This window comes from Ictalurus furcatus, chromosome 22 (assembly GCF_023375685.1).
Source record: "Ictalurus furcatus strain D&B chromosome 22, Billie_1.0, whole genome shotgun sequence".
In the NCBI taxonomy this organism is placed as follows: Eukaryota; Metazoa; Chordata; class Actinopteri; order Siluriformes; family Ictaluridae; genus Ictalurus; species Ictalurus furcatus.
The window spans coordinates 4761983-4833334 of record NC_071276.1 but is presented as its reverse complement, the minus strand read 5'-3'; the positions used below and the strand labels follow the sequence as shown (position 1 = coordinate 4833334).

At 40.0% G+C, this 71352-nt stretch overlaps 5 protein-coding genes and 1 long non-coding RNA gene across 8 annotated transcripts in view; 4 read left to right on the top strand and 2 right to left on the bottom strand.

Moving 5' to 3' along the window:
• selplg (selectin P ligand) overlaps positions 1-1777 on the top strand; it is a 5949-nt gene extending 4172 nt beyond the window's left edge. The window contains exon 2 of the mRNA XM_053653845.1: positions 1-1777. This exon is cut by the window's left edge and continues 3107 nt beyond it. The gene's annotated coding sequence lies outside the window, so the exon portion shown is untranslated.
• A 304-nt stretch (positions 1778-2081) lies between these two features.
• tmem119a (transmembrane protein 119a) lies at positions 2082-11249 on the top strand. 2 transcript variants are annotated; one of them, XM_053610843.1, is made up of 2 exons: positions 2082-2603; positions 8738-11249. In XM_053610843.1, the coding sequence occupies exon 2, from the start codon at positions 8751-8753 to the stop codon at positions 9423-9425; it is 675 nt and encodes a 224-aa protein (XP_053466818.1). In that variant the 5' UTR covers positions 2082-2603; positions 8738-8750; the 3' UTR covers positions 9426-11249. The 2 variants fall into 2 exon arrangements, with proteins under 2 accessions (XP_053466818.1, XP_053466817.1); XM_053610842.1 differs by lacking the exon at positions 2082-2603 and adding an exon at positions 7615-7622.
• Positions 11250-16523: 5274 nt separating this feature from the next.
• iscu (iron-sulfur cluster assembly enzyme) lies at positions 16524-18381 on the bottom strand. The gene is made up of 5 exons (XM_053610705.1): positions 18228-18381; positions 17633-17746; positions 17424-17534; positions 17229-17307; positions 16524-17079 (listed from the first exon to the last, which is right to left on the bottom strand). The coding sequence occupies exons 1-5, from the start codon at positions 18318-18320 to the stop codon at positions 16991-16993; spliced, it is 486 nt and encodes a 161-aa protein (XP_053466680.1). The 5' UTR covers positions 18321-18381; the 3' UTR covers positions 16524-16990.
• A 614-nt stretch (positions 18382-18995) lies between these two features.
• sart3 (spliceosome associated factor 3, U4/U6 recycling protein) lies at positions 18996-39516 on the top strand. The gene is made up of 19 exons (XM_053610127.1): positions 18996-19509; positions 24351-24477; positions 25264-25371; positions 25945-26129; positions 26276-26381; positions 28342-28466; positions 28557-28712; positions 30906-31044; positions 31546-31653; positions 32765-32842; positions 33059-33117; positions 33437-33546; positions 33800-33912; positions 34323-34399; positions 34845-35013; positions 35103-35548; positions 35658-35810; positions 36085-36260; positions 36633-39516. Exons 1-19 carry the CDS (start codon positions 19300-19302, stop codon positions 36823-36825), a joined length of 2838 nt encoding a protein of 945 aa, XP_053466102.1. The 5' UTR covers positions 18996-19299; the 3' UTR covers positions 36826-39516.
• Positions 39517-39852: 336 nt separating this feature from the next.
• Positions 39853-44054, bottom strand: ficd (FIC domain protein adenylyltransferase). Of its 2 annotated transcripts, none has more exons than XM_053610129.1 (3): positions 43573-44054; positions 41789-42101; positions 39853-41356 (listed from the first exon to the last, which is right to left on the bottom strand). In XM_053610129.1, the coding sequence occupies exons 2-3, from the start codon at positions 42057-42059 to the stop codon at positions 40278-40280; spliced, it is 1350 nt and encodes a 449-aa protein (XP_053466104.1). In that variant the 5' UTR covers positions 42060-42101; positions 43573-44054; the 3' UTR covers positions 39853-40277. The 2 variants fall into 2 exon arrangements, with proteins under 2 accessions (XP_053466104.1, XP_053466103.1); XM_053610128.1 differs by having other exon boundaries at positions 43581-44054.
• A 1492-nt stretch (positions 44055-45546) lies between these two features.
• Positions 45547-66752, top strand: LOC128625701 (uncharacterized). Its single transcript, XR_008389002.1, has 5 exons — positions 45547-46227; positions 49152-49287; positions 49480-49597; positions 66224-66415; positions 66737-66752. It is a non-coding gene; the product is annotated as an uncharacterized LOC128625701 (long non-coding RNA).
• The last annotated feature ends 4600 nt before the right edge of the window (positions 66753-71352 follow it).

Below are 71352 nucleotides of genomic sequence, written 5' to 3'. Positions count from 1 at the left end.
ATTTTGTTTGTTATTTCCCATAACATAAGATTTAGAGTTTCCATGTGTCTAAAAGATTGCAAGTTCAAATTACTCTTGGGGTCCTTGATGAAGATGAAGACCAAGAACATTAACTGCTCATCTGGCAGATCAATAAATATCATTTAAAATAAGATGTGTACAGGACGTCTAATGATTTCAGTCCTCTGTACATTTATGTATACAGTATATAATATGTAGTCTAATGTAAGCTCTACAGTAGGCCTATAGATGGGAGGCTTATTTTAAAACTTGTGCATACATGAACTGTGTGTGTGTGTGTGTGTGTGTGTGTGTGTGTGTGTGTGTGTGTGTTTGTGGCCAAGAGGCTGTAATCGCAAAAGCCTGATGAGAGAGAGAGAGAGAGCAGAAACCAGGTTCAGAAATAAGAGCTACACCCAGCGCCCACAGAGCCTCACCCATGGGAGGTGCACACCACACCGCACTTCAAACTGAGCCTTCATCATGTGGCCTAAAAGACTGAAAATACATTTTTTTGTTTTTCAATTATTCAATATTACTGTTAAGCCTGGAGATGTATGGTTTTTATATAGAGTACATATGCTGCATGTCCAGACCAGGCAATGAGAGATACTGTATAGTGGGGGAAATAAGTATAAGTGCTTTTTCCCATAATGAGATGTTTCTTGTGTGACACCTTGGTAACGAAAAGCCTTTTTTTTATAGACCATCAATTTACTAACCCAGCAGATATTAATTTGCACAGATAGGGGGTATAATTACTTACGGATTTCAGCTGGTTCCTTGCATTACCTTACCTTGGAGAACTGCTTTTTCTTAGCGTGTTCAATACTTTTTTCGCGTGTCATTCCACTTTAATACACATAACTTTATTTATGGACTTTAATGTTGTGAATTCTTTATATTTCCGGATTTCTTGAGTTAATACCGATGTGTGGTGAAAATTTCATGTGAATAGCCTCATTGGAAATATATTTACTGGAAAAGTGTTGACTCATTCAATACTTATTTCCCCAACTGTACAAAGTAAAAAGAAAAATAAGAGTTCAGTGCACATACATTTTAGTTATTTGAGGTGTTTGTGAGCTTCTTCTAGGAAGTTAAGGCGTAAACTGCTGAGTTGTTAAAAGTGAATCCAGATTATAGTGCACAAGTTAGTAATTAATCACTTATTTAGAGTATGTCATGTTCAAGCTAAAAAAAAGCATTTCTGGAAGCAGCTTCCAGTATCAGAGGTAAAACTACACCGATCAGCAATGACATTAAAACTACTAACAAGTGAAGTAACATGTTGATTATCTCGTTACAATGGCACCTGTCAAGGCATGGGATATTTTAGGCAGCAAGTGAAGAGTCAGTTCTCAAAGTTGATGTGTTGGAAGCAGGAAAAATGGGCAAGTGTAAGGATCTGAGTGACTCTGACAAGAGTCAAATTGCAATGGCTGGATGACCGGGTCAGAGCATCTCCAAAATGGCAGGTCTTGTAAGAAGTTTCCGGTATGCAGTGATTAGTACCTACCAAAAGTGGTCAAAAGGAAGGACACCCGGTGAACTGGTGACAGGTTCATGGGCGCCCAAGACTCACTGATGTGCATAGGGAGCGAAGGCTAGCCCATCTGGTCGGATCCCACAGAAGATCTGCTGTAGCACAAAATGCTGAAAACGTTAATACTGGCTATGATAAAAAGATGATATGGGCCTTGAAGCCGCAGACTGGTCAGAGTGCCCAAAACTGACCCCTGTCCACTGAGCATCAGAACTGGACCATGTTGACTTGCCCTCCAAATTCCCCAGATCTCAATCGCAATAATCTTGTATTTGTTTTATGATAATTTCATAGTCGGACAAATTTGCCCATATTCAAGATATTTTCACTTATATTATTTTCCTATAACACTTATATTATTCTCCTATATTTTATTACTAACTTATTTCAGAGTTAAATAGTTTAGTATGCATTTACTAAGAGGATTTAGTGCATATTGTTCATTCGCAAAACAAAACAAGGTAATTGGGTTTTAAATGTGACTTCAGTTACTTGAGTTTATCATTAAGAACTAATTACCGTGTATGATGGATACTTCACCCAAACCTTGCAATGTAAAAAATTATATAAATATCCCATTTCTCATTCCTCCTAAACAAACAGATTTCTGTATCATGCTGTGTGTGTGTGTGTGTGTGTGTGTGTGTGTTTGTGATTTTGTGAAAATTAAAAGATATCAGAGCTTGAGTCATTTATGTGTGTGAACTCATCCATGAATTTGCATGCTATCATTAGCGGACCTTGTCCATAAGGAACAAAACCAACCCACCGTACCATCTTTCCAGAGAGAGGAGGAGAAAAGTAGAAGGAAGGAGGGAAGGAGATGTTCACCACACAAACAAAAATTTCCTTTTTTTTCTAACTCTTTTTTTTTTTTTGTCTAGGTTTAAACCTAAAGACACAAGCTGCTGTGCCACTCTCAGTGCAGCACAGAGGCAGCTGGTTGTCCTCACTTATCTTTCTTTTGATCATTCTTTCTTCATTTCACTTTATTTCCTTGTGTACTGGAGTGAGCGCTGGGATCTCCGATAACCACAGAGAAAACATCTGTATATCAGTAAGTGTTTTTCCTCTTCAAATGAATGCCATTTGGTTTTCTTTAACCTTTTCTTTAGAGAGTGGAATTAAAAAGCAAAAATAAAACCCCAAAAAACAGGAATCATCTCAGAACGTTATACAGTTTATTTGCAGAAAACTATTGGAAACTGCCTTTAACTTTCACTCCTTTAAAGCCCTGATTTTATTGTGAATTAGCAGTGAAATTGCATGCACTTAGTTTATTTCAAGCTTGTTAATTTCTATCCTTACAGTAAATTCAAATTTAGCATATTGCCAGGTCTTCTATATTCTTCCAGTTCCTATATTTAAATAATCTGTGTTTTGCTTTGTAGCTGTTATCCTGTGTTAAATGACTTGTAAAAACAATACTTGGGTCTTCTGGGTCAAACACATATGTAGAATGATAGTCTCTGTTGGGTTCTGTAAAACTACATTTGACATTGCTTATAGAACAAGAACTCTTTAGGATTTTCTGCATAAATATGACCTACAACTTCATCAGATTTTCTAAAAGATTTTCTAGAAATCCTAAAGAGAACCCTACTGAACAAAAATATTATACTTGGTCAGTTATTTATTGAGGAAAATGATCCAATATTACATATCTGTGAGCGGTAAAAGTATATGAACCTTTGCTTTTAGTATGTGGTGTGACCCCCTTGTGCAGCAATAACTGCAGATAAACGTTTGGAGTAACTGTTGATCAGTCCTGCACATCGGCTCGGAGGAATTTTATCCCGTTCCTCAGTACAGAACAGTTTCAACTCTGGGATGTTGGTGGGTTTCATCACATGAACTGCTTGCTTCAGGTTCTTCCACAACATTTCTTTTGGACTTTGACTTGGCCGTTCCAAAACATTAACTTTATTCTTCTTTAACCGTTCTTTTGTAGAAGGCTTGTGTGTTTAGGGTCGTTGTATTGCTGCATGACCTACTTTCTCTTGAGATTCAGATCACAGACAGATGTCCTGATATTTTCCTTTAGAAATCGCTGGTGTAATTCAGAATTCATTGTTCCATGAATGATGGCAAGCTGTCCAGATGCAGTAAAACAGGCCCAAACCATGATACTACCACCACCATGTTTCACAGATGGGATAAGGTTCTTATGCTGGAATGCAGTGTTTTCCTTTCTCCAAACATAACACTTCTCATTTAAACCAAAAAATTCTATTTTGGTCTCATCCATCCACTAAACATTTTTCTAACAGCCTTCTGGTTTGTCCACGTGATCTTTAGCAAACTGCAGAAGGGCAGCAATGTTCCTTTTGTGAGCAGTGGCTTTCCACTTCCCTGCCATGCACACCATTGTTGTTCAGTGTTCTCTTGATGGTGGACTCATGAACAATGAAAGAGGCCTTTCATTGCTTAGAAGTTACCCTGGATTCCTTTATGACCGTGCGGACTATTACAGGTCTTGCTCTTGGAGTGATCTTTGTTGGTCGATCATTCCTGTGGAGCGTAACAATGGCCTTGAATTTCCTCCATTTGTACACAATCTGTCTGACTGTGGATTGGTGGATCAACAACTCTTTTTCTGAGCTCCTCAGAAATCTCCTTTGTTCGTGCTATGATACACTTCCACAAACATGTGGTGAAGATCAGACTTTGATAGATCCCTGTTCTTTAAATAAAACAGGGTGCTCACTCACTCACACCTTTGGGATTGGCATCATACTGATTAAAAACACAAGAAATCTGAGTTAACTCATTTGGAGAACCATAGCATGGTTGTCTCACTTGTCGAATGAGTTTACTTACTTGAAGAATTTTGATTTTATTTTATTTCTAGAATGATGTCAAACAATATTTGACCTCTGTTAACTCTCTTTTGGTTAACTCACCAGGATGATCGTTCTCATGAGTTAACTTACTTGTAGATTTATACCTTTCTGGGGTATTTTACTTAGGTGAGCGCTCCTGTAGAACAATAATTCTCTGGGGTTAGGTCTTTTGTGAAATATTGATTCTTTTCATTTAAGACACCTGTAGAATGATCATTCTCTTGGGTTCAATCACTTGAACAGAGATTTTCAAAGGATATTTCACAAATCAATGCAATTGAAATTTCAAATGTACTTCATCTTGCTCTTTGAAGAAGATTAGGCCTTCATCTCCTTTCTAAACCTTGCCCCATGCCCCACACTCAGACCAGACTGGAATGACAGAGCTGAAAATTTCAGCATGTAATTTAGCTCAGTTCTTTCCTCCAGTTTTGGACTGTGCTGCATTCAACATGCAGGAGACACCCACACATTAGATCCAGGAGCGCACACCAAACCTCTCATTAGGATCTAGTTTACATCTTACATGGTCTTTATGGATAATTAATGGACAAGAAATCTAGATAGTGTTTTCAGAAATCAGCATATATATGGTCTCAGTAAACGTTGCTCCCACTTTCGTATTTGTTTTATTCATGTATTATTGGTCTGAGTCTCTAAACCACACTCTATGGTCTATGGTTTGACCTGAGTAGTTAGGTTTCCTCTTTTCAGCAAGCCTGAAACTGCACTTCTATTGTAACTCACATCTTGTTGTTATTGTTCAAATACTGTCACTAATGCATGCACTATATCAGTATACACATGTTAAACATATACAGATAACATGGACTGGGATTTCTGTGATTTGATCATTAAAAACAATACAGCAGCTGCGCTGAGCTTTTTACAGCGTGCTGTGGTTGGATGAGAGGTTGGTCTAGAGAGCAGAAATAGTTCCTATGGTCTGGTTTATTGTAGCTGAACTAAAATAGCATGAAAATACAGGCTGAAGCAAAAGTCTCCCACACTGTGTTCTCTCTCTCTCTCGCTCTCTCTCGCTCTCTTTCTTTGTCCAGCTGTCTCGCTCTCTGTCTGAAAAGGAAATGAAAAACAAGTCAGGACAAAGAAAAGAGAAAAAAAAATCACTCAAACTTTCCAGACCCCACATATTATATTTTGTTTAACCTCCTACCGTTTTAGAAGCATTTTGCTTGCACAGTCATTTTATGACATATAAAAGTATATGAAATGTCTTGTTCTCTCCCAGTTTTCTCCCTGAAAACTGTGTACTACTCTACACCATCCACACCATTTACAGATGAATCTGTTTATCTATTTACCTGTCTGTCTGTCCGTCTGTCTCACTCTCTTTAGTGTGGTGAGCGTGTGGTAGCAGTCAGGGGGAAAAAATTACAAACCAGGCCTTGACTTGCTCCATCTCCACCCCAAATAAGTAATGGCCTTCAATAACTAAAATAGAGTGATGAGGGGAAAAAACCCTGAATATTTTAGCGGACGTGTGTCATAGTTTATAAATCCTTTTATATTATTTTTCTCAATAGGAAACATTAACAGGAAACTTTATCCAAATAATTGATTTACAGTGCCTAGCTTAAGTATTCATGCTTTTGAACTTTCCTACATTCTACAGAATTATTACAACCTGGAACCAAAATGGATGTATTTGGGATTTTTTGTCATGGACCTAAACAAAATATAATATTGAAGTGCAGGAAATATTAATATAATTTGCTAAATTATTTACACACATTTTTTTTTAAATGGATCTCAGTGTTAATCCATCTATTCCTGAAAGGCCCCATAGGCAAACAGCATCATGAAGAACAAGGAGCTCTCAAAACACGTACTGGCAAAGTATCAATCAGGGTTTGGTTATAATAAAAAACAACAACATTTGAACATCCTACAGAGTACAATCATATCGATTATTAAAATTGGAAAGAATATGGCACAACCATGATTGTCCTTGTGAGGAGGGCATTAGTCAGAAGAGCAACCTAGAGTCCATGGGTAACTCTGGAAGAACTGGACAGATACACAGCCTAGATGGGAGAAGCCGTTCACAGGACATCCATAACCCAGAGAGGTGAGATGAAAGCCGTTGCTGAAAAAAAGCCAATATGAAGTCCCATTTGGAGTTTGCCAAAAGGCAGGTTGGAGACTCATGTGGGAAAAGATTCTCTGGTCTTTTTGGCCTATGTTTTGCAGAACCCCAACACTGCTTTATCACCCTGAGGAAACCATACCCACAGTGAAGCATGGTGGAGGTTGCATCGTATCGTGCAGAATGCTGTTCAAGAACAGGGACTGGGAATCCTACTAGAAAACCTATTTCAGTGTGTAAGAGACATCTTGACAACGATCCTAAACAAAGCAGTGCTAAACCGGAAGGGTTCCAGACCAAGAACCTGAATGTGTTAGAAAGGTCCAGTCAAAGCCCAGACCTCAATTTGATTGACAATCTCTGGCAAGTCTGAAAATTGCCATTCATCCATAATCTCTATGCAATCTGACAGAGCTTGGGCAGTTTTGCACAAAAGAATGGACAAATATATCGGGACACAGATGTGCAACGCTCATAGAGACACATCCCAGAAGACAACTGTAAGTGTAGGCAACGGTGGTTCTACTTACAATATTCAACCATCAAATGCTTGTTGCTTTTGACCTTAAAATGTTAAACGTATAGTGTGAATCAAATGTAAAGAAAATCCCATTTAAGTGCAGTTCCATTCCAGGTTGTAACAATACAAAATGTAGGAATGTTCAATGGGGTGAATATTTATACAAGGAACATCGGTTGCCTTAAATAATCAAAAGTGCCACTGATAAATCCTACCGAGTTTAAGAAACAAACAAACAAAATAATTATTTCACGTTGAACCCATATGCTGTTGGGATGTTACTCTCAGACGCACATAAACAGATTTTAGACGATTCTTTCTGTTTCCTGTGACTCACAATGGTTAAGATCATTATCTAGCGTACGTGGCAAATACCAGTAATTAAGAGATATGGCCCACACAAAGGCTGTAGGACATGCAATGGGATTTTTGAAGTTACATTTAAAGAACTAAATAAGAACTAATTACAGTATTTTGAAATGTGCTTTTGTTTATAAAGCAAGTTAAAATGAAAAGAACTCACTTGTTCACTTGTTCACGCTCACTCACTCCAGTGCTTTATCCCTTGCAGTGGATCCGGCTATCCAAGGGAACACTGGGCATGAGGTGGGAATACACCCTGAATTGGTGCCAGTCTACCACAGGGCATAATGCACACACATATTTGCACCTAGTGGCAAATTATCTTAGCCAATCCGTCTACTGGTATGTTTTTGGGAGGAACCCAAAGGACAGATACCAGCACCAGGATTAAACCTAGATCCTGGAGCTGTGAGGCAGTGTTTTATCCAATTTGATTATTGGCCTTGAACTAATCACTAATGATCAAGCATTAAAGGTAATTCTTGTACACCATTTAGTCATGATATTCACTTATCCGGACCTTTATAAGGGACGAATTTTATTTGAATATCTCTGGCCTATATTGTTCACTATTTGTTAACTAGCTAAACTGAAGTTAAGTGCAAGAATATAACACCAACAAGTTTTTTTTTTGTAGAAAGAGAAAGTTGAGGAGAAATTGGAAAAAAAAGAAAAAGAAGGCAGTGTCTAGGTTTAAGCTAATATTATCTGAGTAATTAAAAGTTGTGTCGAGTTGTGCTTACTTGAAACTTCACACACAAATGAAGTAACTAGATCAGATCGAGGTCTTCAAACAGTGCTTAGTTACTCATAACTTAATTCCGCAAAGTAAATATGACATTTAAATGCATCTGAGTAGTGACTGGACATTTCGTTTAGTCATTTCCGCGGTTGTATGATTACATTTTGAGATATTATCTCTGTCCGATAATTTCTCTAATCGAAAAGGCCAAATGTTGGTCGACAAAGACTGAGAGGAAGCAGAGAACCCACAAAGCATTGCTTACACTTCCCATTTTCAGAGAATGGCAGATATCTTCTAATAAACGATATTTTGTATCTACTGATTTTCATTCTGCGTCCACTGTTTACATAGAGCAATCTGAAAGACAGATTTGGCACTTGAAAAATCTTTGTGGTGCTGGAACCAGATAAAGTGTGGGAGGAATCTTGTTTGTTGGGCTTGACCATGTTTAAGGCCACTGAAAGAAAAATATATATACCATTTAATACGTGGAAATCAAATCATTTTTTAAATCAATTTTACTATTTAATTGGGGGATGGTTGCAGACCTAATAATACAATTTTCAAATGTAGCTAATATATCCTTAATTCATGCATCTTTTTCTTCTTTCAGGTGTAACGTTACCATGCCGTCCATGTGTCCACGTCTTGCCTTTGTGCTCCTCTTTGCCTTTTGGAGCTGGAGCTGCTCTATTATGGCGTTCCCTTTTAACATGTCCATGGAGGGCAGTGGAGACGAACAGGAATTGATTTTCCCAACATCCCGCGCCACCCACATACCCCCACCTTCACCCACACCTATACTTAGCATCACCACCACCTTCATCCGCATCAAGCACTTCCTGTTTCATGATGTAGTGGACTTCCTGCGTGACAATATGCTCCTCATCATCGTAGTGATGTCGCTGCTCATTGTCATCATCTTTATTGCCTGTTGTGCCTCAGCCATGAGCCACAAGCGCAAACTCGAGGCCTACTATCCACCCAAGAAACATGCACCCAGGAAGTACATGGCTGTACCAAGCAAGGGGGCGGAGCAAGGCCTGATGGAGCCCTACAATGCCACCACGAGCTACCTGCGTGCACCATCTAAAGCTCTAGTGGGTGATAAGGACGGCAAAGATCCTAGACCAAAACCAAAGGAGGTACAGAAATCTGAAGATGTGGAGGAAGTAGAGGTGCAGAAGGAAGAAGAAAAGAAGAAGAAGGAGGAGCCCAAGCCAAGCACGTCCACAGCAGGTAATGGCCAGGCACCTGTGTGCACTTGTCACCTGAGGAAAGCAAACCAAGCCTCGCATTGAGAAAACAAGCGAGTTGTTGAGGATTGCCTCTCTTTAAAAGAACTTGTGGATTTGGATTCGTTGCTGGAAATAAATCATTTTCTCTAATTCATTGGATGGAGATACAGATAAGGGACCTTCTGCTTCTGGGATGTCAGTTATTCAAACTTGTACTAAGCAATCTGTTGAGCTGAATTTAAAGGGGATAAGATTAATCTTTTATACACCAACTTATACAATGCTATACCTAGATTTGACAAAACTGTGGCTACATCCTTTTTATTATTGAAAATGTTCTCTGCTTAATAGTGTATTCATCATCATGCTAGTGATAACGATTGTTCTCTGGCTTAATTGCATTGAATTCTTTGTATTTATCACATTTCAAATTTCTGAGATATTAGTCAAATACCTTGAAATGTATATCACCAAATAGAGTAAATGGCAATAATGATTATTTTTAATATTCAGGTCCGAAACAGTCTTACGTTTATTATTTTGGAAATCATTTGCTGTCTGAGGGTTTCAGTACCAAACCCAATGTGGAGTATTAACTAAGGAATAAAACACTTAGGGGTGTGCTGGTATGGGAAAACAACCAACGACGGAGTAGTGTGATGCGGCCATGAATGTTTTGGAACATTCATGAAACAAGTTAGTTTCTTTTTATCCATTCCATTATAGCAACTATAAACCGTATTTCCCTCTGCTTTTCTCTCTATTCTCTATATTCTCTATTAAAAATTTTAGCTTTTCACTTTACTGAGAAACCACAAAGTTACCTGTCCTAAAATTATACCTCTGACTGTTACAAAGTGCTGACACTGGAGACGCCTTCCAAAAATGTCAAGCAAAAGTTTCCTTACAGTGAACCTCGCCATATCAACGATTAAACATTTTTATTCGTTAAATAAATGTGTGGGGTTTTGAAAAAAAAAACCTTTTTATTTTTAGTCTTATTATGTGGAGTATCCGCTATAGAAGTCCCTGTGAATGAGTTGCTACTATAGAAGCAACAATGTATTTGAAAGAGCGCATTAATATAAACCTGTGATTTGCTGTTAATCAACATCTTCTGACCAATCAAATTCAGGAATTTAACAATGCTGTGGTATAACTAGTCTTAAGCAGTGTAATTATTTTAAGGCTGATATGTTTCTAAATGTGTGCTTTGCCTTTCAGTTTATAAGTTATGTGACTTGAAAAATAAGAACTTGACCTTGAGTTTCATTTACATGAAATTAATACGCAAAAAAAATAAAGGTCATTATAAAGGTCACTATTGTCACTATTGTGGTGCATCTTGTTTTCTTGTTTAAAATGCTAAAGATAAAACCTTAAGAGCTGACTTCAGCAGTCAGGAACCATGTGCATTTGAACACAACTTACTGGGGTTGTGTGTGTGTGTGTATGTTGGTGAGCATTTTTCTGGTTTAAATGCATCTCAGACCTCAAGGATATAAAACGCCTTGGGTCTGTTTACACTTTCGTATTTATGTGGTTAAACCCTATCCGGATATGACCCTAATACCCAAGACACATAATCTCTCCAGGTGTAAACAGAGTCGTTGTCGTCTTGTTTTCTCCATGCCTTTTCATTGAATATTTAGTGTTCAATAATTGTATTGTCTTGTTAAGTGGCTTTTGGCAACTGTTTAAGTTATATCTGTTATTTCAGTTATAAGTATACTTTGCAATACATGTTACATTAAATAACTTTGGCGGCTGTGATGCACTTTGCGTCTTTATTGTGTAAAAGAAAAACAGCACAAATTACCACTGACCACTCTAATATCTAACTAAATAAAACACTACAGAGCACACGGTGGCTTAGTGGTTAGCACGTTTCCCTCAAACCTCGAGGGTTGGGGGTTCGATTCGCGCCACGGCCCCGCGCTGCGAGGGTTTCCTCCAGCTGCTCTGGTTTCCTCCTCCAGCATGGTAGGCTGATTGGCGTGTCCAAAGTGTCTGTAGTGTATGTGATTGTGCCCTGCGATGGATTGGCACCATGTCCAGGGTGTACCCCACCTTGTGCCCCATGCTCCCTGGGACAGGATCCAGGTTCCCCGTGACCCTGAAGGATAAGCGGTATAGAAGATGGATTGATGGATGGATAAAACACTACATACAACTTAACATGGCTGGCTGGAATGAATGAGCTATCAGAGCCTTCATATTATCGTAAGTATCGTAAATAAGTAAAATACATCAAATGGTTGGAAGAAGCATGGCTGGGGCCGATTCCTTTTCTCATTGATGCAGCCTATCCATAACAGTTGTGTCAAGGGGATTACACAAAGCAAAACACTTCCAAGCTTTGATCTCCGTTTGGGCTGAGATTTTTTCAGCCCACTTTGCTGAGACATCTGTGACACGTCATCCAGCAGCAGTGACTGAAATGCGGTCGCAGGTGTAATGAATGTAAACACGGTGGATTTTTGTTTTAACCCAAAATGCCTTTGGAGGAGAAACTAAAAGTAGATACAGTATACTAAGCACAAATTAAAATCCAAACACAAATTACACGTTTTCCAGCTGAAGGGTTGCAACTTTTCTGCATACCATGTTTGGTATTTTGAGAAAACACGACTTGAACCCAGCAGAACATTGCAAATTTGAAACACTTAAATTAAACTGTTTGTGTGTGTGTATAATAGCTCGCCCTGCATCATTCTTATTATGCCATCGATGAGACCTTATGATTATAACATTATGCATCGCTTAACCCTATTGACAGATGTTAGATTTTAGCTTCCAATCTAATATAAAAACCAGTCGTCAATGCATTTAACAATATACCAAAATACAATAATGGGCTGTAAAACATGAGCTTTTGACGTCAACCAGCCCTAGATGTGCAGTTAGGAAAGTGTTGGCACTGATAGGTGTCTCAGAACTGTTCAAAATGTTCTGGCCGAAGCAGTGCCACAGAAAAGGCCCTATTGTCACACACAGTCTGCTATACAAAATCCAATCAATATTTCAAAAGGCCATTATGAGAGCCACGGTTCCGTGTTGTTCTGAAAATAGGTCCGAGTCAGGTCTCTTTGATTTGGCCTTGAACTGAAAAGAATACACTCGCAGTTTGGCTCTCTCAGTCTCCCAGTTTTCTTTCTAAATGTTTTGAATGATGGTGGTTTGGGCAAGAAATTAAAATGTGTATGTCCTCTCAAGTGAAATGTGGCCCCCTTGACGTCATTTGATGTCTTCCTTTTTGACTTCTGTCCAAGCATGATCAATGTGTCATTTAAATTTTAAATGCAAAATCCATTCAATCACCTCTTCCACAAAATGCTGCACTGTTATACAGTATAAAGGCAATAAATTAGCAATCAGTGAATTATTTACTCCGTTTACATATGACACGACTACACTCCCTGTAGATCAGTATCAGGCGGAAATGCAAATGAGGTTTATAAATGAAAACAAAGTCCCCATTGCAATGGCACGAGGCCACATGTTGGCGACTTCTAGAGTAAGCCAACGAAAGAGTCGCTGCAACCGGAGCCCCTAAAATGGCCTCGGCTGCCAGCTCAAGTTGCCCTTCTTTTGTACCTTTGGTGCTGAATTATTTTGGGAATCTGTCTACCTTTTGCACCTGCCCATTCCTCAAAGGCTTAGCAAGGGACTTGATCAGTTTGTGACCAAATATGTCATAGCTTACATATGGCCTTCCTTACAAGATTGCCCTAACGACTGATTCAAAAACCTTGGACTATTGGTGATCCTCAAAGCATGATATAGCCATTTGTTCTGGATAAAGATGCAATTCTGAATTTTAAATCCTGCACATACTGGGCTTTCCTAGTGGTAGTGAAAGCAGCAGTATCACTCAGATGGCACATGGTGAAGAAGACACAAAACAGGTAAGGCAACACCTTAAGACTGCCATTAAAGTTTGATGGGCCGTTGCCTGGAATTGTCTGAACACAGAGCCGTGCAGTTTCTGGAAACTTGCTGAAGAGGGAGAGTGATGACTGAGAGATGAATGGTTTCATTAGCTGATGGTGCGTCTTGTCCTGTTTGAGAAACAGGAACCAGGAGAGCATGAGGATGGTGAGTGAGTGGTGAGTAGCTGTGAACCTATGACACCTGTATTGGCTGTGTTGAGCATCTGTATTTTATAGGAAAGTGGCAAGATGTTAAAGTTTAATATAACTAGGCTGAATCAGTGATTGTTTGTTAATTGATTTGGAATGTCATTTTCCTACCCCGTCACATCTCTCTTGTTCCTACTGTTTTGTTGAGAAACTTTTTGGCAAGCTATAGCCCTTCTTTTAATTAAAATTCAACAAATAATTTAATTAAATACAGTTTACTGTTTACAGATGTGATAAATTCTTTCCTTTCTATTCTGTTTTTCCCACTTTCCTGTCAGTGAGCCATGCGCCTTCGCCTCCCTCTTGTTCTTTTGCTCTTGTTCTACTGCCTTATCGCCTCCCACCCGCTCCTATTCTCATGCCCTCCAGGGTGCTGCTGTCCTCGCCCAGGTGTTCTGATCCTGTGTGAGTCATTGGGCCTCCATGTCCTCCCTCGCTCCGTCCCCCTCACCACCTCAGCTTTGTCTGTAGCACGAAACCACCTGTGCAATGTAGACAATGTCCTGTGGCGGTACTCCAGCCTGCAGGAGTTGAGCCTTGGCTACAACCGGTTGGATCGCTTCCCCCGTGGCCTTCCCTCGAGCCTGGAAAGTCTGCAGCTCCAGGAGAACCGCATTACATTCATCACAGCTGGGGATCTAAGGAACCTTGGGAATCTTACACGGTTGGATCTGGAAGACAACCGCATTCGGGCCATCCAGCCAGGGGCACTGCTGAGACTGGCACGGTTAAGGATGCTGTCTCTGAAGGGGAACCAGTTGTTAAGTCTGCCGTCACACCTCCCAGGTTCGCTAACACACCTGGACGTGTCTGCCAACTGCATTTCGACATTGGATTTGCCTTCGCTTGCTGTGTTGGTCAACCTTCAGGTCCTGAAGATCAACCACAACTGCTTGCGCTCAGTGCCTGAGCACGCATTTGATGGCCTACCCCATCTCCGCTCTGTGGAGCTGGCTAATAACCTGTGGGTTTGTGAATGTGACATTGTGTACCTGTATCGGTGGCTGCTGATGGACAGGTTACGCATGGCAACAGATCTGGTGTGCGCAGCACCATTACACCTGGCACACAAGCTGCTCCTGACCCTCTCTGTTGTGGCTATCTGTCCAAGAATCCTGAAGCCTAGTGAGAGATTAGCACCAGTCAACACTTCCAAGTTGATGCTGAGGAATTCTTCAAAAGAATCTTCAAATCCTACTTCTGATGTAATCAGAACTGTGAGAACCTCCTGTAGCTCTCTTATGAACTTGAAAGGAAAGTTCCCTTCAGTTGTTAACCATACAGCATCTAGGTCTCATCAGGGGTCAAACCAATCCTCTTGGGACGGTTTAAGCTATGAACAGTGTTTGTTTCTAAACTCCACTTACCTTGTCCCCCAGACAACCCAAACACCCCACAACACGACACCAGATAAGAATCCCGGTTGTACGAACAACACAACCAACATCCAAGATGGTTTGGTTAGCACTTTGGCCCCTATATACTCCACCAGTGCAGCAGGAGTGCAGGTTGAATCCACTCCTCGAACCTTGACCCAGTCAAGTGACCTAGCACTTGTGACGCTCCTCTCTGTACTGTGTGTGTTGACAGGACTACTCCTGCTAACTGTACTCCTGGTGCTGAGGAGCCTCCTTTGGAGGACCCAGAGGGTAGCTCCCCTTGAGTCCTCAGTGAGCAGTCAAAGGAACTCTTAATGTCATCCAATTGTTGGCTGTTTGTGTCCAGCAAAGTTTTTTTTTTTTTTTTTTTAGCAAAGTGAGAGTTATCGGTCATTGACACGCACCACACCCTCAAGTGATAGTGTTATGAAGAGTGATTAGGATCGTGAAAGGAGGAGAACACTGAGAATTGGAGTTCTGGATGTCTTCTACTTTGTGAGGAGCTGGTGGGTGCAAAAACTGTCACAAATACAGAATAGAGCTGGGAGGTGGATTTTCAGGAATGGGTTAGGTTAGGCCTTTCTCCCATACTTATGGGATTATTTCTTTTAAAAGGCAGAACTTTGCAGTAAAGATAAAGATTATTAAGGCTCTCTTAACTAACATGATTTAGTTAATCCGTTAACATTAACAAACCATGAACTTCAGCCATAATACACCATATGTAAATGTTAACAAAGTAAGATTTAAGGTGAATTAATTGAAGTTTATTTTAACGCTAATGAAATGCAGCTGCATTCACTAATGTTTATTAAATTCCTTACTGTTGATAATTTACTGCTACAGAGCCCCTAGGGACATGGTGGTGGAAAAGATTTGAGATGGGAGAAAAAAAAATTCAAAACTTTTGCGTTCCCTCACAAAGATAGCCTTCCTGTTGTGTTCTCTCGTGAAACCCGTGTTCTCACGAGAGACTTCTGCGTGGTGGTTTGTGCTTGTATCTTCACAGCATCACTAGAGTCATTTTTTTGTCGAGACACTGCTCTATCGCGTAATATCCTTTCCAGGTGTCTTTCATTTATGTAAAACCGTGCCTCGAACTACACACAGACCACATTTCTTTATATTTGAGTCCAAGTTCAAAATTAAACTCTATGAAGCACCCCATTGTGAACCTACGGAGCGGTCTGAACCACCACAAGCAGGAAAATAAACAGGAAGTGTTTGACCGAACTCATAACAGGTTTTGCGAGGGAACGCAAAAGATTTGAAAAAATTTTTTTCTCCCATCCCAAACTTTTTTCCACCACCATGTCCCTTTAGGGGTTCCATATACTGGTCTCCAGGTATAAATATTAAAACTTGCTTCATCCTCAGTGAAAGTCATGTTCATATTGGTCATCATGTCTTCACTTTATTTATTGATGGTATGAACATCAGGTAATTCATGTGATTATCTGACTTATTGAAAAAAACAAAACCTTCAGTTAATGTAAATGCTTAAGTTTAATTACTAATGATTGTTAATGAAGTTCATTGTTCATGAGGATTCAGAAAAATAATAATGAGAATAAAAAGTCCTGATTAATATCATTGGTTCAGTCATGTTACTTTGCTGAAATCCCTCCCAGACAAATACATCATCTTTTAAAAGTTTTATTAAGCTTAAACAGTAGAATATAGCATTAGATTATTTGTGCGTTTATGACTGCAGATGAATGCAGATTGATGACTACAGTTTTGCTCCATGGATCAATCATCATCTTCAAAAAAACAACAACAACAACAACCAAACGAAATGCTTCCATCTTTGTGCGTGATTCAGAAAGACATTAAAGAGAAACACCCCCCCCCCTTTCACACACCATCCCAATATAATTAAATTAAAAAGCCTCCTCTCAACACCTCACATCAATCATCACAATGCAAACATGCTGTTACCCGAAACCCCTGGTAGAGGATCTCCATTTTTCAGCAGTACTACAGGAGGATGATGTCACTCGAAGGACAATATGTTTGGCTATGGTCAGCACAGTCTGTGCTTAAATTACGCAAAAGATGTCAAGCCGTTTGTCGGCACTGGAGAGAAAGGTTTAAAGGGTGCGGTTTAATTTCTAGCCCCTTCCACTTTCTCCTCGTCCTTCTGTTTGAGTTCGTAGTCGGCCAGTGCGGCCTTGATGGCGTCCTCTGCGAGCACTGGAGGGAAATAAACAGCGCCGTCAGACAGGGACGGGACAATTCCCCGACACTCCAATTAAGATGAGGTACAAAAACGGGACCCGTGTAATACACAAGTAGTAAATCAAGTCTACATGTATTTATATTACGGTTTTAGTAAAGCTTACTAGAGCAGTGAAGCTTCACCGGTGGAAGACACAGCTCCTTGGCAATCTCTGTGTTCTTGATTTTCAGAGCTTCATCGATCTAGTGGAGAGAACAGAAGCAGAAACACACACACACACACACACACACACACACGTCACATGCAGTTGAGAGCAGAATGTTTAATAGCCTGAGGGCAAAAACACACACACACATACCGTTTTGCCTTTAACCCATTCTGTGGCCAGGGAACTTGAAGCGATGGCTGATCCACAACCGAACGTTTTGAATCTGGCATCCACTATCTTTCCGTTCTCATCAACCTTGATCTGTAAACACAAGGCACTCCTGGTCACGTGCTTATTCTCAATCTCACTCTCTCTCACCCACACGCACACTAGCAGTGAGAAGATCAAATCCAGTATACCTGCAGCTTCATGACATCTCCACATGCAGGTGCTCCCACTAAACCGGTCCCCACATTCTTGGCGTTTTTATCCAAGGAACCAACATTTCTTGGGTTCTCGTAGTGATCCACCACCTGCACAATGTCATCAGGAACGAACAGGTTAATAAACTATGACTTCGAGAAACACAACATGTGTTGGGGGGTCACGTTTCCCAAATGGCTCCCTACTGGCGGTGTAATGCACTAGCTGTGTGTTGGTTAGTTAGTTATAGTACACTAGCTGTGGGTTGGTTAGTTAGAGTGCACTAGTTAGTATTAGTCTATACACTGTTATGAAGGGACTAGTTTGGGATTCACCCGAGTATAATGAACTTTATGCGTATTTTTTTTTTTTTTTTACAGCAGAACTATTGAAGATAAATTAACTAAGAAACCACATACAAAGTTTTTGTCTTTATAATATATCTGTAGAATTTATGACACTGTGTGCTTTCCCCCATTAGCTAACTAGAGCTAGCTCCGTGACGACGTAACAATTCACCTCGGCTTAAAAGTTCTTTCTGGCTTACGGAAAACCGGGAAGAATGAAACATGCAGTAAAACCTTCACTCACTTTTTTGTGGTAACAGCAAACTGCTTTAATTTCTGGCGACGTCAAGTTTCTGCCGAGAAACCCGAAGGACGCGAAACAGCTCCTGACCGCCATGTTCACTGTGACGTCAACAGAAGGGGGCGCGTGCTTATCTGTATTCACCAGTAAACAAACCATCCGCGTTGCGTGCAGCAGGAGGCGCTGCGGAGAGTCGAGTCATTTTTAAGAACCGATTCGAGAGTCGATTCTCCAGAGTCATTTGCCCAAATGTTCCCAAAAAACTAAGACATAATACAAATAAGGGAAAGGTCATCGTGAGCTGTACTCAAGTACACACTATACTATTACTACTGACGGTAAGAATAACAAGGAATATTTACACATTTTCATCTTTCTGTGATATTACATCAGTTGTTCCTTATGTGCTGCCATGCAAGAAAAAAAAGCCAAAATCCATAAGCATCTCCTTATTGCGAGAAAAGCATCTCATTATACAAAAAATCTTGTTATTAAGAAACAAACATCTCATGATTATGAGAAAAGCATCTCGTTATTATGAGAAAAGCATCTTATGAGACAAACATCTCATTATTTATGAGAAAAGCATCCCTAACCTATTGCAATGCATTATGGAATTTAATAAGTGTGTTGGATATTCTGTTATGCCCTTTCAGATCTGATTGATAAAATAAAGCATCCTAACTAATACTATATAGTGAATGGTATGATTTCATCTCTCTCTCAGTCTGTCTATTTGAATGAAGTGAATCAATGTCACTGTGCAGAGACGACTCTATAGCCTGGGTTCCCAAAGCTTGGAATCGGAGAGTTGACTCTGTTTGCGTTTGACTCCCAGCGCCGTTTAAACCACCGTTCCACTGAGTTCAGTTATTATCACACCAGTGTTAACACTTTCTTTAGCAGAATGTTAGTGATTTATGACTATCCTACAGTATTTTCCTGTTCATAAAGTAGACATTTCATGACATAGGCTAAGAAAAAACAAACGTAGGTCTGTTTTTCATACGGAGCTCATTGGATCAGGCTGTAACTCGGGCACGCGCGTCCTGTTACCAGGCAGATCCTCGCAAACATGGCGGCGACTGGGAACGAAGCGGAGACGTTGTTAGCTGATATCAAGGAGGAGGAGGAGGAAGAAGAGGAAGCCGAGGAGATGGAGCGAGAAATGGAGTCGGGAGAGGAAGAAGCAATGGGCGTTGAGAATTCCGAAGACGAAGAGGACGACGACACATCGGAGGACGAGCGAGAAAATGAAGCAGAAATCCAGCGCTTGGAGGAGCAGGTAAGCTAGGCTAACTTGTTAGCCTTCAGCTCTGAGGAGAATGAATGGTGAAGCCCGGCTGAGCTAGCACGCTAGTTAGCCGTGGTACGCAGTTAACCAAATAGTAAATAAAAGTATCACATTCTCTTGGTGTAAAGGAAGTTTTTAATGATGGAGATATTTTCAGTTATTGAGCACGCGCACTGAAGTTTAGAGGAGCTAACTACTAGTTAGCATCACCTTCTGCGCAGCTCTCTCTGTCCAACTTCTGGTCTTTTTTTTTTTTTTAAAGAAATGTTTACAACACACGAGCAAATATTTATGTCGACAAAATGTCCACCTGTACATATGTACTTTTCTGCACTTGATACGCAAAATAAAGGCGCTGGCTGTCCGAGTTAGACACGGTGCAGGCTTTGTAGCTAAGGAGCATGTAGTCAAACTGCGCGCGCCATGCTGTGGGCGTGAAGCACAGCGCCTTCTCACAGTCACCCCGAGCTCAGAGCAGCCGTTTGTGGGGACATACAGACATTTAAAGCGTGTGTTTGATCCGAAGGTGCGGACGGTGATCTAGCGACCCGCTGCGTTACTGCGCAACATCCTTTGCTCCAGGCGCAGAAAACTCTTACGGTGAACGTCGGCTCTGTTGATCAGCGTTGCGCCGGATGACGTCACAGGCTAGTTTGCATATCGGTTTTATTCCTCGCGGATATTTGCATATCGAATCACAAATGAAGGCACGTGAAGACGGAAGATTTTGACTTATAATTTATTTATTGCAGAAAGACGTAATCTTTTGGTCAAACTAAATTTTTATTCGTTCATGAGCTATTATACTTTTTATTTAAAGGGAAAAAAGATTTAAAGGAGATTTTTTTAAGATTAAGTCTGTAATTGGAAGAGTGTTTTTTCTTATATTTGATTAGCCCCACCCACATTTATGAAGCTCCACCCCCATGATCTACAGTGGCCCTTAGAGTGTTTCATAAAATGACTGACAGGAGGAGTATCCAAACACAAACAAGCATTTTATACACTTTTGCCAAGGTTTAATCCGTTGGTGGTGGTGGTGGTGTTTTCTTCTTCTATTATGTACCATATATCTTATAATAATAAAAAAAAATCAGCTGTTTTAAAGATCAAACCCACCTACTTGACCGTTAGAGACCTAATCTTGCCTAATGCACCTTGAAGGAAGCGGTTACTCACTTTTATTGCTGTATCTCCAAGAAGAGATGAAGCTGTGTGAGGTTTGGACAAACAGCGGTGATCAGTCATTGGTCACAAGCGTAACACAGTCAGGCATTACACACTGATGGTGAGTCAACTCGTGTAACATCATAAACATCATAAGCTCTGATATAAGCTGGACAGCCGCATCGAGTTCAATACAGTCACTAGCGCCTGTGCAGAAAGTCACTAGACTTCTCGATAAAGTCACTAGGCTTCTCTTAAAAGTTGCCGGACGTAGCAATAAAGTCTTTAAATTGGCGACACTGGCTGCTCTCTGACTAAATTATTCTGGCTTTGCAAGATTATGACAGCAAAGTCAGTTTGCTCATTTTGTTTATAAGAATTTAACACAGCACGTTGCCATGTGAACATGAAGAGGGGTTTGTATTTGCATCTCTTTATCTGTGCATGGCAATCATCGTGTGTAGTGTAAGGCAGAAAGAACAACAGGGTGGTGTGAACATTGCCCTATAACAGAACACCCCATAGTTTTTTATTCCTCTCCGTTCAGAGAGCAAAGAAATTCGCACTTTTTATTCAATAAACGACGACGACACACTTTTTCTACATTTAGTTTCGTTCCATGAAACAAGTACAGAAAGATATAAACAGCTATTCCTTCATTGGCCGCTCTTTTTCTCTCTATTGAAGTGAAGTAAAAACACCCCATCTGTCATGAGGAAAGCACAAAGTCCTCTTAGACTCTTTTTGAGGTGGAAAACGTATTGATTGTTACAAAGTGCTGACACTGAGGACTCTTTCCATAAACGTTAAATAAACATTTCCTAACACAAAACATTGTGGAGTCTTTATTATTATCTTTATGTGGAGCATCCACCATTCAAGGCCCTACGTATGAGCTGTTACTGTAGACACGATAACATATTGGTACAAGTGAGCTGTCAGGTCATACGAATCCGCACCTTCTGACCAATCACATTTGAGAATTTAACATGGCCGTGATGTAATATGCATGAATGTGCGGTTTTGAACGTTAACGCGTGCGACACTGAGCCACAAACCTAACGTTTCCTCATCTCTCGGTGCCGTCTCAGACCTGCAGTATAGCTGTTCACACAGAACACTGGAGGATCGAGTCGTGTGCGTAGGTGCTGTAGTTGTCCTGGTGGTTCTGACAGCAGCATCCACGCTTCGGTTGAACTGGAACGGCTCTACGTCCGTAACATCAGATGGATGAGAGAATGCGCAAGGCGGGCAAGAAAATCTTTCATCTGTCGGATTTTAAACATTTTACACTACATATAACTAGTTCTACAGGTTTTCCTGAACTGAAACATGCTTCTCTTTTGCATGTCTTTCAACCACGAGTAAAGTTCAAGCATTTAACAGCGTGAAAAGGGAGAAAATTTAAAAGATTTAATTTGGACTGCAGCAAAAGAGCATCACAGACATTTTGACAGCTCCTGTCTGATTCAAAGCGGAATGGATTGGGCTTATGTCCATTTCATACCGGCACATATCTGTCCAACAATTAGTTGGAGTTGATTGACATGAATTGGCTACAACGCTCTCTCCTCTCCACTAATATCCGGTGTGTGGTGGGCGTTCTGGAGCACTATGGCTGCCGTGGCATCATCCAAGTGGATGCTACACACTGGTGGTGGTTCAGGAGACCTCCCCCCATACTATGTAAAGTGCTTTGAGTGTCAGAAAAGCACTATATAAATGTAACTGTAACATGTACAGAGATTCGGACATGTTTAGGCAGATTGTGTGTGTGTTGAACTGGCTCCTTATGCAACGTGATCTTTGCAGGAAGAAGCGAAAGCAAGATTAAAAATGAAATTAAATACAAACTTGAGTAAATAAAAACAAACTGTTATGTAATCTGAGCTTTTACTAACGAACGGTATAAAATGATTACAATTGACACATTTTTGCAATTTTTACGTCAAAGTCAAGCTCCGCCACAAATTTAGTCTTGGCCGACACTCGCCCACCAGTCAGCTCTCCCCTATCATACAACAGCTACCAACCAGGGAGGGTGCTTCCTCCAAGACGCATGAAACTTGAAACTGAAGCTTTTCTAACTGCTGCGTCACAGGGCGGTGTAACGCACGTGGAGGAAAGCGCTATCCGCCCTCTTCCGCATACCTGAGCTCAGAGATGCCCACGATTGGCTGGTGTCACTGTGATTGACAGGGAAGAGAGTATTACACCCCTCCCATCCTGCGCTGAAACACTGTCATAACAACACCTGCACACTAGAAGAGAGATTATTTTAAATTTATTTATTGAGTACCATTAGGCAAGGAGAGTTTTATTATAACTAGCTTTAGTAGTGAGACTCCTGTACAATTTGTTGCTATTGGCACGGAATGAATTTCTTTTCCTCAGACCTAATATTCACAATATTGATAATGTAATGTTTTTGCTGTTTTTTTTGACAACAGTAATCCACCTTCTTCTTTGTGTCTTGTCTTAATTGCAGTCATGCGTGTAATTTTCCAACACACACGATGTCCAAGGGTATACCAGGGTGTATTATCTGTAATAAAGCCTCTGTTGCTTGTCTATTATTAATCCGTGCACACTGAGAAACTGTTTTCTTTTACATGGTGATTCTGTCATGCTCTTTTGTACGCTTCAGATTTCACTAAACAAACATGAAACCCGCGAGCCGTGCCGTGCTGAGCCGAGGTGTCGAGTGGCGAGAGCGTGATTGGTCTCGCACAGAAGGCTGGGTGTAATCTTTTCACTGATCGCGGTTCTCCGGTCGCCCGTTCTGACGTTATAACTTTGCCTTTCAATGGTAAATGAAATAAATAAATAAATGCTGCAGTGGCCTTGCTGCTTCACCATTTAGTTCGTTTAGTTTAGTCGGTCATTTTTGTTTTCAGCCCCGTGAGCTTTGCCTTTTATAGAGTTTTGTGACTGCGACTAAATGTGAATCGTTTGCGTGTTTTGGTCATTTACGGTTTGTTGGAGTTTCTCAACATGCGCGTCAGGTCTGAAGAAAACCCTTTCATCCTTTCTGAAATGTTTGCAAACCTGCTCGGTTTGGCTTAGCGTAGGAAAACATTTCCACACGAATAACACAGTGCAGTTAGTGGGACTGGATTTGGGTAAATCCGACTGCTGAATAAATGCTATATTTTTACGTGGAGTTGAATTTTTTTATGTTTGGCGCATTAACGCAGTATAACCATTACTACGAAAGTGTCTGCTTCTTTATTCCTCTGTGTTTCTTAATGTACTGTGGTAGCCTGCTGTTCACAGACATCAGCACTACTGCACAAGTAATTAATGAATAATTGAATTCCGGTTTAAGCTCGTTATCATGCCACTTTGCCGTTGTTATAATTGGCCGTTACACAAGCGGTTGGTGGCACAGCAGGTAGTGTTGCATCCTGAGCCATCCCCCAATATTTCTGCAGTATTTATGTAATTTCTCTAAAACGCGAAAGTGTTTTCCATTATAAATGTCATGGCCTTTTTAGTTAATCGGTGTGTTTGATGATGATGATTAACTGTTTAAAAGTGAGTTTCTTCATGTTTGCAGATACATTTGACTCTCTTCATCTTCAAAACTATGGCGTAACGAAGACCATGCTTTACCGCCATACAGTTTTTCACTAATGTCTGCACTCTTTGTCGTGACCTTACAGCTGTCGATCAACGCATTTGATTATAATTGCCATGTGGACCTGATCAAGCTGCTGAGGCAGGAAGGGAAGCTGTACAGACTGCGCAAGGCCAGGCAGAAGATGAGCGAACTCTTCCCTCTTACTGAAGGTGTGAGCCCAATTTATTTTCCATTTACTAATTAATAAAAATGAATGTGTTTTTTATCTATAGTGTGAGTTAGTCTTAGATTCCTATATATATGTACATCCCGTGTTTGTAAAATGGCTTTTGTATACGACAGGTGTATAGTGCATCAACACTCTGTCTTTGGGAGGTTTTTGGGTTCTTACCTCTTTCTAATCCAAATTACAACAAGCAATAAAATTAAAAACGAACGACAAACGCATTTAGTTATGTAACTGTTCGTTTGTGTTATTCACGCATCTCCTGCTGTGAAGTCCATTGTCCAGGCTTGATTTTACATGAGGTTTATATATAACACGAATAAACAAGTGAATGTCTGCTGTACTTTTTGTATCACTGTGGGTGGTGGCAGGATCTATTCCTGTCCATCTGCTGTGTTAATGCTCGGTGCAGTCTGAAGTTATCGTTCATCTGGGTGCGTTCATTTAACATGCTCGTGGGACTCCGAGTCACACATCTGAACCTCATGAAATAATTAGCCATGATCTTTCTGTTCGACTTCAGCTCCTTATGAGCAGGTAACGAAGTGCAGGAGTCACTGGAATAAAAAAAAACTCAACAAATTCCTGTCACAGACATTTTTCTAACTCTGAATGAAATTATAACAGGACTGAATGATCTGCGCAGTCTTTCTGTTTTGTATCAGCACACAGTGGCATATAATATAACGTGTCTGTACGTTTTGGGAAATGCGGTGTGTGTTACATGTCGCGTTCCTTCACTGATGCTATGTTCTGATTGGCCGCGCAGAGATCTGGCTGGACTGGCTGAAGGACGAAATCGGCCTGGTGGAGGGCGACGAAGCTGAGCGCGAGAAGATCTACGAGCTCTTCGAGAAAGCCGTGACGGACTACATCTGTAAGCGTGGCACCGTTTCTGTAAAACGTCTGAATGAACAGTGATCTGACTCACTCGCTCATCCCATAGCTAGTTCAGAAATCTCTTTCATTTTTTTTTACATTGTTGTGGCTTTGTTTTTACCCCGCATCTGGCAGTTAAAGAGAACAGCTGGCATGTTGTATATAACTGACCTATTAAAATTCCTTGTGTGTGGATTTATGATGTTACACTTTGCTCTATATTTGAGTTTCTAATCAGGAAAAAGCCATGTGCATGATTGCAAAAGAGATTGCTTTAAAAAAAAAAAAAATCCATGACTCATTGTTGCTTGTGATAGAGCAGATGTTATTGGTTGGTTTCTTAAAAAAAACCCCAAAACAAAACCTGGAAGGCTTATCTGTGGTAGAAAGTGCAGTGAAGCCCCAAGGATGTTTCCCAGACAGCAGACAAGGCAAATAAAAATAGAAAAAAAATATTAATTTTTTTTTTAAAGACAGTTCTTTAAGAAATTGTCTGACATTGCAGGAGGAGGAGGCGGATCACTGCTCTTTGTGGGTGTATTTTTTTTTTTACTCGTTGTCTCTTCCACAGGTCCTGATATCTGGTTGGAGTATGCGCAGTACTCTATAGGTGGCATGGGGGCTGCGGGAGGCATTGCCCGGGTGCGCACCACCTTTGAGAGGGCTCTGACCGCTGTGGGTTTGCACATGACCAAAGGAGCTGCGCTCTGGGAGGCCTTCCGGGAGTTCGAGATCGCCATCCTCTCTACCCTCCAGGTATCCAAAATCTGTTGCTTTTCTCCGAGTGCACAAAGATCTTTCCTTCGATGCAAGTTTTCGTGTGGGATGTAGCCGATTCATGCGAAGATCCTGCTCTCTGCTGCAAGGGATTAAACGTTAACGCGCTCTGCTATCTGTTACAGCCTCCTCCCGGCAGCGTCTCGAGTCCTGAGCAACAGGAGCAGGTGAACGCGCAGCTTGAAAGGATCCACACTCTCTTCAGAAGGCAGCTTGCCATACCGCTAATGGGTAAAGAGGTTACCTCCCTTTCTGATCCTTTCATACGGGCACAAACACCTCTTATCCCTGTCTTCCGGTATGTCTCTGTCTAATGTCAGTTCATCTGCTTCTGTCTGAGACAATAATGAAACAATGAAGCAGGCTGGAGACCCAAATAGAGCTTTAGTTACATCCCTAATGAACATAATGCACCAGCTTCCCAGTTCGACCATCTAAAGCTCTAAGACTGAGCTACAGTCTGGATAAACGTGACGTGACGACAAATGGTACACGCAGAGTTAAAAAATAATATCGAATGAAAATGTAAAAAAAAAAAATAAATTCCATACTTAACACCGTTCCATGTTAATATATTTTCGGTTTGAAAACTCACTGCATCATAAGTGTGTGGTTTCAGATTTTCCATGCAAACCTACACATGCGCATGTGCTGTAAGAAGCCAAGAGCTGCCCACCCACTCCACCTGCGCCTAGCCAGATGGTCTGTGTGTGTGTGTGTGTGTGTGTGTGTGTGTGTGTGTGTGTGTGTGTGTGGTGGTGATAAAAAAGTGTGAGCCAAAACTGCTCCTTTCCTCACTGAACAAAGCCAAAACACATTTTATGTTCCTGAGCATCTTGGCTAATGTTTCCCTGTCTCCCTGGCTTTTATGCTCTTTTCTAGGAAATCTATATTCCTGTATGGCTGCAGTAACCTGCTTTGGTGCTGGTGTTTCATATGAGCTTGAACAAGAATTGCGTGCATAAAGGGAGAAAGAAAAAGTGTGTGTTGTATAATCAGTTATACTTAATCTATGCTATACCGTTTTAATAGGTTAATCATGCAGCTATCCAATCAGCCAATCACGTGGCAGCAGCACAGTGCATAAAAAGATGCAGCTACATGTCAAAAGATTCAGTTTATGTTCACATCCAACATTTGAATTGGGGGGGTGATCTCTGTGACTGTAACCATGGCATGGTTGTTGGTACCAGATGGACTGGTTTGAGTTTTTCAGAAACTGCTGATCATCTGGGATTTTTCACACATGCAACAGTCTCTAGAGTTTACTCAGAATGGTGTGAAAAACAAAAATAACACCCTGTGAGCAGAGGGTCTGCAGGCTGAAATACCTTGTTGAGGAGGGAGGTCAGAGAAGAATGACCAGACTGGTCTTTACAACTGTGGTGAGAAGAAAGGCAGCATGTTGAACCTTAAAGCAGAGGGGATTTGACAGCACAAAACCACATTGGTTTCCACTTCTGTCAGCCAAGAACATAAATCTGAGACTACAGTGAGCACAGGCGCACCAAAACTAGATCAGGTTTAATGACACGCTGCCTAGATGGTAGGGTCAAAATTTGGCATCAGTAGCATGGATCCATGGACCCAGCCTGATATGTGTCAACAAGTCATGCAGGTCAACAGGTACTGTGGGGAATGTTCTGGGTATAATATATCAGTCGAGCAAAGGGATTTTGAAAGGAATAGCCTTATCTGAGTGCTCTTGACTACGTGCATCCCTTTATGGCCACACCTTATAATGGCAACATCCAGCATGATAATAATGCACCATGCCTCAAAGCAGACGTCGTTTCAGACTGGTAAAGAACGTCCAATGTCGCCACACACAGAAAAACTGTTAATTATATGAGAGTTTGATCATGGAAGAAAGTGGTCCACATTGACAAAATGGTGCTTGCTAGTAAGCCCAATCTATCTAGTTCTACAGAAAGGAGACTGTCTTTGAGTAAGCAGCGTTGCTCTAGGTTAAAGTAGTTTTAGTTTTATATGAGCTCTAAATGCATAATGCAAATAGGTTTGAATGTCTTTTGAGAGGAAACATGCTTACAAACTGAACGCTTCATACTAACAGGTATGATTTAAAAACTGCATGCCCCGTGAGAGTCCCTGATCCTAAAAACTGAAGAGTGAAAGAACGTGTGGTTTCGGTGTCTCGAGTGTATGTTAATAAGCCTTCTATGACATGTAGATATGGAGAGCACATACACCGAATACTCTGACTGGACGGATGAGGGTGTGCCAGAGACGGTCACGCAGCACTACAAGCGAGCGCTGCAGCAGCTGGAGAGCCGCAGGCCTTACGAGGAGGCTCTGGTATAACACGCATCGTATTTCTACAAATGAAAAACATTGCAAAACTATCCACCTTGTTCATGTGTCTCTGTGCTTCTCCCTGTGCTGTAGCTGGTGTCGGAGCCGCCGAAGATGGCGGAATATCAGAGTTACATCGAGTACGAGATTAAGGATGGAGACCCTGCTCGAGTTCAGATCATATTCGAGAGAGCACTGGGGGAGAACTGCTTAGTTCCTGATCTTTGGGCCAAATACACTATCTATCTGGTAAGACATATAAAGATGCTACTCGGTGACATTGTGTCTAGTCGGTCAGACCTTAGCTACACATGGGGGGTGGGGGACAATATAATAATTGACTTTTAAAGTTTATATATTTTAAAAATAAAGTTTTCTTTATTAAAAAACTTTTTGATTGACAAATTTCTATGAAAGTTTAACTAAAGATTTAAGAATTTATATTCAAATGCTTTTGAATAGTAATCATCCTGTAATTATATACTGATATACAAAAAACAAAGGTCTGTAACACTTCACTTGCCATTTTGCATACAACATACAACGTGACATACCGTAATAAAAAAAAATTCAAAATCAAATTATTCATATTTTATTTTATTTATTCGTTCACGGTCACTGATATTTAGCTAGCTTTTGCATTTATTATGAGATCCATGTAAAAAAAAAAAAAAAAGAAGCCATTTTGAGGCTTACTTTAGGGCCACATGGCTTTCCATCATTACAGCGAACATCTTAAAACACAATAAAACAGCTTTCGAGACTCAGCCACAATAGAAGAATGCCTCCAGTAAGTGCCTGTTGAAAAGTTTTAAGTTCTTACATAAAGTGCACCAAGATCCATAAAGAGTTGCTCTATAAGCTCATCACGGAATTCTCAATCAAATTGGATGTTGAGGTACACGCTCTTTCAGTCGGTATGTCAGGCTGCTTCTTTTTTTAGTTTTTTCTTTCCTTTTTAAATCATCCACCTGCTGCATCTCGCTCAATTTATTCAAGAGCGTTTTAATGACATGCTAATGAGATGCGATAGCCACAAACGCACAACGGCCCATTAGGGGGTTTAGCACAGATGGGGAGAGGAGGGAGAGTGAGAGATGAGGAACAGAGAGCTTCAGGTGGAACGGAGCAGAGCAGGAGCAAGAGGAAACACTTCTCTAGATAAATAGAGGGAAAAGCTCTTTCTTCCATGTTAAAAGGGAGAGAAAACACCTTCCAGATGAGCAGCCAGAGCATCGATTTACATGCATTTTAGCTTCTTTTTCTTCTTCTTGACTGCTACGTTGAGGACGCTAATCCAAGCCTGACACAGTGGCGCTTAGATTTATCCAGAAAGGTTCTCTAGTGGCTCATGTAGTGCATTAAAAGCTGATTAAAATCACACCAGCTGTGCATAACTGAATGCTTTTTTTTATACATATAATTTTTATTTTATTTTTATCTTTAAACACACTCTTGGTTTTTCCCCCTAATGGTTTCATCTGATATATTTATTGCTCGATGCTTGATAAAGAAGAACTTTATTTAAAAAACAAAACAAAAAAAAATATAGGTCGGACTAATTTCTGGAAATAATAGCTGCTTTGCTACATCCAAGTGGTGTAAAATGTGTTTAACTTCATCTTCTGTGCAGAATGTAGGCAGAAATGTTGAAAAATAATAATAATGAAGAAATGCATTTAGTTTCCCCTGTTAAGTTCAAATGTCTGGCAGTGTGCAGACGCACATACTTCTGTAGTGTTTCTCAGGGAATACACATTTCACTGGGCTGTGAATAAATACCGCTGTCAAGCTTATTCAGTTAACGTGAGGAAGATGCTGGAAAAACAACCGGTAGCGTGGTATAATTCGGAGAACAGCACGTTGCATGTTGCAATTCGCCGTCTCCAAAACTCCTAAAATGATCGTTTCAGAAATGGATTCAAACAGCGTCTACACAAGACTTAGGGCTGGGTTCCAGGATTTTTCTTTGTTGTTTTTTTTGAAGCAGAAAGCTGGCTCCCTCTAGTAGTAGACAAACTGAAGTGTTGGATTACAGAAGTGTTGGATTGGAATCCAATCTGGCACTAACAGAGACTGCTTGCTGGTCATAGCAGTTTGAAACGCTGTAAAATGACTAGTAATATAAAGTGACAACTTTATATTCGTAGGTAATGAAATATACGAATGCTTTTGAGATGTGTATGTGGTCAGTGCGGACTGTCTTGGACGCCGTGTTCGTCAGATCTGCCACAGGAGCAGCCTTGTATTGACAAAGCACACGGTACAAACTAAAAAACAAAAACACATCTGTAATCCATAACCATTTGAAGACCACTAGGGCAATGAAAAAGCTTGTGTAACCTGCGCTTTTCCTTGAAAGTCAATGCCTCCTGCCAGGAAAAAAAAAGGTCTCGTAATTAGTATAATTAGTAACGAGTTATTTTAATATCATTCCTCCAGGATCGCCAGTTGAAGATCAAAGATCTGGTGTTGTCTTGTCATGAACGAGCAGTCCGGAACTGCCCCTGGACCATGGGACTGTGGAAAAGCTACCTGCTGGCACTGGAGAGACACTGCGCAGAGCATCACATAGTCTCCGGTACTGGACACAAACGACAGAAAGCAATAATATACAGACAGATGACAAAGTAATGGGAAAAAGTAAAGGTGCTGGGTCACCATGAGCCACCAGAAGAGCATCCAGATTCCGCAGTGCTTGAGCGATGAACCCTGTTCTTCTCAAAAATATTCCTTTAGCATAATAGTGTTATGATGATGATGATGGTGGTGGTGGAGAGTGTCACTCCAAAGTCTCCCTATAGGCATTAAATTCTTATTGGACTCTAGTGAGTGTGAAGGCCAGAGCATATCCCACATACCTCATGCCCTGTGGATTGGGGCGGAGTCATCCTGGGAGATCAGCGAAGACAAGTGGAGCCCAATATAAATTGTGGGGTTTTTCCCCTCTTTTAGTTGGTCACCTGTCTGTACATGTTGAAATACGAATGTGTATTAATTAGCGGCGATGTTACCAGCGATGCCGATTTAACGTGAAATAGCACGGATCGTCACATCTTACTTCAGATTTGTTTTTCTGTAGACGTGTTCGAAAAGGCACTGAATGCTGGCTTCATACAGGCCACGGATTACGTGGAGATCTGGCAGTCGTACCTGGATTACCTGAGGAGACGTGTCGATTTTAGCAAAGGTGAGAAAACGACTTTGCGGTGCATTTTTAAGAAATTCTCTCAGCCGTAACATAGACTGACCACGACGTGTTCAGTCTCCGAAGAGCTTTGAGCTGTGGTGCATTTTGCCATCATGACGCCTCCTTGTGCCAACCTCCCAAAACGTAAAGAGTCATTACTCCCTTCCTACGTGTTCATAAAATCATACGTATAGCAAATTTATTACAATAAGTAATTCATAATTCGTTATCCCACTAAAGCAGCAGCAATCTGAACTCTAATGACCAAGGAAATAAATGTTTGGATGGATGTGATGTAATATTCTGAAGTTATTTATTAAGAAACCTTTGGAGTGTAATTACTCTTTAAAAGCAGAATTGTAGCAGAAAGCTGGAGGTCACTCAGATGTACACGTATTTCCACTGTAAATGTAATTTTATAAATATCTACCATGTCTGCTATTTTACAGTGTTGGATGAAATTAGGGCAAGTACAACCCTGGTTCCAAAAAAGTTGGGACAATGTGTAAAATGTAAATAAAAATTCGGATGCAATGATTTACAGATCTCATAAACCCATATGTTATTCATAATAAAACATAGAAAACATATCAAATGTTTAAACTGAGTAAATGTACTGTGTTCAGGAAAAAAAAGGTCATTTTGAATTTTTTCTCAAAAAAATTTCTTTGTTGCCCCAGTCCAACTTTTTTGAGACACGTTGCAATCATCGAATTCAAAATTATCATATTGTTTTCCTTAAAATGGTACATTTACTGAGCTTAAACATTTGATATGGTTTCTATGCTTTATCGTGAATAACGTGGGATTATGAGATTTTGCAAATCATTGCTTTCTGTTTTTATTTACATTTTACATAGCATCCCAATTTTTTCAGATTTGGGGTTGTACTGTATTTACAGACAAACATTAGAGTGAGCTCGACTTCCATTTAAAGTCTCATAGCTCAAGTGTAGAACTAGAGGAGCAAACATCAGACACCAAGCCTGCCTTGGTTGATTGACTACATTTAGGGCAAGTGCACATTGTATAAAAGCTTAAAACGGTTTAAAAAAAATAAATTAAAAAAGGTTGTACTTCAGTAATTTATTGATTTGGTAATTGATTACAGAGGGGAGCAGAGAGCTAGAGGAGCTGCGGGCGGCCTTCACACGCGCTCTCGACTACCTGAAGCAAGACGTGGAGGAACGTAAGTGGTGTGCTGTGTGTTAAACTGCCATTGTGCCAGAGCAAATTTACAATCTTTCTTTATTATAAACAGTGCGGTTTTCGTTATGACAAACCAAACAGGTTTTTATTTATTAAATTGTTTTTAAAAAAATGCAGATTCACACCGTCTGTTAATCACTTAAATAGGCACGTGTGCGGCTCATAATATATTTTTGCTGTGGCCATCTGGTTACAGGGTTTACGGAGAGTGGTGATCTGTCCTGTACAATAATGCAAATCTGGGCCAGGATAGAGGTGAGTACACATCCCACATCCACCATTATAACATCCTCTTAAGACTAAACATGTTAGAAGAAGTTAACATGTTATTTTCATTTCACAAATGTTGGTTGAACAAAAAATGAGCAGTATGCTGGGAGAGTAAGTTTACAAACATAACGATGCGCATGTAAATGTTTATTTTCATCAAGAAAATGTTTTTTTTTATTATGTTTTATTATCCGTGTAAAAAAAAAAATGTCCCTGCAAGTCTTGCAGCTGTAGCACATCTGAGACCACTTTGGTCGAACCAGGCCGTTTTTTCCCTAATCGCACCGATTGTTCTCTTCAACAGGCTTTGCACTGTAAGAACATGCAGAAAGCACGGGAACTCTGGGATCACATCATGACAAAAGGGAACGCGAAGTATGCCAACATGTGGCTGGAGTACTACAATCTGGAGAGGTCAGTGTCGTACAGCCAACAATGTTCTTCTCAAAATCGGCGAGTCCGGAACGACGCATCGGCTCTAAGCACGTCGTTCCTCATCTGGTCAGCTGCAGACAATAAAAAGCAAAAAAAAACAAAGTGCACAACTCTGCCGCAACTTTCGTTACTTTCAACACAACTTATAGAAGTGATTGACGCGTTTAGTTTCTGGATTTTGCGTGTGCGGTAATCAGAGTACAGGTAATACTGAAATGGTATCTGTTCCCAGGTCGTATGGAGACGCTGCACACTGTAGGAAAGCTCTTCACCGAGCTGTGCAGTGCACGTCAGATTACCCAGAGCACGTGTGTGAAGTTCTTCTCGCGTTTGAGAGGGTAGAGGGTAAGTGCTGCGGCGCTCAAAACAAACTTCAAGCTGTTTTGGCCAGACGGGGGATTTTATTGTGCTGGACGAAATATACATTTAGAAAAATTCCTCTCCTCGTCATGTCTCTGCTTTCTCTTCTTGTCTCGTCTCTTCTCATTCATGATTTTCTTGTCTATTCTCTTCTTCTTTACTCGTCTGTGACCTTGTTTCGTGTCTCCTCTTAATATTTCTATTGATCTTATACACTTTTTTTTTATTTATCTTTTTCTCATTTGTTCCTTCTTGTACATCTCTAGCTGTTTTATGTATCATATTGTTAAATACTCAACTTCGTTTTTCTTTTCCTCCCTCACCTTTTTTTTTCTTTTTTTTCCTGTGCCGCTTTCTGGCGTTCTGTGACGCTGCATGATTATATCCACCCGCAGGTTCTCTGGAGGACTGGGATGCTGCTGTACAGAAGACCGAGTCGAAACTGAATCGAGTGAATGAGCAGAGAGCGAAGGTAAGACTCCTTATTCACCTGTCCTGTTGTCCCTTTTTGAGTTTAAACTAACTGAAATAAGAGAAGGTGAGTAATGCATTAACAGACTCTGAGAAGTTGCGTGTCCTGCCCTGAGCTGAGATGAGGCTAGATCTGTCCGTGTTTACTTTTTACTAAGGCAGGTGCATAGCTACAGCCATGTTACTGATCTGCCACTTACAGTCGAAAGGAAGAAGCAAATAAGATCATCTTTCACTGACCGTGATGCCGAACCTGCGAGGCTGTGATAGGGATGGATGACACTTTCTTTATCTGTGAATTATTCCCGTTTTCCTAAGTTGGAATGTCTAATTGCTTTAATATGTGGGCCATTAATCTCTGAAACCGTATTTGTCCTGTCAAACGCATCCGATGAAAGCCATGTGCTTTTTTTTTCACGCTGCGCCCGATCTGCGTTTCTGTACAGGCGGCAGAGAAAGAGGCGCTGCTGGTCCAGCACGAAGACGACCGGGCTGAACAGCGTCGCAAAGCCAAGGCCGAAAAGAAAGCGCAGAAAAAAAGCCAGAAGACTAACAGGACAGGAGACAAGAGGAAGGCGGACGACGTGGGTGAAGATGAGTGGGGAGAGGAGACTGGTAAGGACGGTTACGAAGAATGCAGTCTGGAATAAAGCAAACTCTTAATTTAATTCGTTAATTCTTATACTAGTACGTGATTTTTCCAGAGCGCAAGAGGCACAGGGGTGAGGAGGATGCCTCGGAGGAGCAGATGGAGACGGAAGACGGGCTGTTCGGGCGCCGTGCTCCTCCGCAACACAAACAGGAGACTCCAGCCGCTGCGAAAAACCAGCAGGTGGCGAGAGAAGTAAAAAAAACAGCGGCCAGGACGCCCGACGAGCGCAACGACTCGTGCAGTGTCTTCATCAGCAATTTAGCCTTCAACATGGAAGACCCCGAGGGCAAACTGAAGGCCGCGTTCGAGAGCTGCGGCACCGTCGTACAGGTGCGACCCGTGTTCGCTGCAAAGGGCGCCTTCAGAGGATACTGCTACGTGCAGTTTGAGGACGAGCTGGGCGCTCGGGAGGCGCTCAAGTTGGACAGGCAGGAAGTGGATGGGCGGCCCATGTTTGTGTCTCCCTGCATAGACAAGAGCAAAAACCCCGACTTTAAGGCATGCGCAGCACTCAAATATATATACGCAATATTTTTGAGCAGAATTTCAGTATAGAGTCAACTCGAACTGCCAGTCAAATTATTTATCATGTCTGTGTTTTTGCCAGGTCTTCAGATACAACACATCAATGGAGAAGCACAAAATCTTCATCTCGGGGCTGCCTTTCAACTGCACTACGGAGAAGCTGGAGGAGTTGTGCAAGGAGCACGGTGCGGTCAAAGCTGTCCGCCTCGTCACCAACCGCTCCGGTAAACCCAAGGTTTGTGTGCGATTTCTTTTAAAACATAGTCGCGTTAACCCCGACTATACTTGGGTTGTTATGACCTTTAAAATCGAATTTATGGAAAAAATTTCCATTTCCCTCCTCCTTACTTGCACCAAACATGGAAAAGAGTTTTATTGCTCTGTTTCCATAATTGATGAGGTGCTTCTGTGATATTTTGAAGAATACAACTACTAAAGTTGATGCGAATGTTAATAATAATAACAATGATAATAGGCATCGTCACGAGGTTTGCGCGCGTGTTCCGCAGGGCCTGGCCTACGTGGAGTTTGAGAACGAGGCGCAGGCGTCTCAGGCTGTTTTAAAGATGGACAGGACGAAGCTGGAGAATCACGTGCTCTCTGTGGCCATCAGTAATCCGCCAGCCAGGAAAAATGAATTCATGCCAGTGCTGGGAGGCGCCGCGCCTCGGCAGATTCAGGGCACGTGAGTACAAGTTACAGGTTTATGTCCGAGTTTTACAAAGCTCCGACACTGGAGACTCCTTTTAAATGTTAAACACATTCAGACAACGGAATGACTTTTGCCAAAGTACTGTCTAGGTATCAGCATCTATAAGTCAGAATTCCTGTATCGTGACACTGCTACTGTAGACCAGGATGCTACAGCATCCAGAACAAGTGTCCAAGTGTTAATCGACACCTTCTGACCAATCAGAATCCAGAATTGAACAGCGCTGTGGTGTCACAGGCTTTATTTTAGTGACACATAATATAAGGTCACTAATCTTATAATGACTGCGATTTTTAATCCTAGGGTGCAATATTTTTATTTATTTTTTTAATGTTATGATTTCAGTCGTGGAAAAGGACGCACGCAGGTGTCTTTGCTTCCTCGCTCTCTGCACCGTCAAAACACACCACAGGCGAAAACGGAGAACGGCACCGCATCCAGACGGCAGGACGGCATGAGTGACGGAGCGCAAGCGGAAAACCCCGGAACGAAGCCCCTTTCCAACGAGGATTTCGCAAAGATGCTCCTGAAAAAGTGAAGAAAAAAACAACCCAGAACACAACCTGTTTAACTTGCCTTGTGTCAGAAGCCATTCTGTGTCCTTAATGCGATAGAGAAGAAGAAAAGCAGCGCTTTATGTCCTTTTTTCCCCTGTAAATACATGAACCCATACATGAAGTTCAATAAAAAAAAAGGTTTTAAGAGTATGTCCTTGAAACTAAAATAGGGTTAATTCTTTTTGTACATGTCAAATAATCTGTGTGACCTTTTTTGTTGTTTTAAAATGAGGCTTATGTGAGACCTTAATATTTACTACAGAAGTATAGTGTGTTATAAATTAGAAACTGTATGTATTTGCCATCAATTTGCTGTCTCCCCCCGCCCCCCCCCCCTGCCCCCCCCCCTGCTTTTGGTCAGAAAAGGAAAAAACAAAAAAAACCCCTGTGATTTGTTAAGCATAATTTATTTGCAGTGCTAGAACCCTGGGATTGCTCGTTGTGTTGAGAATGAAGAATCCAGAACACGATTCGTAGACAAGTTTTGTAATTAACGTGTTTTCAGATAACTAGATAAAAAATAATTCAGTATTTAGTAGGAACCTTTTTTTTTTAATATCCGCTATGTAACTTTTGTTTTTCTCTGGAATTCTTAATCGGTAGCGTTGTGTTCTTTCGAGCTCCTGGTGTTTTTCGTTCTGAAAAAACTTCTGAGTTTGTTGTCTCACAGTCAAGCCCTGTTTTTAGGATTTCTAGTTCCAGATGGCTGACACAGGAGGTTCTGCCTTATCTTGTTGGCACAGTATTGAGAAATACGACTAGGTGTTCAAGCGAGGCTGGACGTTTCTGTTCCGTTGTCAGAAAGCACAAATCTAGAACCTGATTCAAGTCAAGGTCAGTGTGGAGTTCTATCGTTTGAAACGCGGTTCTCGCAGTAATCGAGTTCTGGGGTTTGATCCGATTGGGTTAGGTCTTGATTTCTTCCGTCTGGTCTCTGTGACGTTGCCTTAGACCGTTCCCCGTCTCTGTGGAACTAAACGTTTAAGTGATTAAGAATCTATGCAGCTGTTTCATTGCTAGAACCTTCCATGTTAGTTTGCCTAAACGATCCCCGTTCCCTCTGCCATACTGTACATACACCAGGCCGTTTGGCTGAAGGCATTTTGTCAAGGTGACGATGGAAGGGTCGAACCTTTAACTGAACATTTACGGTGTGTGATGTATATTATTTTTTAAGAATCCCCCCCCCCCCCCGCACCAGTCCCTTTTTATGGAGTGTTTATCGAGCGTTCGCCACCCTCGCTGGAAGGCCGTAAGTTTTTTTTGTACAGCGTTTGTATATTTTGATCCGAAGGAATAGTAGCTCTAAATATTTGCTTCTGATCACCACAGTGGCCTAAATACAGTAGTAACGAGAAAAGAACCGTGCTGTTGCAACGTCTTGTTCAACTTGTCTGTATCCTAATTTCTTTGAAAAGTATTGTTCTTGTTAACACCCCTTCTCCGTTGCCCCCCCCCCCCTTTTCTTTTTTTTGGCCATTTACCTGATACGTTTTCCGCATCATTTAAAATTGTATCACTGTATCATCTTTTTCTCCATAATTCTTTTCCTTCATTGTTTATTAAGAACAATTAAAACATATGTGGTCATTAAGACAGTGCTGGGTTATTTTTCTGTAATGTGTAGGGAACTGGGGACCGCTGTTCTTGGAAGATAATCGATGATAATATTCGTACCACAGAAACTTATTTGTCGTATACCGAAGCAATTTGCAAACACCAGCCTTTTTTTTATTTATTATTATTTGTTAATGAACAGCTTGTATTTTTATCCACTTACTGTAGTGGAATGTCTGAGTAACAAATTAGTTCCTGTCATCCTTTCTATAATAGCAGCTATAAACAGTCTTTGCCTCATCAGCCTCTTTTTATCTCGCTTTTCTGTGTCGGAAAACTTACTTTAACTTAGTTACAGCTTTGCGTTTCAGTGTTAAAGTGCTGACACTGGAGACACCTTCCAAAAATGTCTCCAAATAATAAGAATTTCTTAATTGCAAGCTTTTATTTATTGATTGATTGATTTTATTTTAATCCTTTTATGTGCAGCACCGGTCACGTGTCCCTGTATATGTTGTTTCTATAGAAGTTTGACCAAACAGCCAAACATTCCACAGTGCTTTGGTCAATGAAAAGCTATATTTGTGTATGTATACGACAATGAGGACAATGAAAGTGCTGATCTCAATAATTTAATAATTCTTTCTCACACACACAGCTAAAATAAATAATGTCATTCCTGAAATATAAAGTGCTTCTTTGTGCAAACCTCCAACATGAGGCACAAAGTGGTACTGTGGTTAATATTGTCCGTAGAGCTAAACGTAACCTTACAGAGAAAAAAAAACAACAACAAGCAAATAAACACAAAACGCTGTCCACTCGGTCAGGTCTTAAAGAATATTGAAATGGCACATACAATAGGGGAAAATGTAGCTGACTCGCTTTAATTCTGTATTAGCAACATTAGCATAACTAGTTTTTGTGGTGCAGAATTCTGATCGTTTTCTTTATAAAAATTGACATTTTTAGTTCCGGCACCGTTTATATGTAAACGGCAAAAAGTGTGTGGAATGCTAGTTAGCACTTGGGTACAAAAAGACTCCTGGTAACATAAAATGATCTCAGTGTGGAATTTTGCCAAACTCCATCAGAATACCCAAAATTTTGAATTTTTTGAACTTTGAATTTAAAAATAAAAACACTTAAAGGGAAAATTCAGGTAAACACTGCTGAATTGCTAACTATTAAAATGTTTAGTATGTGTTGGCATAAATGTTTGCTAGTCATTATAACCAAAAACCCATCTCAATTATCAATAAACACTTGTAGAAAAAACTGATTTTAACCCATTTTTATGCATTCCCAATCTAATGGACCACTATGATGATAAAAATGGCTTAAAAAAAATTAGCTGATAAAATGCAATGGAATAGCTTGGATGTAACACAAGCAATGAGTTCTACATTCTGACCAATGGTATTTAATTTTATATATATATATATATATATTTTTTTTTTTTGATACAGGCAGGCTGAAGGTAAAGTACTTGATTTGATTTCCTCCCGAGAACGAGGAAAGTCTCAAAATACAAAAGGTATTTATAAACCATTTATCTACATTAGAAAGAAATAACTAACCTATATGGAAATTCAGAGTATTGTCAAAAATGATGCACTATTTGACTGTCTCGAGCACCAAATGATGAAGAACTTGTTAAGTGGCAGCATGATACAGGCTCAGAATGGTGTTTTAAATGGCGGCATGGACTGCACCTTTGCTAACACATCTTGACTTGCCTTTTTGGAGCTCCATCTTTAATGAGCCAGTTTCATTAAAGCACTGCAATAATGGTGACTATCGAGCAGAACAAGAGTCCAAAAGTGACCAAAACGGTCGTTATAACAGGACTATTCTCTGACTCACTAATATCACTTCAGTTATGCACCGTTATAGTCTGTTTACAGTTAGAACAAGCCTGATTGCTTGCATCAGGCAAACCCACTGCATGTTCAGTGGTAGCTATGAGCAGCGTGTCCAGTGTGATCTCTGTACACTTGGCAATAAAACGAATGAACGGCCGAACATCACCCTCGTTAGCGGTGTCCAAGGCGGCGTAATACTCCGCCCTCTGCTCTTTCCGGATGGTGATTGGTGGGTAATTTGCCTGCATCAACACTAGGTTCATCAGAAGCCTTGACGTCCTTCCGTTCCCATCTACGAATGGGTGTACGTAGACGAGTTTGTAGTGCGCCAGAGCAGCAAATTCCACAGGATGAAGGTGCAGAGCTTCATCTGAATTAAGCCATTGTACTAGCTCCTGCATGTGCCGCTCCACATCGTTCGGATGCGGTGGAATGTGGTGGCCTACAAACACTTGGCTAGCTCTGAATCGCCCCCCTTCCACAGGATCAGTGTATCCCAGCACTCGCCGATGGATCTCCAGGATATCGTTGACTGTGACGGCTCCAGGGCGCGACAGTAGCGTGGTGTTGATGTACTTCATGGCAGCGTCAACACCAATAGCTTCGTTCTGCTCGTGCAGGCTCTTCCCCGGCACGGCGTAGCGTGTTTCAATGATGTGCCGGATCTCAGACAGGGTCAGCGTGTTGCCCTCGATGGCCACCGTATGGTAAATGTGGTGGTAATAAGTCTCCTCCAGGATCCGACGAAGAGCAGAATTGCCTTTTGGGATGGCCATAAGACGTTGCACTTTGGCGTCTATGATGCCAAAGTGACGCTGGTCAATTTCCTCCACTAGGGGTAGTGTGCGATCACGGCTCACCAGCGCTCTCTGGTGGCAGGGTGAAATGGCGAGCGCTTTGCTGTACAGGTGGTCGGCCTGGACCACGTCCTTCTCCTCCTCTAGGATGGTGCCTAGCTCAGTGAGGGCGTCCACAAAGTCTGGGTTCATGTTCAGCGCGTGGATGAGAAGTTTGTGCGCCTTCTCCTTTTTCCCCTGTTTCTTCATCTCCAGGGCCTGCTGAAGAGCTGCCTTTGCCTCCGACTGTGATTCTGTGAACAGAAATCCGTGAGATTAATTTAAATATGATACAAAACCAAGCGCTTGTGCGTTTTCCACCACGGCTGGTCCGAGTCCAAGAACTGCTGATGTAAAATGGCAGTAGTGTCATTTTGTCACACTGACAACAACTGAAGTGACTTGAGCAGGTTATTCCTTCACCACCATTAAAATAAGATATAAAGATTACTGTTGAATAATTTTGCAAAATTAAAAATACCACAACTGACAAATGCAAAAACCTACAGTTCAAACATGTGCCTCCTTTAAAATGTAAAGAATGTGCTCTTGTATATAACTGTCTATTTGATTGATCAAATTAATTAACCGGAAACATTGCATCGAGTATTGGAATACCGAAATTTTTGCCTTTTTTCATCTCGCATACACAGGATTCATTTCACACAGGACTTTCTCCACCCTACCTTTGCTGGGCTTGGGCTTTTGAGGTAGTAGCTGAAGCGCAGTGTAGGGTACGGTGAGGCTGGTCGAGTGCCCCACAGCACGATGGGTGTTGCCCCAAAGATGGCAGCGCAAGAGGGAGATGCCTTTCAGTTTGGCACAACAATTCTCCTCCACACCCACCAGAGGCAGCAGCAGGACCAACACCGAGCTCAACAGGATGAAGAGAACAGGCCCCCAGCCCCATAGCAGAGGACTAGCGCTGACGTGACGCAACACCGTTATCGCTGCCATCAGTCTAGATGTCCTGCTTTACCGAGCCTCATGTTCAGCATTCTGTGAAGGAAAGCAGGATCTGGGGTTAGTGTTTCTGAACACCTGACTCAAATCGCCTGAGTCTGATTGTTCCTGATTTGACGGTTATGGATTGGGATCCGATGTTAGAATTGTATCAGAAACGAAAACATACCATAAATGATCGTTACCCTGAAACAGAGATTGTTAGATTTGGAAGAAAATTCCATGCAAATCAAATACCAGCGTAACCAATATCACTAAGTCATATGGCGTCATCAACTGGGTGACTGTGGACCAAATACAGATCCAGCAAAGTATTTGAGCAGATTGAAGCAAAGATTCGTTAAAACATACTGTAGTAAAACCGATCAACATACACTATGGCCAAAAGTTTCTGGACACCTGACATTCAAACAAATTTGTGCTTTTAGAAGATCCTATTCCAGATTTTGTCCGCCTTTACTGTTATAATAACCTCCATTCTTCTGGGAAGGCTTTCCACTATATTTTGGAGCGTGGCTGTGGGGATTTGTGTTCATTCAGCCACAAGACTGACAGTAGTGAGGTCAGACCCTGATCTCTGGTGAGGAGGCTCCAGTTCTCCCAAAGTTGTTCAGTGGAGTTGAAGTCAGGGTTCTATGCAGAACACCTCGATTTCTTCCACTCCAATCTTGGACAAACCAGGTCTTCATGGAGCATGCTGGAACAGATTTGGGTCTCTTACTTCCAGTGAAGGGAAACTGTACTGCTACAGAGTACAAAGACCTAACCCAAACAATTGTGTGCTTCCACGTCGGTGGCAACAGTTTGGGGAAGAACCACGATATGGATGTGAAGGTCAAGTGTTCGCAAACTTGTGGCCGTAACGTAAACGATTTCGCCGAAGCCAGCTGTTCAGGAAAGGGAAGCGTTTTCAGACTTTCACACACCAGTATCAGTAAAGGAAACAATGTTTCAGGATGACTGAACAAGACAGGAACATGTACAGATGTCTCATCTGTTCAGACTCTTAACTATGAAGATATGATGTAATCGTTATATAAACGTGTCAGTAGTGTTTCTCTAAAGTCCTGTGGTGTACATAATTCTCCTGAGTGAAAAGAAAAAAGAAACACAACCAGAAACCAGAGTATGAAACCACTGTCGGGGTTATAGTGGTTACAGACAGTGTATTTATGTGAATCAGCTGAAGAGACATATGTCTGATGCAACACATTCAGCTACAGTCTAACAGCAGCAGGAGGAGATGTATAATTATAACCGCTATATAATTTGCCATCACACCTTAAATTAAGTAATAAGCTATTTGACAATTTATATGTAACCCAGTTATAGTTCAAACCCGCACTAACAGTACACACTAATCTCATCCCCACCTGTGGAAGCAGACTACTCACAAATACTACTGAATACAACAACAGTACACACGGCCTGACCTTACTTATCCGTTAATTCCTAACAGATCGATATTGTAATCAGGAAATAAGAGTTCATTTCCGCGTGGCGTCACCTGCTTACCTTTCCATCAAGGAAACAACAACGCTTTTCTGCAAAATGTGAATAAAGTCTGTGAGTTTCTACTCGTTTAATCCTCAGCTACGTCTGTAACACTGCTGGTCCACTTCCGGGAATGTGACGTAGCTTTGAACTCCAACGCGGTTCTGAATGATGCTTTGGAACGTGGAACGTGCTCGATGATTGGCTGATTCCAGGTTTTGCGCGCGCCTAAACAGCAACACGTTGACCCGATCGTAGGGTTTTCTGATTGGATAAAAACAATTCTGCTGTTCTATTGGATACGAAATGCTCAAATACACGCCTTTTATGAATAATAGATTAAATTATTTAATAAATATGTTTTTTTTTTTATATTAAATGCTTGGCATGACCTAGATATTTATAGTACACACACACACACACACATATTTTTTAAAAAGTATTTATTAAAAAAAGAAAATAAAAAAGTCGGCTGTGCTTAATGCAGTCAATAACATGACCACTAAAGGGCGCCATAATTCAGTGTTTTTAAAAGCAGTTGTCTTTTTTTTAAAAACATTCACCCACCTTATTATTACACATATACAACCATATTTTACTCTATAGACACTATACAGGTGCATCTCTAATACACAAAGTGAATTATTTCAAGCCTTTTTTTGTTTTGTTTTAATGTTGATGATTACTGCTTACAGCTCATGGAAATCAAAAATCCAGTATCTCAAAATATTAGAATAAAGAATTTATAATACAGAAATGTTGACGTTATGAAACACGTAGTAAAGTTCCACTTTTTTTAATTAGGGGAAAAAATGAACTTTTCCATGATATTCAATTTTTTTTAAATGCACCTGCAGTAACACTGTTTGTGGTGCTTGTATGAGGTATTTTAGAGTTTCATGATTGAACATGTTCATCTGGAGTTATTTTTACTCTGATAAAGGGGTGGTGTTGGGGATATCCTGTGCTCTTTGGCCTGGCTCCATTTAAAACATTTATTAGAATATCTCCCAGGGTTTTGTACATGACCTTTCATTTCAACGCTTGTGATGGTTATATCACAAGAGTCCCATGCAATGTGAACCGAATGTTCAAAAGACTATTACTCCTACCACATACTGCTGTTCAAAGGTATCAGAACATTTTAGATAACCACAGTATTTGACTTGGGAAGAATTAATAGCTGGATTTTATAGTCTAACATGTAACAATACATAGTATACAGTGGTGGCTCAACAGTTTAGGCTCTGGGTTACTGATCAGAAGGATCTGGGGTTCAAGCTAGATCAGAAGGATCGAGAGTTATTATTAATTTAGATAGATTAATTTATTGATCATTTATTCATAATTTACATAATTATATAATTTACAATTATTAATTTATTGAAGAACAATACATCATACTTTTTATCCATTTATACTTACTTGTTGTGGAACAGTTATTCAGTTTATGCATCTTCATTAACTGCAATGTGCTTCCGGGGTTCTCTTTGTTTTTTAAGGATGTACTGTTTGGGTTCTATAATGTACAAAAAGCTAAATTTAATGAATACGTTATTATTAATCTATTATTGCTCCTTGCAGAAATTTCACATTCACAGCAGTAAATTCACTCATCAAAATCCCTTATTCATTGTTTTTTTTTTTTTTTTTTAGAAGAGAGGTCCAACAGTACATCCAAAAAATATTTCATCATTTAAGAATCGTAACGCTCTTAAGACAATAAACTTCTTTCACCTTTTTAATTTATTTGAGTAAAGTTTTCTGGGGTTTTTTTCCTTATGTATACGCATATGTGTATAAATGATGCTTCGCTTTCATTATCATTTCACTGTATATAATTTTTACATTTTGCTATGTAATTGTATTTTTGATACCTTGTCATTAATAATAATAATAATAATAATATTAATAATAATAATAATAATTTAAAAATAAATAAATAATAAATAATAAATAAATAAATAAATATTAAATCTCGCGAGGCACGCTCACTTCACGTTTGATCTCGGTTCTGGGGGAAGGAGCTGTGTTCATGTATCTGGCTGTTGTGAGTTTAAAACGTGAGTAATCTGATCAGTTCTTTATGGGAACTTCCCTGGTACATCACAGGTTGTGTAATGTATATTATGCTTCAGGGGTGCGCGGGTGAAGATTACATTTCCTGTTTGAGAGAGTCGCTGATCTGTGTTAGCCAGGTAATTGTTTGGTTGTTTTATCCCGACGTGTAATCTAAAATGTAGGTTTTCTAGACATCGTTAGTTGAATTGTAGGGTAATCAGTAGTGTGTTCTGGCAATGCGCATGCGCAAAACGTTTCCACGCTGGATTTATGGCATATCTGATGACCTGCCCATAATTCTGCGGTACCTTGCCTTTATACGTATTCGGATGTGAAATGTAAGTAAAAATCAATATATCTTGAATTAAATAATTTTCTTAAATTAAAATGGTGACAAAAAATAGTATTTTATAGTAAAAAAAAAAAATGAGTCTTTACCGATATAATACTTTTGTGATTGTGATGTAAACACCACCACAGACATTTGAAGCTGACAAGATGTGCTACCCCTCTTTCTACATCCTTAATTCAGGTGGTGGTTCCTTCTGATAGGTGTTTAGAGCTGACAAGACATGCTACCCTGTTTGTGATTTATATCGTTTCATTGGTATGAGTCTTGTATTTTTAATTCAATATTGTATTTTTATGGGCTCATGTGATTATTAAGGAGATTTAATAATTGAACTAGCATCGGGAGGTTAGCAACAATATTCCTTGTTGGATTATTGGTGGGTTAAATTGTGTCTCTTACTATGCTGTCAAATAAAAAAATAATTTTTGTGTACTCTGGTTTTAAGTTCATTTGAGTTGCCTGGATGGGGAAAAGTTTAGGTTTAGGCTCTTCTACCAATAAAAATAGGAGTGGCATAGTCATATACGTGCGATGTGTTTTGTGGTACATTTATTTATATTTACATTTATTCATTCAGCAGACGCTTTTGTCCAAAGCGACTTACAAATGAAGAAATACAAGCAACGCAATATATCAAGTGGAGAGCAATACAAGTAGTGCTACCATACAAGATTTATAATTGAGTTCTAGAAAACCAAAGTAGGGATGCACCGATACCGATACCAGTACTCGGGTGTTGGCCCGATACTGGGCTCATGTACTCGTACTTGTAAAACTACCCCGATACAACCGCACCGATACCACTTTATGACAATGTGACATAGCCTAACATCTCGTCAGTTGAGCAGGTAGTCGGAAGAGGAGCAATGTCAGCAATTTGGAGATATTTTAAGATAAGTGATGATGATAAAAGCAAAGCAGACTGCAAACTATGCTCTGCTAAATTGTCAAGAGGAGGGGTAAAAAATAGTTCATTTAACACAAGCAATTTGATTAAACATCTAAAGAACAAACATAACGCCGAGTGCAAAGAGTTTGCAAATGTTAGCAGCGGGAAACAGCAACAACCAACTTTGCAGCAAACGCTGGAGAAGCGAGAGACAATGTCCAGAGACAACCCACGGGCAGTAAAAATAACAGAAGCTCTTACACAGTTCATTGCTCTTGATGACCAACCGTTGTCAGTTGTAGATAATACAGGATTTCATCGTCTTCTTTGTGTACTTGAGCCGAAGTATGAGATTCCCAGCCATCACAACATTACAGATTACCAAAGCTGCATGACTTGGTGAAAAAGCACATCAGGAACCTGTTGCAGGACATTTCGGCCTTCAGCTTCACCACTGATATTTGGACTAGCAGTGTCAGCCCAATGTCTCTTATAAGTTTGACAGCACAGTGGATTGATGAGGATTTTACTCCCCAGAGAGTCGTTTTACAAGTAATGCAGTTTAGGGGTTTGCACACTGGCCAAGCCATAGCAGGTGCGTTTGATGACATGCTTCAGACGTGGGGAATTCCGAAAAGTTGTGTTCACGTTGTGTTGTGGGACGATGCCAACAACATGATCAAGGCTATGAGTGATGCTGGACTACCTAGCTTGCTATGTGCCATTCACACCCTCCAGCTGGCTGTTAACGAGGGTGTTTTGGCTCAGAAAAGTGTAGCTGATGCGGTGGCAGTCGGACATAAAATAGTCATTTTAAACATTCCGCCTTAGCCTACTCCCAGCTGGAAGACATTCAGATGCAGCTCAACATGCCTATAAGGAAACTCCAGCAAGACGTTCAGACCCGCTGGAATAGCACGTACTACATGGTACATTCTCTCATCGAGCAGAAGCGGGCTCTGGGAATATTTGTGTCTGAATATTATCTCCCCAACAATCTCACCGCTTACCGGTGGACACTTCTAGAAAAGACTCTATCTGTTCTTGCTCCGTTTGAGGAGTTAACCCGAAAAATTTGCTCTTCTGATGCTTTGGCATCAGATGTGATTCCTGCTGTGACCGTGCTTCAGAGACTTTTGACCAAAGAAACAGACGAGGACCATGGCATCAAAACAATGAAGGGAACCCTAGCTACAGCCGTCACGAGACTCTTCACTGACACGGAAAAAAACCCACTCTACTGCACTGCAACTGTACTCGAACCGAGGTAAAGTGTGTGTGTGTTTACTGAGCATGTGAGAAAGAGAATGATGAAAACAAAACTGCCATTATGACTGACCTAAAACTTTTTACTATTTAACTTTTACATAATCAACTTACTTTAGTGATTTAAAGGCAGTATACTGACATTCATTCTGACAAAGCTTGTCTGTTACAAGCTAAATTATAATTTTCTCTGATTTCGGTATAAAGATCATTTTTTTCTCAAACATCAACACTGCTACAGAGGCTAAAGAGATGGTGATGCAGGAGCTGCAGAAGGTGTCTGGAGGAGTGGCAGACAAGCATGATTATCTGGGGGAACAACCTGCCAGAAAGCTATGCAAGGCCCAGGCCAGCAGCACTCTGGACAGTGTGTTTGATGAGATAGCACCTGCGCAAGCATCAACATCTCTGAGCAGTGCACCAATGGGTGCTGCCATTCAGTATGAATCAAGACATACCTTGGAGAGACCACAACTTCTCGGGAAGACAACCCACTGCAGTACTTGGGGGTTAATAAAGTGCGGTTTCCCACTCTTGCCCAGATGTCATGCAGATACCTCATAGCACCATGCAGTAGTGTGGAAAGTGAAAGGCTGTTTAGCTCAGTATCACATATTGTAGATGAAAACAGAAACAGGCTCACAGCTGATAATGCAGAGAAGCTCCTTTTCATCAAAAGGAACCTGCCTCTCACTTTTCCAAAAAAGCCTTAGTCCTTACAGACAGCACTAACATATTATGGCATATCACTGCAGTTGTTCTATTAAGTTGGGTGGTACTGAAATCCACTGAATGTGTTACAGGTTACATTTATGTGAAATGGGCAGCAGTGCCATGTTTGTTCAGAAAAACAAAAAGTTGAATGTTAAACTGTCAGCAACAGCAAGTTGTATACTTAATTTGTTACAGTCAGAAAGTGAAGAACATCTGATGAAAATAAAACAATGTAAGAACTGTAATGGTATAATTGTGAAGTACTCATATCGGTACTTAATTTGTTTTCTTTCTTTCTTTTTTTTTAAAGATAATGTGGAGGTTGGCATTTTGGAGGTTAGTTACGTGCTCACGGAAGAGGTGGGTCTTTAGCTGGTTTCTGGGACAGATAGTGTGAAGGTTCTGGAAAGGAACCTTGAGCCACGCTGAGTAGGCAAAGAGATATGGTAAAGAGATATGTGTGTGTGTATAATATATATATGTATGTATGTATGTATGTATATATATATATATATATAATGTATGTATTTATATATATAAATGCATGTGTGTGTGTGACACACGTAAGGGGACTCGTATATGCCACAGGTAACATATAGAAAGAGTGCATTTATATAAACCTGGAATTTGCTTTGCAGCCAGAACAACCATCAGTGTTCATTTCTGAGAGGAGCTCAACTTCATTACTGATTCTACTGAAGCTGATACTCATCACATCAGTCTAAATCACATTGCACTGGAGGTTGGAATATCTAGGTAACGCATGATTTTGTTTCTTTTCTCTTCAGGGTGATTATAAGCTTATTCTGTTGTATTGTTTTCGCTATATATTAAAGACATTTTGGTTTGAGATCAAAAGATGAATATGAGACGATAGATCAGAATTTCAGCTTTCATTTCCTCATATTTACATCTAGAATACAGGACAATGAGAATCACAAATGAAGGCCAGAAGCCAAAAGTCAAACCAGTTGTAGCAGTTGTAACAGAGAAAACAATGCTTAGAAATGTGCATGGGAAAATGGCAAAACTTAGAAAAGGTTAACAGGTGAATGAACTGGTTATAATGAATGAAATCAGGAAAAACAGGTAACAGGTACATTTATTAACCAGGTGTGTGGGAGTAAAGCTTGCAATACACATTAACGCTCTCTCTCTCTAGGCATACAGTATCTTCAGTGTCAATTCACCCAGCTCTATTTTAGACACGGAAGAAAGTGTGTTATTACTGATGACGGTATTGCAAACCCAGTGTTAAGCTGAAGACAATAAATCTCAAAAATCAGCAAACAAACAAGGGGCTTGAATTTTTTGGTCTTTTTTTGTTGTTTTTTTAGCTAACTACTTAGATAGGTACTGAATAATAGCCAGTCTGCTTTCTTGTCTGTATTGTTGTCTAGTCTTTGAAGAGCAATGCAAGCATAAGTGTGGGGTTAAAAAGTTATCATTCACAGTCATCATTTACAAAAATTCTGAATTATTGTAATTATTGTTTGCAAATGATTTGCCCGATTGTGTATTGTGCCACATCCAATTCAGCAAACACACACACACACATCCACACACACACAAACACACACACACACACACACACACAACCTGTTTCCAAGTCCTGAAATAACCCCGACTTTCACACACACTTTGTCAAGTCTTGCTCAAGCAATCTTGCATGTGTGAATCCATTCACGAGTTCACATTTTGGGTACTGATTATTCTAGTCTACTCTCTTTGAGGATTACCTGACTTTCTGTCTCGTTTTGACTAATTTAATTTAATTAAATAAAATTTTATTTGTATGATGTTTTAACAATGGACATTGTCACAAAGCAGCTTTACAGAAATATATAAATTCAGTACATAAATTTTAGAGAGCGACAGAGAGGAAGAGAGAGGTCATTAGGTATGCTACTTGTTATGTAATGTAATGGTTAAGAATAGAAGGAAACACAGATGTGATCACACCCTGGGATATAAGGAGGCCAACCACCTTATGGTGGTTGGGGGGGTTTCGGGTTTTATCCAAACATCCCAGTTCACCAAAACACTCTATGCCTGTGAAACCTCCAGACTGGCTTGACTAAACAAATATGTTTTCGGCCTGGACTTAAACACTGAGTCTGTGTCTGAGTCCCGAACACTAATTGGAAGGCTGTTCCATAACTGGGGCTTTGTAAAAGAAAGCTCTTCCCTCTGCTGTAGCCAGCACTATTCAAGGCACCAACAAATGGCCTGCACCTTTTGATCGAAGTAGGCATGGCCGATCATAAATGATCAAAAGTTCGCTCAGGTACTGTGGCGTGAGACCATTCAGTGCTTTATAGGTCAATAGTAGTATTTTATAATCAATGTGAAATATGATTGGGAGCCAAGGCAGTGTGGATAACATAGGGGTGATGTGGTCACTGGTTTATTCTGGTTCTAGTAGGGACTCTAGCAGCTGCATTCTGGACTAACTGGAGTTTGTCTACTGGAACATCCAGACAATAAGGCATTACAATAATAATAATAACCTAGAGGTGACGAAAGCATGAACTACAATGCTACAGTGGATAAAAAAGTCTACACACCCCTGTTAAAATGGCAGGTTTTTGTGATGGAAAAAAATTTAAACTTAGATAAACCATGCCAGAACTTTTTCCACTCTCAATCTGAAATTACAACGTATAAAAATTAAATGAAAAATAATCTTCAGCATTTTAAGAGAAAATAGAAAAAAATAAAAACTTAGTTAAATAACCTAGTTGCATAAGCGTGCACACCCCTGAACTAATACTTTGCTGACGCACCTCTTCATTTTACTACACTACTGTGCTGTGGCAAGTCAAGCTGTGACACGCTGATAGCCTTTTTGGCTATGAGTCTGTCAGCGGTCACAGATTGACTTGCCAATATTTCCCCACTCTTTCCTGCAAAAACGTTCATCCATCAACACATCTCCTCTGCACAGCCTGCTTCAGGTCACCCCCACAGATTTTTAGTTGGATTCAGGTCAGGCTCTGGCTACATCATTCAAAAACCTTGACTTCTTTTGGTTAAGCCATTCCTTTGTTGATTTGGATGTCTGCTTTGGCTCACTGTCATGCTGAAAGGTGAAATTCCTTTTTATCTTCAGCTTACTAGCAGACATCTGAAGGTTTTGCCCTAAAATCAGCTGGTATTTGTAGCTATTCATGATTTCCTCCACCTTGATAAAAGCCCCAGTTCTGGCTGAAGAAAAGCTGCCACCACCATGGTTCAACATGGGTATGGTGCACTTTTGGTGATGTGCTTTTTGGAATTATGGAATTATTAAACTTTTGGAATTGTAATAACACATAACACATTTTGCCACATGGTTTGGGGTGATTTTGCAATATTATTAAAGACATCTCCTCAACCACCACCAGTCTGTAGCATCCACCTGGATGATGCGATGGCATAGTGCACCAGACTGCCCACCACACACCAGCTATTGGTGGAGAGGAGAGTGATGTAGCCAATTCAGGGATGGAGATTATTAGGGGGCAATTATAAGTTCCAATGGGGGAATTTCACCAGGACATCGCTAATAACAAGTAACAATAAGTGCTTCAGACGTAAGAGATCTAATATTTAACAGTCCTAGCTTCAGATCTAATGTGCTGGGTGTGCATTCAGTATGATCTTATTTTATGCTAATTGAGTTGCTAAAACAGACTTTTCTGAGTATTTCTAAATTTTTGTTTAGCTCGGAGAATAGACACATTCTCAATATAGTGGAACCTGAGTGATGACTCAGTGTAGCAAGCAGACAATAAGTTTAGCCTGCTTATCTGCTCCTTCTTGTTTGTCACTGATTAACCAGGCTTGTTCTGAAACTATGTGCTATGCTGCATAGTACATCAAACTACACCTATTATAAAGCTCACATTGTTTTTGAAGCACCACCTGGACATCGAGCAGTTCAGTGAGCATACTGCTGCATCTGGGGTTTGTCCTGACTTGCTTGATTGCCTTGTGATTTTTAGTAAAGCACTTGGATCCAGCTCTCTGCCTCAACTTGATGATTATTTTAATAAATAACTAAAGATCAACAAGTGAGCCTATTTGCAAGTCAGTTGAAATATTTTAGTAGATCATTTAAAGTCTACTGCCTTATTCATATGTCATTCAATGTCTTCTTGGCTATGTTAAAATAACCAGATTTTTTGCAAGCTCAGAGACAAATGTAACTGAAATCCAATCACTCAAACAGTGGAGCAGAGTATGACAGGAAGCACAGTGGAGAGTCTATCCTGGGCCTGTCCCAAAACTACCAGTAGTCAATGTTTCAAATGGATTGTAGCTTACTGATTAGGGGTGTAATAGAAAGTCACTGTCTATATCTGCACTTTTTTGGTATTTAGATTTAAACCTAAAGTGGGCGTTGCCTAAACTCGAAGTTTTTTTAAAAAAAAATTATTATCAAATATGGACCAAATGACTCTGCTTCATACTGGTTTAAAACCCCATAGTTAGAAATGGCAGCACTGTCAGCATGATTTGTTAATTTTGTCTCTAACTGTTCATCAACAACCTGTTTTAAAACTGTTTAAAAAAAACCCCAGTTACATTAATGAATGTCACCCTTTTTTTGTCCCGAAAGCTTCATATTGTGACTGCTCGCCCACATAAACATTTTCCCGTTTTTTTTCTTGATGCTTTTAGCCTCAACAGAGTGTATAGGGGTTTATAAGCAGGTAAGCTGGTTGTACTGACAACACAGGGAAAAAATCAGTTAACTTATAAAGGACATTAGGTTCTATAGGCAATAGTTAACAAAGGGAAGTTGATTGTGTTAATTTTGTTTTATTTTCTAAGACACAGGTGAGAATCATCACAAGCTACCTGCTGGTGCGACCTGCATCCTCTCTGTCCACAGTTGCCACATATCCCCACATCCAGCCTGGAACCACTGTTTATAACAGTGTCACTCATAAACTCATATGTAAATTAAGCAACCTGGGACTAGACACTTCGCTCTGTTCATGGATTATGGATTTTTTTTACTAACAGACTGCAACATGCAAACTCCTCCTCCAACCGTATCTTAAACACAGGTGTACTGCAGGGCCATATGCTCATTCACCCTTTTCACTTTTCACTGCACCCCAATTGATTCTTCCAACTATACAGTAAAGCTTGCTGATGAAAACAGCATAGTGGGACTCATATCAGGAAACGAGGAGGAGGTTCAACATCTAGTTTAGTGGTGTATGGACATTAATTTGGTCCTGAACACCACAAAAACCAAAGAGATGATTGTAGATTTCAGGCGATCCAGGAAGATCACACATCCCCCTTTGCATATAAACAGAGAGGAGGTGGAGAGTGTTAATGACATCAGGTTCCTTGGAGTCTGCATAACAAAAGATCTCGCATAGTCTGTCAACACCTCCAACCTGGTGAAGAAAGCAAAACAAAGGCTATTCTTCTTGTGGAAACTTAAGCAGGCCAGACTACTTACACAGCTTTTAGTAAACTTTTACCGCAGCATCATAGAGAGCATACTCAATGCTAGCTGCACTGGTGAAAACCAAAATGATTGGTTTCAGACAGTTCAAACAGCACAGCAGATTGTAGGCTCTGAGCTCCTGAACTGGATATTTTGTATGCTAGCCGACTACACACAAAGGCTAGCAGCATCATCCACCCACCCAGGACACCCAAGACCAATGTCCCTTTGCCATCTGGGAGGAATTAAAGGGTCATGAAGTCCTACACAAATAGACTCAAATCCAGTTTCCTCCCCAGTGGTTGCTTGAAGTAAACATAACAAAAAAACGGATGCTAAACGCTTTCCTGCATCTCAATCATGCATGAAATCATGGATCCTTCTGTGTACTCCCTCTAGCTCCCTATACATATGGACTGGGACTCTCAAACACAGACTCTGATGACACAAAATATATTAAAAACATGCATATTTTGTACATTTAGCTTTGGAAAACAACTGCTTTATATCAAACACGTTATTTGCGGCATCTAAGAGAATGGATAACGAATCCAGTTGTTTGTATTGTCTGTCTTGGGGAGTGTCTGCACAATTGTGTGACCAGCTCAGTAAGGTGCTCCTTTGTGTCACATTTGTCACTGTCTGCAAGCTTGAGCTTGTTTGTTGACAAAATATAATGTAACGACAAAAAATACCTCTGTGTTTTTTTTTTGCTTATGCAATTAGACTGGTTGCCCTGGCTTCTAATGGTTTGTAGGAAAGTGCATCTTTCTTAATTGACACTTTGTGATTGTACCAGATATATACAGTACAGTCATTGGTGGAAGAAAGTCCTATGTTTTTATTTATGAGGGTGTAAATAACCGTTGTGTGGTCCTCACCAACATCTATTAAAAAAAAAAACCCCAAATAACCTCAGGTGACAACAACAAAAACAACAAAAAAAAACCCAGATTTCAATATGTAGTTTTGCCAACAGTCTTCCCGGTTTATTTCCTGATTCGTACATGCTGTACCTGGCAAAAAATAAAGAGGATTCTGCTTTCTGTGTATAAAGTTGATCAAGCGCTGATCTTGTTGTCTGTATTTCTCTGTACACCCGCTTGTCTAATGAATCTTTAAACCTGGACTCTATCTCTATAGATTCAGCTTCTGGTTCCAACAGTTTTTTGTAGTCTCCCTCTTCGTTGATGAAGCATATGAAATTATGGTACCTCTTATAAAAGCTTTGCCTGTCTCCCACAGGATTAATGGGCAGACATCTGGTGATTCCCACCTCAGACTTGTGTGTGTGGAGTTTGCATGTTCTCCCCATGCTTCTGGGGTTTCCTCCGGGTACTCTGGTTTCCTCCTGCAGTCCAAAGACATGCATTGTAGCCTGATTGACGTGTCCAAAGTGTCCGTAGTGTATGAATGAGTGTGTGAATGTGTGTGTGATTGTGCCCTGCGCTGGATTGGCACCCTGCCCAGGGTGTACTCCTGGGATAAGCTCCAGGTTCCCCCACGACCCTGTGTAGGATAAGCAGTACAGAAAATGGATGGATGTATGGATGGATGGACATCTGGTGACTCATTGGTTTCTAAGAAGTAATTCCATTGCACTTTCAGATAATCTAAGAATTTTGGATTGTTAAACAATGAGCTATTGAGCCTCCATGTTTCACATGAGGGGTCCCTAAAGGTGGTTCAAATCCTATGCTTAAGGGCGCGTGATCTGAAAAGGAAATTGGTCCAATATCACACAATGTAGTGCAATCCAATCCTAACCTAGAAGCAAAAAAATAATCAATCATTGAAAAAGACTTGTGGAGCCAAATAAAAAGTGAAATCTTTACCTTTGGGATACACATGTCTCCACATGTCGAGGATGTTAAGATCATTACAGAGGTCTCTTAAGGTCTCTTAAGGCTCTGGACTTTCTGGTGTTTCTCACTAGAAGTGATGGGTTTCTTGTCGAGGTCAGCATTCATGACACAATTTTAATCTCCACTCAGGACTGTGAACGGGCTAAGGCAGGATGCGACATCTCTCAGCAGAGATGCAAAAAAATATTTTGGGAAGACTTATGGGCATAAACAGAACCTATTGTAACCAATTCTACATAAAGGTAGCCTGAAATGATCACATATCTGCCCTCTTTATTTTTAATCATTCTATCCAGTTTAAAAGGGAAATGTTTGTGAAGTAGTATAGCAACCCCTCTGCTATTAGATTTAAAAGATGAGAAAAATAATGGTAAATGGTCTGCACTTATATAGCACTTTTTAAATCTTAGATTAGCTGTTCCAAATTGCTTTACACTGTGTCTCATTCACACACCAACGGTAGCAGAGCTGCCATGCAAGGCACTAACTTGCCATCGGGAGCAACTTGGGGTTCAGTGTCTTGCCCAAGGACACTTTGACATGTGGAGTCATGTTTGCTGGGAATCGAACCGCCAACCCTATGATTAGTGGACAACCCGCTCTACCACCTGATCCACAGCTGCCCAAATAAAATCCATCGCCCACCCAATCTCACTGTAATTTGGCATGGTCAATATTATTCAAATGAGTTTCTTGTAACAGAGCTACCTGAACCTTCCCAGGCAGTGCTTGTGGTAGATCTCCTCAATGGTAGGTAGCTGGGTGCCAGTAATCCGTTGGGCAGCTTTCACCACCCGCTCTAGTGCTTTACGTTCTGCTGCAGAGCAGTTACCACACTGAGATGCAGTTTGTGAGTATGCCCTCAATGGTACAGCAGTAGAAGTCCATAACGATCCTGGGACACAGGTGAACTTTCTTAAGGCTCCATAGGAAATAAAGGCACTGCTGTGCCTTTTTGACAAGGGTGGAGATGTATAGGGACCAGGTGAGATCATCAGAGATGTGGATGCCAAGGAACTTGTAACCAGACACATGCTCCACTACTGCTCTGTTGATGTGAATGGGTGTGTGTGCATGGTACCCGCCCTGCCTGAAGTCCACATTGATCTCCTTGGTCTTGTGGGTGTTCAATTCCAGGTTATTGGCAGCACACCACATAGCCAAGCACTGTACCTCATACCTATAGGCTGACTCATTGTCGGTACCTACCACCGTGATGTCGTCTGCGAACTTGATTATGTTGTTGGAACCATAAACAATAATACAGTCACAGGTGAATAGGGAGTACAGAAGAGGGCTCAGCACGCAGCCCTGAGGCACGCTGGTGTTCAGAGTGATGATGGAGGAGGGGAGGTTATCTAATTTTACAGACTGGGGTCTGTTAGTCAAAAAGTCCAGACACCAATTGCAGAGGGATGTGATGATACCAAGCTGGCAGAGCTTGGAGATCGTCTTGCAGGGAATCACAGTATTAAATGCTAACACAAAGCAATGCCCACATGCAGACTGATCTAATGGCCCGGTAAGGTCCATCCCAACTCATTCAAAAGGGACAATTAATGGGATTGGGCGCAACGGTGCTTTTGGGGTGGCCGGTGGATTCACCAGCTGGCATTCACAGCATCCCACATCCCACACAACCTCCACTACATGCAGATCCCATCCGTGAATATGTCCTGGGCTAATGACTGGAACCCTGGCCAGTTGGATGGGTGAGGTGCGGGCTAACCGCCACCTCTACTCTATGCTTTTGGCCTTGAAATTCGATGTCAATGGGCACCATTGAGTATTGTGAACATCCCCATGCACACACCTCACCTTCACTAAATGTGCATTCCCCTGTGCTTCCCCTTGAACCAAGAGTTGGTGGACCAAAGTTTGAATACAGCCTCAATCCACCAGTGCCTGCTATGTACCCCCTTCACACTCACCGGTATGCGGTATGTCCCGGCTTGATCGGAGGCAACCTGTGGCCCGTCAGGGAGCTGGACCAGAGCCCCCACCTCCATGATGGGGCACTGGTACTGAAAGTGCCCCGGGTCCCCACATCACCAACACGCAGGCCCAGGCATCCCTATGGCACCTGCAGTGTTGGGGGCCCTCACCTGTGGAAAAGAGGGGACAGAAAGAGGGGAAGGAGTAGGGGGGGAATAACAGGTATGGGGTGCAGGTCTTGGGAAAGCCAGCCTCCTTCGCCAGGGTGCCGGAACAGGGACGGGATGGGCAGAAGAGGGTAACACATTGTGTTATCCCGTTGATTGCATGTATTATTTAAACCCCTTGTGTGTCTTTATTCAGATGTGAAGTATATGCTCAATTGTTGTTGTCTCTGTCTATACCTAGCTGCTCTCTGTTATAGTTTCTCTGGTTTTGATTCTGTTTTGCCCTCAACTCTTATTCTCTGCCTTACCTATTCCAGTCTTTTTGCATGATCGCCTGACCTTGCCTGTCTAAAGTTTTAGATCTTTGCACTACACTTTGGATTGCACTTGCATCCGTCTCCAAAACTTATTACATGACAATCTCTATGCACCTTAACAAAATCTTTAACCTACATTTCTGCTTTTTTTCTTTATTTTAAATTGCCACATTCTCTCCATTATGAAGAGCAGGCATATTGCTATTCTTTCTATTAACTCCCATCTTTCTTATCATACCGCATATATCTGAGGTCTGAGTTTCGGTTCCTATTGTATTGCAAAATTTTGCTTTGCTGTTCCTATAGTTTTCCTGAATATAGCTTGTGCTCTCTTATAATTAATTAGATCTGTGAATGAACAAGTTGTTTTCGCCTTCCTAGATGCACTGTTTCTGTTTCTAACAGCTGTTCCACACTCATCATTCCACCATGGAACTACTTTCTGTTTACTAACTTTTGCCACCTTACCAATGCTTTATACCTTACTCTGCTGTATTATGTATTATACTGCTTATACTTGAGTTGCATTCCTCTACTTCACCTTCTAATTCAGACACTTCAATTAATCTATTACTGCAAATTGTGCTAAACTTATCCCAGTACACATTTCTGTACTTCCATCTAGGCATACACTCTTCTTCACTCAATTGAACTTCCAAACCTAGTGTGCAATCCCCCACACTTTCCTCCCCCAGTCCAAAGACATGCATGGTAGGAGGATTGGCGTATCCAAAGTGTCCGTAGTGTATGAATGGGTGTGTGAATGTGTGTGCACGGAAGGAGCCTCCCCTGGCGCACCCTGGGCAACGTTCAGTATCATACTGCTGAGCGGCTAATCCTTCCACCACGATGGTTTCACTATGAAGTGGAACCTCGACACGAAAAGAAGAAGAAGTGTGCAATCAGTTAGATAATGATCACTACCTAATGTAGACTAATTTATAACTCTCCATGTTCCCTTTCTTGCTACATCCTCAGAACATAAAGTAAGGTCAAGCACAGATTCTATTTCCTCTTACTACATCCAGTCTAGTACAGCTACCACCATTTAGACAAACTAATCGAAGTTCATCCATCACTTCCTCAATTATATTACCATTAACATCAGTGAAAGCACTCCCCCAAAGAGTATTATGGGCATTAAAATCACCACACCAAAGTATCTTATTATCATTAAAACTCCCAATATTTTCAAGTGTTTCTTTTCTTAGTTTATTACATGGATTATAAAAATTTATAACATTAATACTCCTATTATCATACCATATTTCCACAGATATCACCTCTACTTCATTATTATGAATTTCTCTGAAGTTCAAGCCTTGTTTTATAAAAGAAGCTACTCTTCCTTCATTTCCTGATTTCCTATCCTTCCGTATCCATATATAACAAAATATCCATGTATAACAAAATCAAGATGTGGCTTGAGCTATGTCTCCTGTATACATATCTGGTTTCTGCTGTAAATCCTGAATAATTTTTTTAAACTCTTGTCCATTTGCTAGAAGACCTCCTGCATTCCATTGTAGTATGCCTAATCCTTTCATAAACATTCCCTATATGTTCCTTGTGTTCCAGCTATTCTGCCTTTGAGTGCTTACTATTCTGGAGTTGTCTTAAATGTCTTTCAAAAAACTCTTGAGGTTTATATTTCAAATTAGCATGCTTTTGCACTGCTGCCTGATGTGAAGCTGCACTTTAAAGGTTCCAATTAGAACCAAAATGGGGTTTTCAGACTGATACCATAGGAGAACCCTTTTAAGTTGCACAAAGAACCTTTTACTCTCAAGTTCTTCAGAGAACCACAAATGGTTCTCCATAGCAGTGCCACAAAGAACCAAGTTATCATAAGTTCTCTAAAAACCCTTAGTGATTTAAGGAACCAAAGTAAGGTTCTTAAGAGTGATGCCAGGTGAACCTTTTACAGTACCACAAAGAACTTTATAGGGTTCACTTTAACCTGTTAAGGAATGATACCTAATGAAACATAAAGAACTTCTTTAATCTCCAAAGAACCATATAGCTCAACTCAAAAACCCTATACAATGAAAAATGTTTCTTGACAAGAAGAAGGTTCTTTGCAGAACCTATGGGGCTGTAAAGAACCATTGAAGAACCTTTATTTTTAAGTGTAGTGAAAGATACACTTGATACACTTTTGCTGCTGTGGTTCTTCTTGCTCTCTAGACAATCCCGAGATGACAATGCATCTTCAGTCTTGGAGTTATTTGCATGCATAATGCACCACTGTATAGTGGAATTTCTTTGGAAATTAGCAATTCCTTCCTGTGTCTCTTTTAGAAACTCCCAAATTTCTGCAGGAATACATGTAGCACTGTTTACACATTCATCCATCCATTTTCCATACTGCTTATCCTACACAGGGTCACAGGGAAGCCTTAAGCCTATTCCAAGGAACTCAGGGCACAAGGTGGGGCCTGTGCTCCTGGACCAGGTGCCAACCCATTGTAGGTCACAATCGCACACACATTCAAACACCATGGACAATTTGAAAATACCAATCAGCCTTACAGCACTGAAACCGGAGTACCCGGAAGAAACCCCAAAAATGTTTAACTTGCAGTATTTACAATAAAATATTTTAGAAAACATATATTTTTTAACCAACATGGTCTTACAATCCTAAATAAAAATCTACATGATGAAAACTTATAACAGTCATAGCAGTATGTCGTTTGCATTTATTAGCTAGTTTTTTGGTGACCTTGTTGCTTTTTACTGTGAGACTGTGTAACAGCTGTGTGAGTTGGATCTGAGGTTATATAAGACATGGGCAGCAGTACAGACAGTATCCTTGTAGCTTGACCTTCCCACCGGAAGGGACGGAGAGAGAGAGGGAGGGAGAGAGAGAGAACTTTATAAATAGGGCTCCAATTTTTAACAGGCTAAGATTTCTGTGTAGATTAACTGTATGAAATATATTACAGGCCAGCAGGCTTATAATTGTACATTACACATGTGTAATGAGCAGTTTGCTAATGTGTATATAAAAATGTACAGTAGTCATAAGTAAAGTCATAGGTAAAGTGGCAGTGTGTGTGTAAGAATATGCAATGACCTTATGTAATAATTGTTGTGCAGTATGCACTGTAAAGGATGGGTATGCAAAATAAGTAGACATGTCCATCACCTTCAGTGTCCACATAGCTCCCCAACCTCATTGTTGATTCATTGTAGAGGAGCTTTCCCATTTCCTGTTTGCTGTTTGTAAATTCAAATTACCTTATTTTTTCCTTAAAATGGTAAATTTACTCAGTTTAAACATTTGATATGTTTTCTATGTTCTATTGTGAATAACATATGGGTTTATGAGATTTGCAATCTCATATTCTCTAATTTATTCACATCTTACACAGCGTCCCAACTTTTTTGGAATTGGGGTTGTATATAGTTTTTGTACAGTCCAGTTCTGTAATCTAAGAATCTTGTGTGCTCAAAATTTGAGTTGTATTTCTCCATGAATTTGCAGCAAACACACAGCAATTCCATTATGAATTGATCTGGTCTGCTTAAATAGTGCACTAATCACCCCAAAACTTAACATTACATGAAATTATGTCAGCTTAACAATATGATCAATATGTTTTGACAATGTCAGTGTCAATATGTTTTAACTTAATATAACAAGTATAATCTCTTTATAAAGCACTCTGCTGCTTTTTTAAAAAAAAAAAAATTACAGTCAGATTATTGTATTTTATTAGATATCTTGGCACTCATTCGACCAAATTGCAATATTTCACTAAAAATCGGATTTTTGTTAAGAAATACACTATATTGCCAATGTTTATGGACAACTGACACCCAAATTCTGACCAAAAAATTCAAAGCGAACAATTGTAAAGGATGTTGTGATGTAAACAGGGTGAGATGGATGTAATTGTAATGGGTTTGGAAAATACTCCAAAAATTTAACATATAGAATTACACAAAAAGGAGATGTGTACCTGGTGTGACTGTCTGTTTGTGTGAGTGCTTTCCCATTTGGTTGTCGTGATGTCATTGATTTGTGTAATTTCCTGTTTTGGCTCCTCCTCTTACCTTTTGCGTTATGGTTGTATGGGAGAGAGAGGAGAGGGAGAGAATAAACAAAGAAGTTGACCCAGTTGCCGTCCGCTAGTTTCTTTCTGGATTAAATAGAAACACAACGCAGACTACAACCAGTTATACAATCACGGTTAAAGCTTTTATTGAAAGAGTCAGGCAGACAAATTCAAAAGGTAAAGAAGAACTTGTGGTCAAAAACAGGCATGGCTAAGGCGATCAGCAAACAGGGTAGACAGGGAACTGGCAGAACACGAAAACTGAGAAACTAGGAACAAGATAAATAAACTGGAAATGAGAACACAAAACGAAGGCTTGGTAACACACTGGTAGCAAAACACAGAAACTATACTTCGCCATGAACAAAGACACGCAAGGGTTTAAATATACAATGAAATCAAAGGTAAAACATAAACAGCTGTGAATAATGATGACACATGAGGGATAACAAGACAGGGTCAGAGACATGACATAAAACATAACAAAACACACGTGTCAAAAAGTAACCAAGTATGATAACCCGGAAGAGCACGCTGTTTGCAAAATTTTGGGAATGGAAATTTTAATGTTATATCATACAAAAACATCTGTCAGAGATTTACCCTCATGCTGAGCAATGTCTTATAACATTAAAATTAAAATTTCCCTTCACTGGAACTACATGGTTGAGCCTAAACCCTTTCCAGCATGAAAATTGGCACAAATCGAGCTCCATGAAGACATGGTTTGCCAAGTTTGTGAAAAGGAGTGAAAGTGAAACTCGAGTGTCCTGTGCAGAGCCCTGACCTCAACCAAACTGAGCACCTCTAGGATGAACTGGAATGAAAATGCACTCCAGACCTCCTTGCCCAATATCAGTGCCTGACCTCACTAATGCTCTTGTGGCTGAATGAGCACAAATCAACACAGCCACGTCCCAAAATCTAGTGGAAAGCCTTCCCAGAAGAGTGGAGCTTATTATAACAGCAAAGGAGGTACAGCCTGAAACTTTCGGCCATTCAGTGTGATTTAAGTCCATCCAGTCAGAACTTACATACTCACCCTCAAACATACAGTCATGTGAAAAAAATAATAAGCCTCATGTAAATGTTACATAATAAGCTTCATGTAAGTGTTACATAATTTAAGACTACCTGCTCCTATACTTTTGCTCACCTAAAAATTGGTGGTCTGCCAACAAAGGTGCCATGTTTTAAGTTGTTTAACACATCTAGGTGTAGATATCAGGAAATGAAAGCTGAAATTGTTATCAATTATCTCATATTCATCTTTTGATCTCAACCCCAAATGTCTTCAATGTATAGTGAAAACAATGCTTGATGCTTCATCTTACAGAGACCAGCAATGCACTGCTTGCAGATGATAAGCTCCCATCAAGCTTATCATCTGCAAACAGTGGGATTTCTTATGATCTTAAAAACCTTTTGATCTGAAGGTGTATGATTAAATGTTTGAAATCAGTGTTGTAGACAAAAATATAATCGTGCCGACATATTCATTCCTTTCATTAGAAAAAAATAAATACATTTTTTTGAACGGATGACTTGGAGGGAAATATTCAGAAAAGAAGCCGATAAGTCTCCAGCGTAGGTGTGAACTCCTTTAATACTGTTTAAAAAGCGTCTCACGGTTGAGAAAATGCCAAGAATACATTTCTGGAAATTCTAGGCAAAAAGGTGTACTTTGAAGATGCTAAAATATAAAATTAGTTTGATTTATTTTGGATTTTTTTATCACAACATAATTCCCGTGGTTCCATTTGTGTTACTCCAGAGTTTTTATGACTTTATTATTATTCTAAAATGTGGGAAAAAAGCTACTTTGTGCCAATGTCTATTGTTACCCTCTGTCTTTTAGGTTTAGATTGTGTTTTAACAAGATGAATACAGGAAATCGAGTTTGCTCTATTTATTGTATAATGTACAGAAGAATCTTCCACTTCCAGAAAATTTGAATTCCTCGGAACGAAACTGCACACTCACTATGAGAAACAGCAGGGAAGAACTGAAAGAGTCATAATTAAAAACACATTCACTACACATGCCTACGTGTGTGAGAGCGACAGAGAGAGAAAGAGAGACACAGAGACTGACCTGATTACTAATGCACATAATTAATGCTAAGCCTATATCTATATCTAGCCATAAGCAAAACCTTATTCTCAGTGATCAAAAGGTTTTTTGGTAACCAAAAACGTTTCTTATAAATATAATAAAAGCTACAGTTGAGTGCTGGACTTCGGAAGAGAGACATGGAAGGGTGTGTTACTTATTATTTTACTTATCACTGAGTGATAAGAAAATATTTTTTACATTTGGCTTAAAGCCATTTTTAATGTGGCACTTTCAGTTCTTAACTTTCAAAACAGTGTTTCTGACCATTGTTTACAGCATTTAAAGGAAGCAGCAGAAGTCTGCATCAAATCTTAGTAATTGATAAATATTCTCTAACAGGATACATTCGACATGAATCAGTTTATTTTAGACTCTGTTTTAGACTATTTTAGTCTTTTCACTCTATTTTATATTCCATTTAAAAAGCGTGATATATTCAGTTTAAAAAGTGTGATCTATTTAATTAGAAAAGGAAACTATAATATGACATGACCTGATAAAATACATATTCTTAATTGGAATATTCTAATAGGTTTATTTCCCTTATGTATTTATGTGTCCAGTATGACGTATAGCATGTTCAGTATTATCCACATATTATCTGACCTACATATTTCCTATGTCCTATGATAAGATCACTCTAAACCAAATGAAAGATTATTAAACATATATATATATATAAAACTAATTTCAAGCTTTATTTTTTATTCTATTGGGAGATCATTTTACTTCTTTCTAGAAACAAATGCTTAACATTACCTCAATTATTTGACAATTTGCAGCTTGAAATTAGCAGCAAATGTCTAGAAGTAGGTTTAATAAACTTGTATTTGTTTTATTGTAATCTTATTGTAGATAAGAATTCATTCATAGATGCATTTGTCTGCTTGATGTGTTGTGCTTTTACTGTACATTGTTATGTTCAGCATGTTTGGGCATATTAGTGCAGAAAATAGCACAGCCAGGTTCCTCTGTTTTGATCCTCTTGTGATACTCTGATCATACTATTATAAATGAGGCACCTGGTGTAATTCTACAGAGCCAAAAGAATTAAATGTATTTTTTGTTCTGTTACAGATCTGTTTTTATAAAGACAGAGGCTAACACTGTTTGGGATTTCTCTTTTAAAATCTTTGGAAAGGAGAGTTTGTAACACTTGTAATGGTTTGAGAATGAGGCAGACTTGGAACTGAAAAGGGCTTTATTCTCAACTTTCTTCTCACTATTCAGCCTTTAAATGATCAACACACACGCACACCCACACACGGCTCTGTGCTGGCCATACTGTTTGGATTAAATCAGTTGTTGTTTACGTCAGTCAAATATCTAGATTTAACAATAAGAAGTAATAAATTTATCTAAAATAAATTTAGATAAATTAAATAATGTCACAATTAAAAGTCTAAATTGTCACTTATCTCATACCTTACGTTATGTGATACAGCCTTTTCTTGTGTTTGCACACAGAGCATAAATGGAATGTCTTTTGGCTCAGTGGAAGCACAGTTTTGGTCTGTTGCCAGATCTTTTGTGCAAATCTCTTTAGGAGGAGGGGACGAGTGGAAGGTTCACTACACTTACTGCGAGCTGTGCAACAGTTCAGTCTCAATTTTGCAGAATCAGCCTACTACACACTTCTGACTGACTTTTTTGTCTGAGGTAAGAAACTTTGAGCTTAGTTTGCACTGCATCCATGGTATAAGAAAGCAACAGAGTAAAGATGTGCAAATTTATTTTACTCCTGTAAATGATTTTATTGAGCATTTTTCAATCACAAATGATTTGATCTAATGCATACTGCAGTCATGCATATATACCGATAAAACATTCTGTAAAGGAGATTGGCAATTAACATCTACCTTCTTATCTAACACTTAACACTGTGTAAGAACTGGCATGAATGAGAGTGAGTCAGATGAATTGGAAAAGCAATAAGAGACGTGATATTTAATACCTTTTCATTTCACTTTCCTTTATTAGAATTGCCAAGATGTCCTTCAATGCTACAGATTATGACGATCTTACAGACTATTCCAACAATGATTTTTTTACTACTGAGCAAAATAAACTGAATGCGTACCTAAATTCAATCAGAATGCTATACATAATTGGATATTTCATCATCTGCACCCTTGGTCTGGTTCTCAACCTTTTAGTCATTATTGCAAGCAGCTATTACCACTGCAAATCTGACACTGCCAGGTGGGTATTGGGATTAGCCGGGACCCACTTGATCTGCTCAGCATTCTTACCATTGCAGCTCCTCTACAGCTGGTACCACTTCAACTGGCACTATGGAACAGCTCTGTGCAAAGTCTCATCCTATGTATTTTATGCCAGCCTGTTCTCCACAGCAGGTATACTGTCTCTATGGAGTGTCACTAACGGGAAAAAGATAAATAAATGCGCTATATTCAAGCATTCATCGCCAGTCGTGATCATGATTCTGTGCTCCTGGGCATTTGCAGCAGTCCTAAGCATTCCATCTTTGTACTCCCGAGAGCTTCGAATGACATTCTTGGGGGAGCAGTGCATTGATGACTACGATTTGGATGATGAGAAAACGACAAAAGTTGGCAAAACAAACCTAACCATTGTAGTTTGTTATAGGTTCCTACTTGGGATTTTGATCCCTGCATTTCTGATTAGCATCTCTTACTGCTGTAAGAAAAAGAAAAATGAAAAGCGAATCACATGTTTGGTAAAAGTGGCTTACTTTGTGTGCTGGACTCCCCTGCTAATCATGGGGCTCCTACAGCTTGCTAATCATGTTAACGATACTGGATTATCTATAGCTACTGTGCTGGCTGCAGCTCACTGCTGTGTCAACCCAGTGATCTATCTTTTGCTGAGTCATGACATTAAAAAATGGATGAAACAAGAACAATAATTTGGCCTTTGAAGCAACAGTTATATGTAGTGCTTAGAGGACTACTGACACTGTATGCTGTCAGTTTTTTTCTGTTATTCCATATTCACGTATTCTGTATTCATGCGTATGTATACACAGTAAAAAGGATTTAAAGTATATTCCTTATTTGTTTTATCAGTATGAAACTTATAATTATTTTATCTTATAACTATTCTTATTCATTATTTTATCATGAATGTAGCTGACATGAATGTAGCTTTGTTCTTAACTTTAGATGGTTAACATGTCAGACTGACTTTATACAAAATATAATCGTGTATCGTTTTATACTTTTATATCATTTTGCACTTTTCACTTGTATGTATTTTTTTTAAATAATACTTTTATAAGAAGCATTTATGCTTCTATGGCATGTAAATGTTCTTTATGCTGCATGAACTAAATAAATGAGTTAACTGGTGATAAACAGAGAATCTTTACCTTCCTGTGATGTAAGATCTGGTCTAGTGTTTATGCCAAAATATGCTTACTGTAGTAGCTGGATAGTACATGAAATTAATTAATTAATGAATTAAGTAGCAACATTTTCGTAATACTATCAATAATTTACTGTTACATTCTGGCTCTGTTTTACATGTTTGATTAATCTCTCACATACTCCTCTGGCAGCTGGTGGATTAAATGTCCATTTTATTCCCTTTTGGTGCAATGCAATTTATAGTTTGTTTTCTTGATTCCATTCTTTGTTTGCATTTTTTAGTTCATGATCTGATGAAGTGAGGAGTGTTCCATTGCCAGAGCTTATTTCTTGTAATTGTCCTCATCTACAAATAAATCGTCAGGCTGGTGCCAACATGTCTGAACCTGGAAAGAACTGCTCTCTGAGGACAAAGGACTTTTACTGAAATGAACAATTGAACTCTCTCCCACCGAATTAGCATCTTCATCCAAGATAACACATCACACTGAGTGGAGACTGGAAGATCACACCTCACTATTGTTCTTCTACATTGCTCCCTTCTCTCTCTCTCTCCCTCTCTCTCTCTCTCTCTCTCCAAACACCCTTCTCTCTGCGTTGCGATCACCTTGAACTCACTCAAGGTCTATATGCATTAGATAGTATGTTTAATGTTAGTATGAAGTTGACTATACTTATTTATTTTTATTTATTTATTTTATTTGTATAGCGCTTTTTACAATAGACATTGTCTCAAAGCAGCTTTACAGAAATATCAACATGGTATACAGATATTAAAGGTGCGAATTTATCCCAACTGAGCAAGCCACTGAGTGGCGACGGTGGCAAGGAAAAACTCCCTAAGATGTTTTAAGAGGAAGAAACCTTGAGAGGAACCCGACTCAGAAGGGAACCCATCCTCATCTGGGTAACAACAGATAGTATGAAAAAGTTCATTATGGATTTATATGAAGTCTGTATGGCCTTAGGAGCAGCCGTAGTCCCAGCAGTCTGGAATTAGAGAAGATTTGAGCTCCATCCAGAGGCAGAAAGGATCTGGATCTCTAGTATCTCCATAAATTCATGTGGGGCTCGGCGAAAGGAGAGAGGGAGAAAAAAGATTATTATGACTGCGAAGTAGTAGAACAGAATCTAGTCAGGGTAGGCTTGAGTAAACAAATACGTTTTAAGCCTAGACTTAAACACTGAGACTGTGTCTGAGTCCCGAACACTAATAGGAAGACTGTTCCATAACTGTGGGGCTCTATAAGAGAAAGCTCTTCCCCCTGCTGTAGCCTTCACTATTCGAGGTACCGTCAAATAGCCTGCATCTTTTGATCTAAGTAGGCGTGGCGGATTATATAAAACCAAAAGGTCGCTTAGATATTGTGGCGCGAGACCATTTAGTGCTTTATAGGTTAATAAAAGTATTTTATAGTTAATGCGAGATTTTACTGGGAGCCAATGCAGTATTGATAATATCGGTGTGATATGGTCGTACCTTCTAGTTCTAGTTAGGACTCTAGCAGCTGCATTCTGGACTAACTGGAGCTTATTTATATTCCTACTGGAACATCCAGACAGTAAGGCATTACAGTAATCTAATCTAGAGGTGACGAATGCATGAACTAGTATTTCCGCATCATGTAGTGACAATATGTTTCTTATTTTAGAAATATTTCTGAGATGAAAGAAGGCTATCCTAGTAATATTATCTACATGAGCATCAAATGATAGGCTGGAGTCAATAATCACTCCAAGGTCTTTAACTGCTGCACATGATGAAACAGAAAGACCATCCAGAGTAACCATGTGATCAGAAAGATTACTTCTAGCTACACGTGGGCCTAATAAAAGTATTTCTGTTTTATCAGAATTAAGTAGAAGGAAGTTAGTTAACATCCAATGTCTAATGTCCTTTACACAATCCTCAGCTTTACTAAGCTTCTGTCTGTCCTCTGGCTTCGCTGAAACATACAGCTGTGTATCATCAGCATAACAGTGGAAGCTAATTCCATGTTTACGAATAATTTGACCTAGGGGTAGCATATATAAAGTAAAGAGCAGTGGGCCTAAAACAGAACCCTGTGGAACTCCAAAAGTAACCTCAGTACGCATGGAGAATTCACCATTTACATCTACGAACTGATAACGATCGGTCAGATAAGACCTGAGCCAGGAGAGGACTGTTCCCTTAATACCAACAACATTTTCTAATCTATCAAGGAGAATAGTGTGATCTATAGTATCAAAAGCTGCACTAAGGTCGAGTAACACAAGCAGAGAGACACAACCCTGATCGTAGGTCAGTAGAAGGTCATTTACTACTTTAACTAATGCTGTCTCTGTGCTATGATGAGGTCTAAACCCTGACTGATACATTTCATGAATGTTATTCCTATCTAAGTACGAGCATAACTGCTTTGCTACAACCTTTTCTAAAATCTTAGAGATGAAGGGGAGATTTGATATTGGTCTATAGCTGGACAATTGAGACGGGTCAAGATCAGGTTTTTTAATCAAGGGTTTAATAACTGCTAATTTAAGTGATTTAGGTACATAGCCAGTGCTTAGGGAAGAATTGATTATATTTAGAAGTGGTTCAATTACTCCTGGACAAATCTGTTTAAACAAACATGTAGGTACGGGATCTAGTATGCAAGTTGATGAATTGGCTGAAGAGATTAATGTAGCTAGTTCGGTCTCTCTAAGTGAAGCAAAATACTCTAAACATTGATCTGATATTGCTACATTGTCATGTAATGGGTTTGTTACAGTACTGTCCGGTTTTAATTTAATGGCCTGTATTTCACGTCTAATATTTTCAACCTTATCGATGAAAAATTTCATGAAATCTTCACTGCTATGTAATGATTGAGTGTTTCTCTCTGTAGTGGTTTTATTCCTAGTTAATTTTGCTACTGTGTTGAAAAGGAATCTAGAATTGTTTTTGTTGTCTCCTATTAAGGCGGAGAAATAGATTTTTCTAGCATCGCCAAGAGATTTCCTATATTTCAGTAGGCTCTCCTTCCATGCTGTTTGAAATAACACCAGATTGGTTTGATGCCATTTACGTTCTAATTGTCGAGTTGTCTGTTTTAAGGTTCGCGTTTGATCGTTATACCAGGGTGCTAATTTTTTTTCTCTAATTATTTTCCTTTTGAGTGGAGCCACTCTATCTAGCGTGTAGCGGAGTGTTGACTCCAAGCTTTCAGTCGCCTGATCGAGTTCTATGTGATCTGACGGTGATCCAAATCTAATTGATGT

What these genes read in the sequence shown, in the direction of transcription:
- sart3 (XM_053610127.1), top strand. Translation starts at nt 19,300, where the DNA reads ATGGCGGCGACTGGGAACGAAGCGGAGACGTTGTTAGCTGATATCAAG. An exon ending in TCCAGCGCTTGGAGGAGCAG is followed by an intron (nt 19,510 to 24,350) that starts GTAAGCTAGGCT and finishes GTGACCTTACAG; the next exon opens with CTGTCGATCAACGCATTTGA. An exon ending in CCTCGGCAGATTCAGGGCAC is followed by an intron (nt 36,261 to 36,632) that starts GTGAGTACAAGT and finishes TTATGATTTCAG; the next exon opens with TCGTGGAAAAGGACGCACGC.
- ficd (XM_053610129.1), bottom strand. Translation starts at nt 42,059, where the DNA reads ATGGCAGCGATAACGGTGTTGCGTCACGTCAGCGCTAGTCCTCTGCTA. An exon ending in AAAGCCCAAGCCCAGCAAAG is followed by an intron (nt 41,357 to 41,788) that starts GTAGGGTGGAGA and finishes TTCTGTTCACAG; the next exon opens with AATCACAGTCGGAGGCAAAG.
- iscu (XM_053610705.1), bottom strand. Translation starts at nt 18,320, where the DNA reads ATGGCGGTCAGGAGCTGTTTCGCGTCCTTCGGGTTTCTCGGCAGAAAC. An exon ending in TTTGCTGTTACCACAAAAAA is followed by an intron (nt 17,747 to 18,227) that starts GTGAGTGAAGGT and finishes GACATTGTGCAG; the next exon opens with GTGGTGGATCACTACGAGAA. An exon ending in GGTGAAGCTTCACTGCTCTA is followed by an intron (nt 17,080 to 17,228) that starts GTAAGCTTTACT and finishes ATTTCCCTCCAG; the next exon opens with TGCTCGCAGAGGACGCCATC.